The sequence below is a fragment of the Cinclus cinclus genome, chromosome 3, assembly GCF_963662255.1.
Source record: "Cinclus cinclus chromosome 3, bCinCin1.1, whole genome shotgun sequence".
Lineage (NCBI taxonomy): Eukaryota > Metazoa > Chordata > Aves > Passeriformes > Cinclidae > Cinclus > Cinclus cinclus.
This window is the reverse complement of record NC_085048.1, coordinates 34,038,491-34,110,579: the sequence shown is the minus strand read 5'-3', so window position 1 is coordinate 34,110,579 and position 72,089 is coordinate 34,038,491. Positions and strand designations below refer to the sequence as shown.

General features: G+C 39.0%; 2 protein-coding genes across 8 annotated transcripts; both read right to left on the bottom strand.

Annotated features, from left to right (window-relative positions):
• Nucleotides 1-16,141: 16,141 nt before the first annotated feature.
• LOC134042457 (cytochrome b5 reductase 4) lies at nt 16,142-49,470 on the bottom strand. 7 transcript variants are annotated; one of them, XM_062489843.1, is made up of 16 exons: nt 49,372-49,470; nt 48,091-48,244; nt 45,197-45,297; nt 43,114-43,198; nt 39,694-39,735; nt 37,354-37,408; nt 35,984-36,041; nt 35,773-35,866; nt 35,189-35,221; nt 34,312-34,434; nt 26,649-26,789; nt 25,339-25,491; nt 24,583-24,649; nt 21,590-21,676; nt 20,061-20,225; nt 16,143-19,242 (listed from the first exon to the last, which is right to left on the bottom strand). In XM_062489843.1, exons 1-16 carry the CDS (start codon nt 49,444-49,446, stop codon nt 19,188-19,190), a joined length of 1,488 nt encoding a protein of 495 aa, XP_062345827.1. In that variant the 5' UTR covers nt 49,447-49,470; the 3' UTR covers nt 16,143-19,187. The 7 variants fall into 7 exon arrangements, with proteins under 7 accessions (XP_062345832.1, XP_062345827.1, XP_062345826.1 ...); XM_062489842.1 differs by having other exon boundaries at nt 24,583-24,733; nt 39,694-39,733; nt 43,127-43,198; XM_062489841.1 differs by having other exon boundaries at nt 16,144-19,242; nt 24,583-24,733.
• A 1,123-nt stretch (nt 49,471-50,593) lies between these two features.
• Nucleotides 50,594-52,975, bottom strand: RIPPLY2 (ripply transcriptional repressor 2). Its single transcript, XM_062488649.1, has 3 exons — nt 52,664-52,975; nt 52,466-52,530; nt 50,594-50,759 (listed from the first exon to the last, which is right to left on the bottom strand). Exons 1-3 carry the CDS (start codon nt 52,973-52,975, stop codon nt 50,594-50,596), a joined length of 543 nt encoding a protein of 180 aa, XP_062344633.1.
• Between the last annotated feature and the right edge of the window lie 19,114 nt (nt 52,976-72,089).

Here is a 72,089-nt window from a genome sequence, read left to right as displayed (position 1 = left end):
ATATTTTATACACCTTTCAAAATGAAACTAAATTAGAAGCCAAGACTACAACATTCATGAATGCAGAGTGAACTTTTAACAGAAGAAACCCCTTCAGGTTAGATGCAAATCTACAGATACAAATAATTAGTAAAAAGTGGATTACTCACACACTGTGTTCACATCTTGCAGTGGTGTCTCTTTCATAGGGGATAATTTTAAGATGGAATTAGTATTAAGGGGACGCTGCAGAAAAGCTATGCGAAATGATGTGTTGTGCCAGAGGAATAGCTCCTGAGGCACCCTCCTTGCCCATAGTAGCCACAGAGAATCCACCTTCCCCCACTGAAGCATCTTCCACTGCTCTTATGCTCAACAATTGAAAATGCTGTCTCCTCTCCTGTTGGAGTTTAAAGCTCTTAGCATCATTTCTTTGAGTGTTCTTTGGTATATTCTAATGGTTACTGGGTAACTACGATTAGCATTCTTTGAATAAGGGTCTTTGAACACTGCATCCCTTTATTCCTTTTAGTAATCCATTTTCAATGAAGATAGATCAGAAATTAGGCATTATTCCACCACCAGCCACACAAAAGCTGAATATCAACACTCTAATAATCCTGCATATTCCTCTTTCCAGCAGGATGTAGAGCCAACTTAACCACTTCATATTACCAGTTTTGTCCTTAACTGTTAGTTTTGTCCTTAGAAATTTCTTCAAAATCATAAATTTCTAGCATATGCTCCTTTTTTCTTTGTGTGTGACCTGCAGTCAGTGTTCCTCTCTCTACAGATTCTTTTAATATTATACTTTTAAAAGCAGGTAAGTTCATGACTATGTCATCTTTCCACTGATAGCTGTTTAAAAGCTGAATCAGCACCACATCTGGTATATTCTTATTTGCACTTTAATGCAATTAATTGTGTTATCCAAATATTGTGCAGAGATTACATGTAACTTGTAATTATTTTCATGAGCCAAAGTTGCAATGTAATTTAAAGACTGATTTATACTTGTTAGATGTACCCTAGTTCCCGTAAAAGTACTAAGTGATAGTTAGGTTTTGCATAAGCTCACCTCTCTACTCCCAGGGGTTTAAAACAGTTTCTCTGACAGCTAGCAAATATCAATAATCAGATTACTGGACAACTGTCCCTACTTCTCCAACACTTGCAGTTACCTCCTAGAAAAGTTTGAGTTCTGAAAAGAAAGAATAAGTCACCCACAGCACTTGCAGTCTCTGCTTTTAATTTATTTGATTTGTCCTATGCCAGACTTTGTGCTCTTTTGTCCACCTGTGAGAACCTATCTAGGTTGTCCCTGTACAGATCCTCTCATTTGATCCTTTTGGTAATGTCTTAGCACAGCATCCTTTTTCCTTGGTGTTTTGATCACAAAATAAATTCTTTTGAGATATCATATTATACCCTATTTATGAAACATCTTGTTCCTGGAACAGCTCCTACTTCTGTGAGGAGTAGAGGGGGAAATAAAACCCTCAATGACTTCTGGTTCAATCTTGTAAGCCATAAAAGGAAAGAGGGACAGGCAGACTTCATTCCAATAAATTCCAGGTATTGTTTTGTAAATATTGTGTTGTCTAAGAAGAAGCTTTATTCCAACAAAACTACTCATGAGTCACAGGCATTATATCCTAGTTTATCCTGCAGATGACAGTTCTGTCATAATTTAGCAAAATAACCTGCAGTGCCTGCCAAGCCCAGCATTAGTGAGTAATAAAACAGAAATGTGCTCCATGTCACTGAGATTTGATAAGCTACATCCTACAAATCAAAGCCTTACCAGAAAGCCATGTTCCCCCACTGTAATTGGTAAGCCACATCAGGTGGTGGAAATCACAAGTGTACCTTACTGCCCAAAGCTCCTCCAGGTAATGTTTGCTTTATTTTGGAGTCTGAGAAACAGGTGAACCTAATTTCCTTTTACTGCCCAGGTTTTGCTGTGCTGTGCAGAAGAGCACTTCTGCAGTGGCAGCCAAGGTGGTTGTGTCTTTCCACAGACTATTGGAAGGGAAGAAGGAAGCCTAAGTTCCATTCTGCCTTCAGACATCAGGCTCACAAGTCCTCACAGACCCCTGCACTGAAATTCAATTGTCCTGAAGTTGTCTGTTGCCAGTTCCTGTAAGGAACTGGCTGGTCTGAGACTGGAGGAAATGAAGTGATTCACTGCAAATACCCCCAGGCTCCCTACTGAGGGCGGCTCTCTCTGCAGCACATCTGTTCTGCTTTCACAGATTCATGTCCTCTAGGCAGGGAAGACCTGCCAAACATATTAATATTGGAGTGCCTTGCAGGTATTGACTCAGATGTTTTGGTTATGGTAGGCTTTACTATACCTACTGTCCTGCTCAGTCTTTGTTCTCCTTCCTGTAGCTCCAGTCACAGCTCAGATGGGCCTGTGAGTGGGGCATTCTCTCCTGCAGGGATAAATGGGATGTGATCAGACAGCTGCAGACTGCAACGGCAGGACATGAGTGTAATTACACATTCCCTTAGACATAAGAGAGAGGATATTCAGATATTTATTCTCTGGTCCTTTACAAAGGCTGTCATCTTATGCTGAACCCATAGGGCAGGTTGTGAAGCTTCAGTTTAGCCTTGAATTTTTAGTATTTTCCTTCCTGCAGTCTCCTCCATAGTAGAGGAGGATACTGACAGCGGGGATCACCTTCTGCCAGAAGTATGTTTGCTCACAGATTTAAAGCCATGTATTCAACTGCTGTAGAGAGGATCTTCATCAGTCAGGTCTGCACCTCTTGAGAAATAATGTAATTGAACTACCAGGCAATTCACAATAAAAAATTATTACACTGCCTTCTGTGAGGCATTGTTTGCTGCAAGCCAGTTTCTTTTTTTAGATAAACCAGGAGAAACTAATACCATCAGACAGACAAATAAACATGCACACAGTCCTTCTTCTGGTCCAAAGGAGAAGCTACATCCTCAAAGCCAAGTGAAGTTTGAATGAGATTTTAACTTGTTTTATGTTAATCTGTTAAATGGTGTGAAAGAATAGGTGATTGAAAACTGTAAAGCAGAGGTTGGTATTAGAGAGAGATACATCTCTGAGGTGTGTAGCTCCAAAAAAAGAGAGAGAAGTAGTTTACTCTTACAGAATAGATCTGTAAAGGACAAATCATGGATGGGAAGTAGGCAGAAGCCAAGATTGTTCTCCCGTCTGTGGTTTTCAGTATGCAGTACAGTTTTGAGCTATGCTTGCCAGACTCTTCTGGTTAAGGTAAACACTTGGAGGGTCATGAGAGAGGTGAAAGGAGCCTGAAAGTGCTGACAATAGACTGTAAGGAGGCGTTTGGCTTCTTCAAAACTCACAGACCAACATACCCACTTCTGCAAATACAGCTACATCCAACATAACAAGCTCAGATACTGAACAGTCATTGTAATGATAACACTCATTTAGGAAGGATGTTCCTTCTTAAAACATCATGGGTTTGGAGAGCCCCTTAAACAGGCCTTATTATGTTACAGGAACAACCCCTGGTTATAATACATGCACAGTTGTGACACACCACCAGCACTGGTGAGTGTATGGAAAAAATATACAATCAAGAGGGACCCACAATCTATAGACAAAGAAAAGATTCTTGGTGGGAAGGAATTCCCTCCTTTCTTCAAGGTGGTCAGCAGAGGCTCTGAGAATTTTAACACTTTCTATTTCTGTTAGGCACTTTAAATACTAAACAACCCTTTAAAGAGCTAAATTTTCACTGGAGGTTAAATGCGAGATGTTTTAAAGGGCTTGCTGTTTTAAAAAAATCATTTTGGATCCACAGTTAGTATAAAACCACAGCTCCCCGAAGTCTGCATGTAACTGGCTTTTAGACATCTTCAGTTTTGAAAAGATTCCCTTGAAAAAGCAAGATATTCTTGCACTACAATCAGGTTTTTTAGCCTCTAATTTTTGTAGCTCATATTTCTTCAAATAACTTATCTTTCTGCTTGGACTAGGATAGCGCTTGGAAATAGTTATTAATATTGAAGAACATGCTATTTGTATAGCAAAATAGGTGGTGTCAAGACTTTAGGCCAGCTTCAAATCTGACTCTTAAGTTCAACAGAGTTAAGCTGCCTCCTGTGTCAGAGGAAAGGCCACAGGCTCTTTTATTCTCTGCACAATCAGACTTGAAGTGCTCCAGAGGCCAAATAATCTCCATGGCTAGAAGACAGCGAGAACAAGGACGATTGATGCAGGAATCCTCCTGGGCAGCACAAGGACAGGAGGTCAGAACTTTTCACCAGCAACTAAGTGAGGTATATTCATTCCTTCACCTTTGAATGAGGCTGCCTCCATCATAAAGGGCTTGCTAGTAAATTGAAAAAGGTTGAACTTTCTAACCTGCAGGCCTTCCTTCCCTGAGGGTCTGGCAGCTGTAGCTTCCAACAGTTTAAAGATTATTTTTACAGTATGGAAAAGTCTTTCTCTACAGCATTGAAAACCTTGATAGGTAGCATGCAGTGTTGCTTCAGTGAAAGTCTTGTGTCAGAGGCTATGTGAGTATGGAATTTATAAGTCTGTACTCAATAAGGGATTTTTGTCTTTCTTAGTCAAGAGAAAAACCAATTGTTTTCAAATCACTTAGGTCAAAAACAATGACTCTGCCAGGCCTAACCCAAGTCACAGTGTGGTTCGAAGTCTGCACTGCTCCTGAAATCCCCACTGACAACTTGTTCTCAAACAGAACTCAGTGGGACAGAAAAAAGGGCAGAGGTGAGCACCACCAGCTTCAAGCAGCATTCAGCCCTCTGTGCAGTCTGGGCAAACACATGGTACAACCATTCCCAGAAAGAGAGAAACTAACCTGCTACAAGAACGTGCTGTAGTTAAGCAAATGGTTTAGAAAGCTAAGCTAAAATGAGAACACCAGGTATGCTTAAACTGGCAAATATGAAAAAGTCCTTCAGTGACAAATTGGCCTGATATGCTAGTTCTCTTGCTAGGGTGGTGTTTGAGAATGGAGTGAGGCTCTAATAGCTCAGTAATAGAAATAGCAGGCAGCTCTATGGAATCACACTGTACACCTTGTAATGAAACTAATGGGCCTTATCTGCACGGATCAAAACAAAATAAGATTTTAGTATTTAAAAATAACATAACAGTCATAAATTTGCATCAGCTTGGTATGGATATAAATGTGAAACAATTCACAGTGCTGGTTTTATGATCAGGGTGAGTGGAAGTGATATGCCTGAAGCCTCTTAATGAGAGACACAATTAATACTGTGGTGCTTCTCTTCTGATCCTTAACTTCTTGCAGCTTTTCCGTGTCTTCAGCAACAATTTTTGGACTACATGGGAGAGAATGAAAATGAAATTTATAATATCCATATATCTTTCTCGTAACTTAAGTTCGTACCAAGCAAGTTATTGTATATATTTGGTAAATCCATTATGATAATGAAAAGTGACAGAGGTCCTCTGAGCTTGTAGGATACAGTAATTTTTATATCTAATTTAGAAGTTTTTTATAATGAGGGTGGTAAAACCCTGGAAAATTTCAAGGCCAGATTGGATGGGCTCTGAGCAACTTGATCTAGTTGAAGATGTCCCTGCTCACTGCAGAGGGGTTGGATTAGATAGCATTTAAAGGTTATTTCCAACCCAAACAGTTCTATGATTATAACATCCAGAAGAAAACCCTTGACATACAAGGGAGGTAAGGAACTCCAAATGAAGTTGAAGAGGTTATTTTTTTTTTCCTTTAATAGAGCCCTTGGCAATAGTTCCAGACCTTGAAGTTTCATAGCAGGAAGCAGAGTAAAAGTCCATATAATGGAAGCAGCCCTGTCCTGAAACAGATAGAGGTTAAATGGGAGGTGGGGGGGATGTTATAGCAAGATGCCCAAAAGAAGATTTGAGAAACACAAAGCATAAAAATATAGTAACACTTTGTGTCCAGGGAAGACACCCCAGCTATCAGTCCGGAGGGGGGAAATATAAAAATACACTAGAAAGCTTGTTTCCCAATCTTTGTGACTATGATTAAGTCCTCCATCATGAGCACTGAGAAAGTATCTTCTGGTGAATTGTTGATGGAGTATCCTATCACTGTGCCACATTGTGTGATTTCAAATACTTCTGTCACTTTCCAGAAGGGGGGAAAACCAACCAACAAGTCAGTTATAGGAATAAAATATAATTGAACTCAATTTTCTTACCATCTTCACAGAAGCAACAAGGGCACAAAAGCAACGTATGTCAGGAAAACAAAAGGCTGGAGATACCAGCACAACCAGGTGCTTAAAAACACCTCTCAGATTTTCAAAAACTTACAACTGGTAGCAGAAAAGATACAAACGTGGTGGCTGAACTACTCCCAGTGCTACTAGCTAGCACTGAAACTTGCAGGACTGGTGGCACTATCTGCTGAGAAGCTGACTCAAAGGTTTCCAATGTTGATGGATAACAATGGGAAGAATTTATGTCATGAAAACTACTCATAAGCAAAATACTGGACAACAGCCAAGGAAGATGGAGAAAAGATTGCTAAAGCTGGGAAATACAATGTGTACTAAGTATTAAACAGCAGGAGAGTGAAGGGAGCTAGGGAGTCAGACAATAAACAAGTGACAAGTGGAGCCCTAAATTAATTTAACCAGACAGTAAAAATCATAACAAATTTTGAAGAAGAGTGAAAGGAAAATGCCAAGAGGCTGAAAATTAAATAAAGGTACAGAGAAAGCACAATGGGTTTAAATTGCTTTAATTTAAAAATGAAACCATAGGAAGAACATTTATCATTATACAGGGGCAAAGAGACAAAGAGCTCTCTATCAACCTTCATTCAGCTTCAATTTGGGCAAGTCAGCTTCAAAACACAGGAAAAACCTACTTGCAGCCAGTGTCTGTCATTATTTGAGCCTGATAATAAACTTTTCTATAACACCCTCCCACAGCCACAGTACAGGAGCAGATCGTGTGGAGCCATGGCAGATATTTGAAGGGTCTTACCCAAGCAGTCAATGGCTACATCAGAAACCAAAACCACGTGGCACTGGAAAAACCAGGAGCCAAAAGCAGCTGGCACTTGAGACCATTCTTTCTTGCTGTTGCCTGAGTCTGGCCTACATACTGGCATGGCTAGACTGGTCCTCCCTGAGCAGCATTAGAAGACAACCAGGGCTTTGCAAGTCGTCATTTACAGCTGTGGAGAAGTCCCAGACTCCCGCACGTGTTCCCAGATCCTCATGCCTGTATATCTTCAGAAGCTCTCTGACTAACCAAAGAGAGCTGATTCACTGTTAAGACCCATCCTACAAGAGCTGCTTTGCCTTAGTGGCTTCAGAGACCTGCTATATATGAACGTGCTAACAACTACTATTCCAACCAAGGACTCAGAAACTCACACAGCTTCACTGGAAGTGCAGCTGTCTTCTCAATGTAGATATGTGGTGTTGTGGGTTAACCTGGCAGGCAACTGAGACCCACATAACTGCTCACTTGCATACCCTTCCAACCTTCAGTGGAGCAGGGTAAGAGGAAAGGAAGAGGAAAAACAAGATAAATAGTGTTTAATAACCAAAGGGGAAGTGGAAGAAGAAAGAAAACAAACTGAACCAAACCAAAACAATCACTCACCACCTCCCATGAGTGGACTTACGCCAGCCATGAGGGGAAAAAAAAAAAAAAAGAAAAAAAAGAGGGCTCATCTCCCTAAACACCCTCCTGTCCATTCTGTTGCTGTGCATGACATTATATGGCATGAAATATCCTTTTGCTTAGTTTGGGACTTCTGCCTGATTGTGCCCTCCCCACCCTCAATCTATTCCCTGGTAGGGGTGGACATGAAGAGTGAGAAACCAAGGCCTTGATGCTGTGCAGACACTGCTCGTCTATAGCAAAAACAGCAGTGTGTTAGCACCACTCTGTGGTCACAAACCCAAACAAAGCACCATATCAGCTGCTATGAAGACAATAAAGTGCATTCCAGTCAGGATCAGTTCAGGGAAAGTGCAGGGAAAGATGGGAATCACTGCCTAGTGGAAACATGTCTGTTTGCAATTAAATGAAACATCCACTGTAGAAGCCCCCTCCTGTCCTTCTCGCCCTGATATAAGCAGGAGTGAGATGAACAACCTACACTTGATTTCTGGGTAGTCAAGGAAAGTGAATCATGCATCTCACTTTCCTGTCACCCCACTATACATAAAGGTAGAACAGCTTCCTGTTCACTGATACTTTTGTTTGAAGGCAGATCAACAATGGCAATTACTGAAAAACCAAACATGCAGAGTGGAAGAAATTGCTTTTCCTACAGCATACTTGATGAGGATTGTCCCAGTTTTGAGACACTCATAATCAAAAGCTGAAGGAAAAATTCAGGCTCATACACCATGTGATAGCATGCAAATTACATTGCTATGCAACTCCTGAAGAGGTGTTTAAGTTCAAATCTTACCTTCCTGAAAGGGGAGAGTAATACTAGGTTTATTTCTAGATGAGCCCTGCTGTTATAGATGTCATAATTTAAAAAGGAATAGGGTATGTTGCACAGCTTACAATTTTCCCATCCCAAGCTCGGGCTTTTCAGTTATTAGAACAATACACAAAGATTTTCTATCAAACTTAACAGCAAACAGCATTTGTCAATGTCTGCCTGCTGAATGTGATCATTTATCAACCAGCTTAAGGGACAGTGTTTGGGTACTGCCTAATGTATAAGGAATGTCAGATTCGTAAATGTCAGAAATAACTAAAGGATACAGCCCACAACAAAAAAGAAAATTTTTGATGGGAGTGTGGAACTAGATGATCTTTACGGCTCCTTCCAATGCAAACCATTCTATGGTTCTATATAAAACCACTGATAAAAACCTGAGTCTTGGCACGTTTTCATTTCTTCAGCCTTTTCTTGCACACATCCCATCTCCTGTCCAGACTGGTCTGTTTTGTACTTACACTTTTTCACTCTGGAGAAGACTGTTAGGATTACAGCTGTGAAGGGAACATGGTAATCAGAGTAATTAGTAGTTAAGTCCTGGGAAAACTGTGACTGCTGAGGATCTACCCCAAGCTAAGGTTAATCTTGTCACTGAAGGCTCACTGAGGACCAGACTGACAGAACAGTGAGCTCCAGCTCAGCAAGATTCAATAAAGACACTTCAACTATTCCACACTACAGGCCAGTGATGACTTTGGAAGAAATATCTCATTTCTAAAGAGGACAGAAAAGACAGCTAAAAAGTAACTTCTTGACAAAGCCATTCTTCAGTGCCAACCTACCAGAGTATGGTTTAAAAGATACTGCATAACAGATAAAGTAACAATTGAAATATCAAGCTGGTGGGTTTCTTAACAGAACTAATGGCAATAGCAGCCAAGTAATTCGTTTTACCAGATATTTCAGAAAGTGACTTCCACAGACAGGATAGGTCCATAGTGCCAGGACAATTTTTTGACAGTAGTCTGCAGAAGCAAAGTCTGAGACATTTGCTCTGTTATGTAAAGTACCTTACCAAGAGTGAGAAGCATAAAAGACAAAGACAGTAATTTGAATAAATATAAGACAGCTTGCCAGGAAATGTAGTTGTTAGGCAAAATAAAGACATTTTGGATCCTTGCAGAGACAAAAAGGTCAATGATCAGGCAGGCAGGACACACAAGATGCTCATCACAGACTTACAGGTCTTTAAAACAGATCAGAATTTCTTGGCAGTGGCAATAAAATAACATACCCATGAATATGTCTGAAGGGAAGATGGTACATATTTTGTAAACAAATCTTCCATCTGTCAGCCTAAACATGCATCACCAGCAGCACTGGCTGCCAATGATCCATGGTTTCGTCTCATCTCACAGTACTAGCAGACACTCTGCTTTAGAAGATGATGTGCACAGACTTTTTTCTGCAAATTAAGTATGTACATTCAGATGCCTGCACTTAGCTAACACAAAAGCTGAAACAAAGGCCCCACACCCCCATCTCCCTGGGGTTCACACAGACAAGCCTTGCAGCTCTCCTTGGGATGAGACAAGTCACTTGCCACCAAATACTGTTTAGAGTCTCGCTCTTCCTAAATAACAGGAATCCCTGCAATAATTAGTTCATTTTCTTCCATAAAAGAAAGGGATAAAGGATTTAAATCACACACTTCTGACAGTGTCTGTGGTAGTTATACCCCTGCAATGCATAACAGATTATTTTCACAGATGAGGTAGATTTTATTAAAATCCAGTTTCAGGATTTGTTTTCAACAGCAATGTAGACTTGAAAAAACTACCATGTTTACAGAAAAAGCAGGGGACACCTGAAACAAATTAGCACTTTGATTAAATTCTGTCTGAGCCAAACATTTTTTGCACAATATGAAGCAAGGAAGGAGAAGACATTTACTGCTCATGTTCATGACAAGAGCCTCCTGCAAGCCCAGATGACAGTGGGGCCTGACCTTGGGCTTGCTGAAACCAAAGGGAAAAAAAGGTAACACTTTGCACCTTGGCACCACCCCTGGGTTTCTGCAGGCATATTACAGAGTTTCATGCTGCTTTCATTTTCTTTTTCAAACACTTCTTTAGCCATCACACTCCCATCTCTAAACACCCTTGTGAACATGTCAGTAAAATAACACCCACTGGTCAAAACATTTACATTTAGCTCATCTGTTTTCCCTGGTTATTTATTTGGCATTTTTTCAAGGAATGCTTTGAAGAATTCTGAAATTGCTGGTTGTATCAAGTTCATGTTCTCCTCAATACCTGTATTTCTCTAGTATGCTGCCATTTCTTCTCTTCAGTGAAGACTGAGGTGAAGAAGAGAGAAGGAATAAAGTGTTTGCTGTCCTTCACATCCACCAACACATGAAATCATCCCAAGCTAGTAATAAGACGGCAGGCATTATTTTCAAGTCCACATTTTCATTAGTGACAGATACTGAAGAGCCCAAGTCAACCTGAGATAAAGAATTGCAGTTCCCATTGTTGTTTCATTCCAGTTTTAACAACCACTCAGGCTAGGCAGTACATTCAGTCCAAGCACAGGCATTCTGTGTAGTCAATTGTGTACTAAAATAGACAGTATCACAGGATCAGCCAGAAGTGAGGTTTTTTCAGTGCCTAGGAGTTCACACTCCAGTCACCAGTGACAAAACTACCGCTAAAACTACTTTCAGCACTTTGCAACACACAAACCTAGGTTGGAAATAAGAGTTCACTCATTGAACTTTATGATCAGGAGCATCTTTTAATTCCAAAGGGATGGATGAGTAGTGGACATAGAAACAGGCTAAGCCAATTGTACCTCAAATTGCTTTTCCAAGGGTGTGATGCCAAAGCATCTGCTGAGGTACCTGACATGTAGGCTGCAGCCATATTTGGCCAGGCCCATCTCTTGCTGAAACCAGTGTGCAAGAAGTGTGGGCCTGACAAACCTTCCATCATACAGAGCAATGAGTACAGTAACAGCTGCTCTGCAAATGTATTAAGAAATGTTTGCTTCCAGCAGGAACAGGACAGGCAGCTTTGCTGAGCAGCTGCATTACCTGTCTTCTTTGGGCTAATGGGAGCACTCTTAACAAGCCTCAGAGAAAGATCTTCTCTGCAACAGTGCTGCCTTGGAGGATGCTCTTCCCAAGAAGTTTCCCATCTTTCTACCAAAACCTTAGACTTGCCCTTGGCTCCCAAGGCGTTTGTGCCACTTCACTGACAGGATGCAGCTCCCAGCCTGCATGACTAGGGAACACAGAAGTAGGCTAAACCAGTGGTTCCCTGCATGCTTTTGCATTCTTGGCTTCCTGGCAAAGCTCCCCAGCAGCTGCTGGACAAGGGATGGCCATCAGTTTTCCATTCTGTGGGAACAAGTATTCAATTAATGAGAGAAATATTACAAGACTGAAGCATCTTCACTATACCAATTTTTAAAGTCTATATCTATATTTAAATCTGAGTGAGAGCAGAAGGGCAGGAGTGAGGATAAAAGAGGAATGTCCTGCAGAAGCTGTGCCCTCATGGAAGACCAGCAAGGTCAGAAAACCCAATCAGAGTGATACTGACCCTGCTTCACAAGGGATCTTTCTGCAGTCATCTCCAATGTCTAACAGTAATGAAGTAACCCCTGCACCTGAGTGATGGATTTATCCTGCTCTCCTGTCAAGCAGCACACATTAAGAGACACTTTCAAATAACCTCAATTCTCGGGGTCATGATCTGTCAGCTCCTTTCTCAAGTTGTGTGAGCATCCCAACACACAGTTCACAAGCATTGTTGCCATGCTTAGAATTTGATTAAGAACTTTACCAAGAGGAGATTCCACTGCATTAAAAATTGTATATAATATTTTTAAATTATATAACTATTATTTACTGAGTAAAATTCCACTGTCTTTGGTTCTCACTGTACACAGCCTAACAAGATACAAATTCTGGATTTCCCTCACACTCCTTCTCCCTTGAGTACATAAAATTTATTTGCTAACAGTGCCATGATACCAGTCTATTTGAAAGGGCAAATAAAAGCAAACACACTTTCACTTAGGAAGCTGTCTGAACTGCTAAAACTGCTGCATGTCATTAGAAGTACAACTGTGCACGGAATACAAACAAAAATTGCATCCTGTGTCTTTTTCTGTAGAATTTATTAATCTGAGACATACTGTGGTCTTATTATTTCCCTGTTTTATTAAATGTGACGTTGTTCTGTTGGCTTTATTCCCAGTGAATGGAATCTGAATTAAGTGATGTTCCAAACCACCCATGGCATGGTCCATCAGTCCAGCTAATTTCTCTCTTATGCTGAGAAACATTTTCATTGTTATGGTAACTATACAGCTGTTACAGAACTGGGGTAAGAAATCAGTTTCCGTAATTATTTCTCAATTCCTCAGATCCAAGGAACTCCCGCTTATTCTGCTATATCTACATATGTTTTGGGGAGCACAGATATTCACTGATGACTGAACCTCTTTACAGCCACACCTGAAGAAAAAAACCATATCTGCCACTGTCAAGAAGCCCACACTTCACTGTAGAGGAGATGAATCCCTCCGAAGACATCTCTGAGGGCGCCCTGCCATCTCCTTTGAGATAAGAAAAACTACTTGCTTAGAATGACTTATGTTAGAAAAAAAATGTTAGCTCTTCTTTTTATCTTTTTAGAATATTATTGGTTAGGTTTGATTTTTTATAATTGGTTGTTCCAAAGAAAGAAAGATAATGTAGTTGGCCAAAATGTGTTAACCCTGTTTTCCATTGGTTTACTTGTGATCCCCCAAACCCTATAAAAGTACATGTGTGATCCCCCATCTTTGGATTTGTAGCCTGACCCCTTCATGGACGATAATAAAGCCTGTGGAAAAAGTCTGAGCTGCTCTCCCGGTCTTTTTATGCCGGCTGGTAACTACAGGTTTCTGTGAGAAACCATGAAGCTGAGTGCCTGAAAGGCCAGCACTCACAAACCTTGGAACTTTCCCCTGCCCGACAACAACTGGGCAGGGGACACAACAAAAAGTTACACTTCACACTGTCAAAGGGGTCTCAGCCATACGCAGAGCGGCAAGGTGATGTGCATTTTCCATGTTCATGGCATAGGATAGTTTTCAGAGTTGGACTAGAGAAACTAATACAGAGAATCATAACCAGGCACCTGAAAGAAAAAAGGAGTTCTGGCGCTTTCAGCTTATGTGTCAGGTCAGGTTATATAAACACCTTTTAAGACTTAAAATATGCTGCCATAAAGAGTCTACTCTGCTTTTATTCATTCATCTTGTTGAATGGCTATGGGGAGGCAGCAGGTGAAGATGACCTTACTTAAATCTCACACCAACTGTGTTACTGAGGAGCAAACTCCACTGCTCCAAACAGTCCAAGCTACCAGAGGTACTGGATGCACTTTTCAGCAGTGGCTCAGCCTGCCGTGGAGGTAGGAGATGGCTCTTTCCTAAGAAACACATGACTACTGCTCACATTGTGAGCACTGAGGCTCTTTGTGCCTCCTAGAGTTAGTTTCTGTGCCACAGCATTTAGGTACCTACCTTCAGGTTCCTAATTTTTAGAAGTCTTCCCCACAAAATTTAACACAGTCACATTGTATTACACCCTCCTTTCTCTCTCCTTGTCCTGGTCTAACAGCATCTGTGAAGACCTCTCACCACTTAGAGCACTGATATATGAATGGATCATTGAAGACAAGAAGATTTTGGGCAGAAGCCCCTAAATTATAACCTTCCTGGACATAATTTCTTTCACCTTCCATGCAGCTGACATTTAGACCTGTAACATTTTGGAGTATGCATCAGAGTAGGACCTCCCTGGATTCTCCATGAACACCATTCAGGGTGTAGTTTACACAACCTTAACTGAAGCAGATGACTCTTCTCTAAAATTGTTTCTTCTACACCTTTTATGGAGCTGGTGCTCAGACTTTTACTTTGTGCTCTGCACTGGCCTTCATTTAATCAAGGACACAGTTCGAAGCAGAGATAAACAAGACCAAAAGGGAAACAAGATGAGTCCCTCCTCCCCATCCTGAGCTGGTCAACTGGTTTAGCAACTTTCTTCCCCTTTACTGGGAATGAGCCAGGCACCACTTCTCACTTAGTGAGTAGAAAGGTAATATCACGCTGTACTTGAACTAACATACCTGTTTTTATGGACATTGGTAAAAGCTTCTCTTGTATGACTACAATTCGAGCAGCATGAAGTCACTTATTCTTCTACCACATAATGTCAAATGTTTTCCCCTTCCTCCATTTTCTGCCAGGTAAATATCTTTTTATCTTTTGCAAGTTGATTCAAAATTCTTGTTTTACTTGCTTTGAAATCCACAATAAGTGGCTCTTCCTTACCTCATCTCACTGTATTCTAAACTGATTCCTTACTTCAAACAAAATAAAATATTTCCAACAGGATCAGGTTTTCTATGTGAAGATGCAAATACACACAGGATTGCCAGCAGGTGTATTTCAGTTAGAAATGTTTGCAAGTTGCTGACAAAATCCACATTCCTCTTTTACCTCTACATGCCCAATCACCAATTACAGAATCAATAAATCCCTTGAGAAGTTACAAAACACACAAGGCAAGTGTATTTCTCATGGTTAAATGCAGAAAGATATGCAAGTTTGAGAGGAACATTCTGGCACTTTAAGGTTTAGGACCATCACATGCATCCTAGGGAGCTCCTCACTCCCTTCTGGGGCATCCAGTAGCAGCTCCTGGCAGATGCCAGATGCTCAGGCTTAGCAGCCAGCATGGACTTGACACTTTTCTACACCTACTAGAATTTTTTACCTGTGTTGCCACAGCAACTCAGCATGTCCAGTTTGTGTGAAGACAGTAATGTGTTTCTATGGGAACTAAGCACGCAGGCCTACCCTGAAATTTCAGTTGGGAAAACATGAAATTTATCCAATAACAGGAAAATCAAAGAATGAAAGGCAGGTAGTTAACTAACAGAATCTGTACTGTGTACAGAGAGATAACCACAGAATATTTACTTTGGCCAAGAACTAAGTAAATTTGGACTCTGACTAGAGTGTTAAGCTCCTGACCACACACTCTAGGACAGCTCTGTAAAAATATAATTTTTTTCCCCTCAGTGATTGGCAGCTTTAATATTTCTAATATCTGTTCAAGAAGTTGAAAGCCCGTGGTACAGAGTTCGGGGTTTTGTCCATACTTTTGTCCAAATTTCTCCAGACTAGCCTAGGAAAATTACACAACCCCTTTGCCAAGCATATTTAAATATGTGCAGAATACAAAATGAAGTAAGCTTATTCTTGCTGTTGTTTGCGTGAAAACAGCTATTTTCATAGGACCATTTAAGGTAAGATCAGGAAAATCATAAAACTACTAACTCTTTAGGTGTACAGATATATATTTAAAACAAACATATACAGGAAAAACCTGAAGACAGCTAAAAAACAAAATCACCAAAAAACCTAGCCCTGCTTTCACAGTACTATTTCTTTACATCACTGGTGATCAAAGACCTAGATATTGAGACACATTTAGGCATCAAACTGGGCTTCAGATCTATAGAAAACATTGTCTGACAGGCATAAATGGAGGAAAAATAAACAGACAAAAATTATGCTGTTTATAGGCCTGGCTTGCCACTGAACATCTCAAATGGCCCTTGGCACCCTTAATCCCACCTCCAGCACAGCTGAACCAACTCTCAAGACTGGCACAGGCTGTGCTGATTTGACTTCTAGTGATTACAAAGAGCATGGAAACATAGCTCTGCCACAGGCAGCTCATTTTAGACAAGTTGTTTTCAAACAAAATCCTGCTCTGGGGAGATGAAATAGACAGAAAAAAAACCAAAACACTGAACTGTAAGGTGTTTAAAATTTTATGATTTTTTTTCCTGTCATTTTATCCCTTGCCCCTTAAGCATGTAATAGTACAAAAAATGAAAGAGCGGGAAAGTGTCTTGACAAAAACAGTCATGGTACTTCCAATATCATTCTACAAAGGAAAAAATAGGTGTAAGGAAGTACTTACACGAGCAGAGATAATTGTTTCGAGTGTAAAACATTTTTATATTCATCTAACCACAGAACACAGTATTAAGAAATGTACTGGGAGCACTCAACTGAGTATTTTAGGTACTTAGTTTCTCTTGCTTGTTTTGTCACAGTTTGCTGTGTGATACACCTTTATCAGCACCAGAACACAGAAAACTTTCAGGAATCACAGAATCATTTAGGTTGGAAGGGACCTTTAAGATCAAGTCCAGCCTTTGAACAATCACCACCTTGTCAATTAGACCATGGCAGTAAAGTGCCATGTCCAGTTGTTTCTTGAACATTCTATTGGATGGTGACTCCACCACCTCCCTGGGCAGTCCATTCCAATGCCTGAAAGCCCTTAAAGAAATGCTTCCTGATGTCCAGTCAGAACCTCCTCTGGTGCAGCTTGAGATCATGCCCTCTTGTCCTGTCACTGGTTGACTGGGAGAGGAGGCCAGCCCCCACTTGGCTGCAGACTCCTTTCGGGCAGTAGTAGAGTGAAAATGTCTGAGCCTCCTCTCCAGGCAAACCACCTCAGCTCTCTCCTACGCTGCTCTTCACAGGACCGAGTCACCCTCCAGACCTTTCAGGAGCCTTGTTAACCTCTTTTAGACTTGGTCCAGCATCTCAATGTCATCCCTGTAAAGAGGCCCAGAACTGGACACAGAACTCACCATTGCAGCGTACAGGGGGGCAACCCCTGCCCTGGTCCTGCTGACCACACTATTGCTGATACAGGCCAGGATGTCATTGACCTTCTCGGCCAACTAGGCACACATTGGCTCATGTTCAGCCACTTTCAAACAGCACATCCAGGTCCTTTTGCACTGGCTGCTTTCCAGTCAAAATGTTTTGTGCCTGCTTGATCACACTGCCAGCAATAAAGGTCAATTACAAGAAAAAAACTGACTGCCAGCAGTTCCATTTTAACAGCAGCATTAAGGCTGGGATGATTCCTAATGCAAGCAGCCAGACCATGAGCATTGCTGCCTTCAAAAAACACTTTCACTTGATTTTAGATGCTCAGCCTGGTGGCCATCACTTTAGGAATGTATTATAAAATTTGTAACCTGCAACGAGTCTTTCAGGTATTAGAACAGTATCAATAAAACTTAAAAGATACACTTCAGGCATTTTTAACAAATTGTATCATATCTAGATTAGCAAGTTGAAGCAATGTCAAATGACCATTTTTGCTGAGCTACTCAAACAAAGGGCTGTCTGGAGTAATAACAGAACTATTAAAAACTCCAAAGGATATCTGAGGCTTTTAGAAGTACGACAATTAATCCTAAATTACATCTGAAAAACCCTCAAAGTGCCTAAGTTTTGAGAGGCAGTCGTGGGGAAAACAAACAACTCTGCTTATCTCAGCAGAAAGTTGACTTTGGAACTTTGAAAAGCGTCCCTCCACTTAACTCCACTAAAGATACCAAATTATGACTTCTCTCAACTACCGACTTCTGAAAAAACTTGTGACCTATGGGCAACAAGTGACAACCAGACCTTTTTCAAACATCAAGTCAAATAAACTGAGGAGGGGCACTGAAGAGATGACAGTTCAGTTAAGCATAGCCAGTCACTCTCAGATAGCTCTTTTAACCTTTTTAAAGGGTATCATTAAGACATTTTTCATTCATGCATGAATGCCACAACTACAAGTCTTGCTTCTTAGGAGGAAGAAATGTCCACTCAACACAACAGGAAGACATGAACAGAACTAGATGTCACACAAAACAACACCTACATACACTAATGACAACATCTAGAAGGTGAGTAGCTGCTTTACTGCTTTTTTCTCCAAAATACTATTTGGCTGCAGATTACTGCCTAATGATAACACATTTTTAATACTCCATATTTTAATGGAGTAAAAAAAACACACTGATGGAAATAACTTCATTTAATACTAGTTCAACCTGTCAAATATTTTTAAGTATTTCTGTGATCCTGACCCTGGTATCTGTGCTGTCAGGTTTTTATCTTGAGACTGTGCCATAACAAAGGATGCCTGACATCAGTTACGTGGTAATACGGGAAGTTTTGGGGGAGACCAAGACTCCATGACTCTGAGCTCTCAGCTGAAGTACTAAGCTTGTGGAAACCTTTCTTTATAAACATTTAAATGAAAATACAAAAAACTTTGCAGAAATCCATAAAGTAATGTAATTTTTTTAATCTGATGTGTATTTTATATTTTACCAAAGGTACTTTTCTTCTTTGTTTACAAAGCCAGAAATGTATCTGGGTCACTTGCAAATCAATGAGAGACATCAGATGAAAAGAAAAATTTTTCAATGACCGATTACCTGAGTTACAGTGCAATTTAATTTCAGACAGTATTGCTCTTTGGACTTTTTACAGTAAGAAATAATAAGCTTTATCAAGTCAAAACCATAATCAGAGATTTTGTAAATCTAAGAATTCTCATGAACCAACAACATGAAACACCTGACACAACGTATACCTCACTTTTTGCTTGCCTCTACAATAAATTAATACCCTGGATGAGTTAAATATTAGCAAAAATATTTACAAAAAGAAGATAAAACACAGTATAAAACTTTTTTTTTTTTCAAAGATATGCATCTTTCAAGAAACAGTTTGGTACCAAGAGTGAAATTTCAAGTCATACAAAATTGTTTCTCACTTATTTAAATTCATGAAGATAAATAAATAACACTGAATTATACAAACAAACATTGATATTCTCCTATGGGTTTATGCAGTAAAAGCGTGTATCTCTTCTTGGGAGTATCCAAGATCCTTCAGATATCTGAAAGTCAGAAATCAAGTTGGCAATATTAATATTTGGAACTCAAAACCCACCACAGACACACATGAAACAACTTCAGCACCACTTCCTTGTCTTTATTCAGACACGCACATTCAACTTTACCCCTGCAAATACATTCAGAAAACAATCAATGCGTGGGAGCTCAGATATACTACACAAACTCTTTGGGTAATGAAAACTATTTCTAAATATAAATACAAGTATCATGTCAATTACCTCAGATCAAGAGGCAGCATAATTATTGGCTAATACACACTGACTTTCAGTAGGACTGCAGAATTGCAAATGACACCATATTGGTTCAATATTTTGAAGCCAGGCAAGAGAAATTTAGAGGACCTTTTATCATAAAACATGCATAAAAAACCAAGATAATACTATGTACAGACACAAATAAATGCATTGATTTAAAAAATAATTGAGAAAAATGCTTCTGATAGAACAACTCTTTTGAACTTTACTTCTGTAACTTAATTTATCAAGCTAACACCACCAAAGAAAGCTTATTTCCTTTTCCAGCTTTTCTATGAACATCAAATTAAAAGCAGCATTTAAAGCCTTGGGAAAAATGGTCACTGTTAAAAAGTTGCTTTTGGAAACTTCTGGACAACTAACTCATGAAACTTGCATATTGCTGATACTTACTTAGCTACACATAAATATATAAATATACTCAAGTATGGTGCAAGGCAGGTTTTTTTTCATTCCATTTTAAAAGACTACCAAATCAGAAACACTACAGCTGATCAAATTTTTAAAACTTTCTCACCTCCCAGTTCATTATTTAAAATACTCACTGTACTCCTTGTTCTGTAAAAGGTGCTGGACCACAGATGCAGACAAGCACTTTGGAGTCTCCTCTGCTTCTTTTCACAAACTCAGAGAGAAGAGATGAAGAAATCTTCCCCTGTTTACCTATCCAGTTTTTTGATGGTTGTGAAAGAATGAATTGAACCTCAAACCTGGTAAGCAGAAGAGTATTTCATAAATATTACCTCTGATTAGAAATTTGCTACACAAAATGCTAGTGACCAAGACACTGATGTTTCCTATGATTATCTTCCTGTTCTGCTCAACTGCCCACTGCAGCATCAGATCTCACAGATGTTTAGTCATCCTTACTAATCAAGTCAGTCAAATCACCTCCAATATTGCCTATTTATTTAGCCAAATCTTTCAGTGTTAGAAATTCCAGCTATTTCATTTCCAAAAACCCCAGCTGGCACCAATTAAGATACCTAAACACAGATTTTACTGCTTCCATTAGTCACTATACACAAATGTTGGTGTAGCTCAATACACAAGCAATGAGATAAGAATGCTTTGCTGAACTTGTGAAAATGTCAGTACAACTTCAGTAATGAGAAAATACTCATTACTGAATGTTGGTTTCAAAAACTCACACACAGAATAGTAACTGAGTAAAGACCAAGTACTTCTCTATCTGAGGCTCCTACAGAAAGGGAGAAAAGGCTTTTACTGTAAATTTGCACAATGTCTAGACTACAAAGCTTTGAATGTGCCAGACATCACCAGGGTATGAAATAGTATTGATTTTTCACTGCAGTGTTGTGAAGGAACAAATGGTTTCCTACTGAGGAAGAATTCAACTAAGAATTAACCAAAACATATTTTTATCACATAAAATCTAAGCAGTGACAATTTATCTAGTGGTAACAGCAAGGGAACTGAAATTAAAGGGTAACCAGATAATCCCGTGTCTCCTGACAGAACTATGGCCTGCTGAATTAAGTTAACATTACATGTGCACTACTCGCATTTTAATCTGCAATTACATTGTAACTAAGGGCAAAATGCAACAATTATTACAAAAAAATTAAAGAAACAAGCCTATTTAAACTTTGAATTTCTACATAAACATTTTCATAACCAATGACACCAAAAAGATATTTATAAGACTTCTCTAAATTCAGAATGTTTCTCATGTGGTACATTCTCCTTTTCTCTCTCTTCTGTGCATAACTGTGTTTTCTATTGTTAAGGCTAAGGCAAATTTTCTTCTGCATCAAAAAGCTTCTCAGTTTTAAAAATCATCTCATCTAACATACCATCTCCAATAACCACCTATTAAACACTGTATATCAAATACCTGGCTTCCCATGGGACCTACAGAACATAACAGCCTCTGCTATCCATCTGTGAGCAATGGATCTCCTTCCATTCCCTAGGTCTCATAATATTCTTAGCTAAGAGCTTACAGAATCAGAATCTGTCTTGTGCCAAAGCTGCACAGTTAGTCTAAGTTCCAAGACTTTTTCTGTACAGAGAGATGTTACAAGTTGTTCTCCACAAGACTCGCAATTACCTTTCATCTTTAAGAGCTAATTGCTCTAGCTGCTTTCTCCAGAGTATGTCATCCTCGGTTTTGTTGAAGAAGATCAGCTTCACTGTCCTTAAAAAAACAAAACAGAACAAAATTTGAAATTAAATGTGGATCGTTTCTGTTAAAGAATCAGAACTTAGTGCATCATACAAAAACTTTTTACCTATATTTTTTGTTTTCTCCAGTGGCATTATAAGTCAAAATGAGACACACTGAACAAACTTTGGAAAACTTGCATGGTATAGACAAAACAGCCCCAAATCAGCTATGCTACATCTTTAAATACTAATTTCATCTTATTCAGAAACTAGAATGTGCCAGAATCCTTACATGCTTCCCAGGGCCCACTTCTCTGAAAATATGGAAAATAAAACCCACTACACTAAAGTAGTGCTCTAAATGGTGTTGAGGTGCACCACAGCATCAAGTGCTACTCAGGTGGGGGGAAAAAAAAAAATCAGTAAAAAATGCATAGGAAAGCCATGCATTTTGTTCATTGGGCACAAAAGCAGAAACTGGTTATTTGGAGAATAATGTTTTGAGACACCCTTACTGGTGTCTACTCCCCAGGATGGACAAATGTATCTGCAGCAGTTCTGATCAGTACTCAGCACTATAAAGAATAGAAAATTACAAACTTGGAATAAACTGGTCCTAGTCTTGCTGGAAATAAAGGAGAACACAACTAAAATGAAGAAGTGGAAATTTAGATATGGTCCCCACCAGTAAAGCAAAGCTGGTTGACAGAATGATGACAAAAATTTAGGCAACAAATAAGAAGCTTCATCAGCTCTTTGTAAGGAAAGAATGAATCTAACGTACTGGAAACTACTTCAAGGGACGTAGATTTTAATGAACTTAAAACACTGGTATGGAAGGTCTTATGTAAGACTGCTCAGAAAGAGGAGTTAGAGACCCTTAAAGGATTTTAACACTGAGGAAGAAAACAAGACAGAAAGTTTAAAAATTACCTTCCAAACAAGAAAAATGGTGAAAGTGGGATACTGTATTAAAAGTGAATATGAGAACAGAGTGGTAACTGAAGAATGAAAAGCTGGAGACAAAGATACAACTATCAAGAAGAATCAAGAATAGATTACAAGCATCCTACACTTGAGGAAAGCATTAGCCCCCTACCTAGTGTTTAGTGCCTTTGTGCCTCAGTCATCTTTAAGAAACATACCCACCTGACTGGAGTTATACAAAACCAGAAAAAGGAGCAGAAAAACCTCATCTGAAAAAGGAAGTGCAGAGGACCAATATTCTTTTATAGTTAATACTTTGGCCAAATACAATTTGGCCTGTAAGAGAAGAAACAAGGCTGAAGAAAGAGCATCATGACTTGATGCACAAAAGGATAGTGCAGCTATGAAGGGAACAAATTGTTTTGCCCATTTACAGTAGGCAAGAAATAGACTTACAAGATAATAGGCAGACTTTGTCTAGACAGTAAGAATGAAAATCCAATTATCCAAGCCCATTACAGCAAATGCTACCCAGGGAAGCTGAAGATTTTCCAGCGTTCGCAGTGCAACCCCAGAGGTTCAGCAGCACTCACCCAGAACTCCAGACAGAGGTTGTTTTGGCACCCTCAGGTGACAAGTCTGTTATTGTAAAGATTATTGCTTAGCTTTCTGCAATTTGTGCTCTAGCACGGGCAAACTAAGCTTATGGATAGTTACTTTGCAAAGCAAGATAATTCTATGCAAACTGTATTTATATTGCTCATATATCCATATATATATATACACACACACACACACACATATGTATCTCACACAGATAAACACACATATATTAAAGACACCCTGGTAGTACTTTCCCAAAAAATAAATTAAGGGTTAAAGATCAAATATAAGGCAGAGGAACAAAACTGCCTAGAACAGTCAGAAAAGCAAAGCTTTTAAGAGTCTGCATATAAATAGAACTTGTCTCAGTTCAAGTCGCTCCAGCACCTAACCAGCCTCCACAGCAAGAGGGAAAAATTAATTTACTTTCACTAGTAAGGAAACTGATGCTGCTGCACCCGAAACTGAGTTCCCATAAGAAATTGTGATGAAATGAGCTAAACATGTGTTCCCAAGCACTTTGTCTGTCATATGACAGACTCATCCTGTGGCTTCACAAAACCAGTCAACCACTTCTTATCTGCTACTGACAATACAGGACATTTTGGAAGAGCCAAATAGCAGAGTCTTTCTGCTCACAAAGCAGGATTATTCATAACTGCTAAAATATAATATAAGAATAGTATCTGGATTTAGACACCTTTTTTTAGAAACAAACCTTTTCAGTCTGTGTCATCCTCTGCAGCTTTAGTATGAAAATTAGTGTACAATTAATTCAATTAATCCATGTTTCAAAAGCAGAAGTATCAGTTCTGCAGTCACAAAGGACACAACAACCTGCTCCCTTAAGAACAAGTAATGCTTTCTTCTGTAGATTTTACAAAGAGTACAGAATGCATATGCAATACACACCTTCTCATAAATTTGAATGTACTTAATGTTTTACTTATGTAAGTGACATATAAATCTTCTGGGAAAACTGGAACTCATCTGAGAACAATGTGTTACTGCTGCTTAGCAGGCAAAAACCACTAGTTAACTATTCTAACGTATCACAGAGAAGCTGCAAGTAAACAGTTGCAGCCCTCTTCAGTCCAAAACTCAGTATCTACATTACAGCATTTCCATACAAACAACAACAAAAAAGACACTCCAACGGGAAGCTGATTAAAAAAAAAAAAAAAAAGCTCCTTGAAGTTTCTATTCAGTGAGCTCTTCTGTACCACAACTAAAATTCAAAATACGAATCAGTCCATTACATTGATGGTACCCAATTAGCTTCTAACAGACTCTTCCCCTAAAGCACACCAGTTTTTTGGTGCAAGTTGAAGAAAAATGCTTTCATACCATTTTATTCTGTTAATTGTTTTAGTACACTGAAGCTTGTGTGTCAAGAAGTCCACATACCTGAGACAGCTAACTTCAGTCAGAGCAAAATTCAGCAGCTTAACCATTGGTGTGAAACCTGTGCCTCCTGCCAATAAAAGGAGATCTTCTGAAGTTTGAACTTTTGACTTCTTGAAGTTGCCTTCAGGATTGCTGACAGAAATATAGTCTCCTTTATTTAAAAAGATTTAAAAGTAAACATTAATTTTATGAAAACAAGCTAATTAGCATTCTGACTTTTAAAGGCCATTTCATATTACCTTCATCTCTGTAATATTAGGGTTTCTTTCAGAAAGGTACTATACACTTCATATAAGGATCATTCTTGTTAAAAGAACAGATGCACAAATAAAATGTTTTTTCTTGATGGAATTTACACAATGTGAGTACACAAACATTTGCAAAGTCAGTGCTAAAAATCTACCTCTGTATCTGAAATTGAAAAGGAAGTGCATCCTAAGTCCCACAAAAAAGACCCACTTTCTTTATGCAAAAGTACAAGAAGTTCTCAGAGCATACGACACCAAAACCATCAACTATGATGTGTGGTACAATTTACATACATCACTCAGGAGACAGCTTTCTGCAATGGACAGCATCTAGCTACAGTCAGGACAAGCCTTTACATTCAGACAATGGAGAATAAGGTTTAAAAGAAGTTTTAAGTAAGTCCCGATTAAAGGGAAACAATGAGAACATCACAAAAGTCCGACAGCGAACCTCTAAAAATAATGCAATTGTTGCAAAACCAAACACAGCCCCTCACCATATATTTACCAATTTGTAGGTGGTCAAGTGCCTGTGTGAACAGTCCATGGGAATAAATTTTAATCATTAAATATATATGCACACCATCCTGGCGAGGTGGTTCTTGGAAATCCAATGACAAAAAAGGCAACACAGGTGTGTATGGTTTTACTACCTCTGTCCCTAGAGAGTAGACAGAAATAAAGCTCAAATAGTATGAAAAGTACTCTACATCCAGGTACTACAAACAAATGCCAAAATAAACAAAGTGTAAATAAATAACCTGATATATACTATAAAACCCATGCTTTTATGCAAGTTATGACTTTCCACTGCACCAGTTTTTATTACAGAACTGAAAGCCTTCTGCTTCCAGTTAAAAACTTGAGTATGTTATTTCCATGCTACTTAGCAATTCAGGACACAGCATGAAAATATCTTGAGTCATCCCCAAAGAATACGAAAATCTAAATATTTTCATTAGTTTTCAAGTACGAGAACTTGATTTATTCTAAATTTTTAAAGCAGATTTTTAATACTGCACAATTACATTTTCTCGCAGTATAACTTCAAAAAGCTATTGTATTATAATAGGATCTCAAGAGCTGAACACTAGTAAATTATTAGGAAGGGAGGAGCAGGAGGTCAATACAATTCTCAATTAATGGATGTTTAAAAATTCTTCTGAGAAGTCTCTGCTATGTACACTGCAATCCAAGTACAGTGACCAGTATAACTATTAATATGCAAATTTTAAGAAGTACTCTTTAAAATAGTCAATGGGGTATTTCTTTGCCCTTCTATTTTCTTTTTTTAAGGTTTTACAAAATTTTGAACAGCTCACAGAAGAAAAGCACATGTGGTTTTCAAGACACATTCCTCTCACATTATTATTAATATTGCACAACCAGAGTGTAAAGCAGTGTTACCATGACTACTATAAACCCCTCAGAAGAAGGGGAAAAAAAACCAAAAAAATTGCATCAGTACCCTCCTCATTTCCAAAAAGCTGCAAACTAAAAGGAACTGACTAATGATACGTAAGACATATACAATAATCTTCCCACACCTCAAAGATGAATAGCTCTGCTTTAGTGTTTCTAAAGGGAGAGTTGACAGTAGAGACAATAAGGTCACCAGTAAATGCCTGCCATATCAATAATTAGCTTGCCATTAGTATTAATCCAGTCAGTTCATTATCAAGCACTGATTGTAATCCTGAAAGCAGAGACTTGCTAACAACAACCAGGGAATTACTGGCCATGGACTTTGCAGTTTCCCAATACTATGAAAAGGATTTATGTAAATACATCCACTACTACAGTCTCAATTTGTCTCACCTGCAATAATTTGTTTGAGGTAAACATGTTGTCCAGCGGGAACACGGAGATGCGTGCCCTTAGGCAACATTAGGCAGAAGAGTCTGGTGTCATGGGTAACTTCAGTCTTAGAAACCAACTTGCATTTTCTGTAGAACAGCCCTAAAAACATTTTACTTGTTAGTTAAGTCTCAATCTGTCGTTCTGTTATTATAGATCTTTCAATAAGAGAGACAAATGTGTGTATTTCACTGTAGACTTACAAAAAGACAATAGATGCTTCTTGTATAATTACTCATAATAATTTTTATAATTCTGCAGAGAACTGAGAGAGTTTGGGTTGTTCAACCTGGAGAAAACTCCAGGGAGCTTAAAGGAGCTTTCAGCAGAGAAGATGATGATGAGTAATTTTTCCTTCTCTACCTTTAGAAGAGCATTTTTTTAGCTAGGCCTTTGTTTCAGCACTGCAGGATTTTAGCTCCAACCTGGAATAGCAGTGTGATCACAGCAGCACACTGCCTAAACAGGTTTGTAACTAAAGGGAACTTTCATGGGCTATTAGGTACTGGCATTATCTAAACTTCATACATCCAAACCAAGCCAAATCATTTAAAAAAAAAAAAGGCAGAATCCCACCATGTCATTTGTCATCTTCAATATAGAATTTGTGACCAGTCCCAGTGGATATTTTTATGTAATGCCTCTCAAAATTTGACAGGTTCATGTATGAGGATACTTGAGCATGACACTCTTCTAACAACACTTTCTACGCTGGAGCAATTTCAGTGAAGTAATGCTTCTTTTCCCCTTTTTTCACAGTATTGAAAAATACTCATGTTGCTCACATGAACAGCTGAGCTACTTGTGAAACAGGATGAGATGCAAAGGAAATTCCAACCAGGCATCAGCATGAGGATGGTCTGGTCAAACACTGGGGCTGCTGCTCAGAAGGGGTCTGTCCTTGAAGGAACAGCTTTAAGCTGTTGATAAACCTTGACTGAACAGCTTTAAGCAGGAGGTTAGATCAGATGACATGAGCTCCAGAGCTCCCATTCAATAACTCAGTCTACAATTCTAGTATTTCTTAAAGGTTTTCAGAGCTAGAAGTTGAAGCACTTTGATCTTCTGTGTTTTGCCACTGCATCAGCAGATGCTTCTTTACTTCCAGACTTCAGTCTCATATTTACTCTCCATTGACAGGAATGGACTACCTGAAAATCTCTAATAAATGCATATCATTTGTACATGGTCTAAAACCTGATGTGAGTCAAAAGTTTTATATTGAGTCAACATAAGTGAGTCTTGCTTGAAGGAAGGCTTATGCAAGTTTCCAGTGAAGTGTCCATTAAATATAAATCAAAACATAAAGGAAATTCTAGCATCACTGCAGTTCAAGTGATCACTGACATTTCTTCCTTGGTCTTTCTTCCAATAGCACCAAAGAGAAACCAAAGTCAGTTCATGCTTACTAGGGCTACAGTTCACATATTGATAGCAATTTCTGGACTTTTAAACAAAAAAAAGCTTCAGAGGGGCTCTCAGTACAACAGTGTGTCCAATCTCCTTGCCCAGTGATCCCCAAGAGTCATTTAAGGATCATCTAGTGAATTATCATATTTCAAGTAACTTATCTGTACTGCAGTTTCCTTGTTCCAGGTTTATTACTCCAAATATTTTGCTCTTTCCAGATATCCTAGATTAAAAACACATCTTAAGAGTACAAGACAGCAGGAGACCAGACAGAGCATGCCCTCTGACAGTGCAGTCAATTGGTGCTTGAAGACAGCCATCACTGTTAGCATTCCCTTCTTCACTAAGTGCAGGATCAATTCAAGCATAACAGAAACAAAATAATTTTAAATAGAGGGAAGCGTTCAACAAACAGTATTTATCCACAAATTGCTTAAAAGTTAAGGGTTTAAACAGTATGTTCCAGCTCAGCCATGCTTTTTTGTAACTGACTTTATTTCCAAGGGTATAAATAAACTCTGCTGGAACAGTCAAGCATCTAAATACATTCAGTTATGTCTGGAAATATACATTCAGGTTACTAAATCTCAGGATGGACTAAATTAGGATCAAATTTCTCACATACCACTACTGCCACAGTAAATGGCCATGGCATTTTTCTGCATACACTGGTTTTCTTAAATTATTCAAATAGCTACTAGTGAATTATCCATTACAAATGCCTGCAGAAACATGATGTAAAGCTTCTGACATGGCATAAATATTTCTTTATTAAGATTTTATCTCATCTTTCATCTAATATCCTACAAATCCCTTATTTTGAATGAACAAGCATCTCAGATGAATCAAAATAATGCCTAAAGACCTGATAAAGTGAAAGTCAGTAATTCCATTTCATACCAATCTTGAAGAAAAACAAAACATCAGCATCTCTCCAGTTACATAAAATTTATGAAAAGTTTGTGGAAATTTGTTTTTTATCCTTTTTCTGAAAATCAGCACACAGTAAGATTACAAAGTACAGTAGCCAAATAAATATGCCAAGATTGCTGTCAATTCTGCAGATTTAAGAACTGCTTAAAAGGATGTGTGAGGTTGGTAATATAACCCTTAACACTCATCAGCTAATACTCATAGACATATTTGGGAATGGAGAAAGAAATTAAAAAACTGATTCATCAACTGATTCACTGTTCTCTGACAATTTTTTTACCTTTCCAACCTTTTCCTCATAAATAACCTTTATCTCTCTCTTTTTAATTGCCACACAGAACTTTTGTCCTGATTCATTCCATATAACTTTTGAAAACTTCCTAATTAAACTTCTAGTTTAGACTATAGTCTTTGCTACACTAACTAATATTAGTTCATTATCAGTCGTTCCTATGAAATCTGATGTCACAAGCAAAAATAACCATCAAAGCAGAAAAGCCTTTCAACAGAAGGAGCCAGCCCCGTAGCAAGCTGAAGCCAAACAGTTGGTTTTGTCAAGCCACGAAGCCATGTTAACTGGCAGATGTCAAAGACATGATTTGCTACTACACAGAGGTAAAAGGTACTGTTATCTCAACTTTGGATCATGATGTCCAGCAGCAAATTCTAATTTTTCAAAGTGACCAAATTAATTAGAAAGAAGGTTAGGTTTGATTAAACATTTTGCAGACATCAAGTGTCAGCACTGCAGCTCCTGATCTAGGACAAGCAGCCCTGCAGCCCCTTGCTACCAAAGGCTTGCCACGATACAATCATGGGCTAGAGACATCACTCTCTAAACTCAGCTTTCACCTTTGCTGGAATCAAGAACTACAGCACCTTGATTTACAGGCACACAAATTCAGTTTTAGCAACAAACCTGCTGTACAGATGATAGTTTTGGAGAGTATCATCCTTCTGTGTACTGCATGTTCTTCCTTCTCATGAAAGGGAGTTTAAGAATTTTTCCTTAATTATGTTTTTTTGGTTTTCTTCAGTGATAAAACTTCAGTGTTAATTCTTATTTGTGAGTTACTAGTCATAATCCTAGTGATGCTGCAGTGGCAACATTAGCCTGTTGTCTTACGAAAAAGATTAGTAGCTCCACTACCCTTCCATCTCAGGTAGAATTCCACCCCATTCACAGCAGGCATTTACCAACCAAACATGTCCACCAACCAGCTGAAAGTTAATCCTTTTTTTGTTCAGTTTACTTGGCTGTGGAGCCTCAAGTGCTATTACTGCCAACATAACAGAGATTAGACCACACAGATGAAGGAAGGTGGCTGGCTACCACTTCCAGCAGCAGCCCAGTCTTAACAGGAGTTAAGCCAACAACGAACCCTCACTGCTGACCATCAAATCATCAGTACCCCCAAATGCTTCAGTTAACTACTAGATTTCACAACCTATCTCTTATTATCCAAAAAGGCCAGCCATGCTCTTCACAGACAGCCTTTCCCCCCTCCCAAAATAAAGTTCCCACTGAATCAACACCTTCTAAACTTTCCCTGGTTACGCAACCCCCTGTCACAGCGTCAGTCTTGCTGATACACAGTAAGTGCTCTGGCAGCACTCTGCTCCCTTCTGGTACTTCCAACAAAAAAACCTCTATGATCATCCACTCGATGTGTATGAAAACCACTGCAAAAAACAATGAAACTGCATTCCATTTCAGCCCTCAGAGGCAACACCACCTTGTTTCTTTACCGAACACTCTAAATATCTGCCAATAGTTGCACACTCTTTAAAACAGCGGAACTTAGGAATTAGGTTACTTTCCAAAAGAGGAATCTGAGTAAAAGTTCAGAATAATTTTCAGAAACAAGAAGCAGTTTATTCTCCATAGGAAAAAATACATACACACTATCCCAAGTCATCCCTACTAACATGTAATTTTTAAATTGCATATGGCTACTGGTTTTATGTGCATGCCCCCTCAGGAAGGGGCTTCCATATCTTATTTCCCAGAAAAAGCACCAAGAAAATAATGTCCTAATACCCATGCAAGAACCTGCACTCTATCACTGTGTTGTTTTGGGTGGTTTTTTTGTTTATTTGGGTTTTTTTTGTTTGTTTTAATGAGAAAGCGCTATCTTACTTTTTATACTGCATTTAAATTTCACAGGATGCCAGCCCTATGACCATAAGCTTTTGACTACACTTTTAATGACTAGTTTCATAATAGCTACCTAAAAGTAATGTCACCAACTCCCCTACATTGACAATCTAATTATACTGAATTGTGTTTTCTATGCAATACTGTGGGTTATAAATATTTCTCCAGAAAATTAAGCACTTAATTCTTTTTAAAGAATAAAAGCAGTGTATTGAATATTCTTCTGAATCTCCTGACCATCCTAAGACAGTGCAGTTAACTGAAACTGCAGTAATTTTGAAAAAAAAAATCCCCTTCTTTGAGGAAATTCAACAATTCTGTTCATGCCTTCCAATTAACTAAAATACACTGGCCAAAATGTTAGTAAAAACTCAGCAGGAATGTGAAAACACACAGGCAATTTATCTGGGAGTATGACTTTCCCAAGCTACGGAGAAAAAGGCAGGGGCTTATGTTAATTGTTTTTTTATATAATAAAGTTAACACAGGCTTCCAGTACCATCTTAGCATTATGTTGCTGTCCCTGAAGAAGACTTTTATCACTTTTTTTGTAGAATTTAGATATGTCTGCTTCAAAAATAAATACTAAATAACTTTATAAAGAATAGATGTTACTGCACATGTGGTCACACACCCATCCTTCACAAACTCATTCATGAATGCTGTCATACCAACAAGAAAGACATAAAATCTAGTAAACTTTCCAAATGTCAATTTTGACTGGTTTTCAGTCCTTCTTCCTGTGCTCTGAATACAATGGAAGTGTTTTAACTGGTCAATACACACAGAAATACTAAAAAATTCAAAGATAAAAAAATCCCTAACGAACTAAACACCAGTACTCCCATAAGCACTCACTACTCACAGCCTTGCCACCAAACTGGAATCATTCCAGGTAAAATGATTACTTTTATTAGAAAGCATAAGTTAACAAAAGAACTAATAATACACAAAAATTGAATAATTTTTTTAAAAGTATAGTAAGATAACACAGCTACTTCCTATTCTGTTCCCAAATTTTCAGAAGTGATGCACTGTCTTTACACAAGACTCTCATATTCATTAGAAATAAAAGGCAATGCTGAGAGTAAGCAGATGAAGATTCAGGGGAAAAAGATTAGAATATTTAGGGTAACACATAAGTGCTACTGTATATTAAGTGCTGCATAGAAATACCAGATATAAAGCTCTAAAATATTTTTTAAAAAATTCTTTTCAAGCTATTAATTATTATTTCTTTGTTCACACTACACAAGATATGGGTTTCTTTACCCATAGCATTATTTTGCTCCCACAAAAGTGGAAACAAAAATTAAATCCTGCAATTTAGAATAAGGGAGCACAATTCTAAGCAGAAAAGGAAACTGGCTACTTAAGACTAAACGAAGTGAATAGAAGCCTCCAACATGTAGATTTTATGGTTGAGATGAAAGCACAGGTTCAAATAAAAGAAAGACCCGTAGGCCTGAGCATTCTTCTATAAACATTGTTGCATGCTCAATTTTAAATTTGGAGATTTTAAAATTTAAAAATTGCAGAATAGGAGTTTCTGAAGTAGGGATTATAAAGCTATAGATATAATTTGTTAGATTCCTCACTTTTGAAATCAGGGATTTGAAGAAACTCAGGGTCAGCAAACCCTTTAACTTAAGTTTTCCACATATTCAATATAAGCTGATGTGAACTCAGTCAATGGTACATAATAAAGTTATCCAATACCTGTAACACTCCTCTGCATAACAGGAGAAATGTTATGTTGAAGACTGACTACTTAGAAAAAAAACCAAACACAGCAGTTATCTAGAAAGCATTAGTTACTAATGGTCAATATTTATTTTGTTAATTGCATCTAACTACCCACACCTTCCTCATATGCAAAGGACCTATAAAGCTACTATGTATCTCTTGTTCTTTCAGATTATCTTCTCTTTCTGTTTTTTTATAATCACAAAAAAAGCAGTAAGGAAGGAGAAAATGAGCAGCAGACTACACATTAGATCAAGCTGTAACCCCTGAGATACAGAGGATTATATAAAAAAATCTAATTTCAAAGTGAATGACTTAACAGTTTCTGAAAGTCTCAAAAGGAAAATTACATTCCACATAAAGGCAACTAGAGAGATGCACTTTTATGCAGTCTTCCTTTTTCTACCACAGTAATCTCTCAATTTTAAAGGTCCACACAGTCTAACTGAGGGCCAGAAGAGGTGTACAACATGATAAGCAACATTTCATCAGCTCTTAAAAATGCACAGCTTTGCTTTCACACATAATAAAGCACACTATAATCCAACAGTCAGATTTTGAGCACTATTAGACAGAAAACCTGACAGAAGGCTTTTGAGAAACTAGGCGACTGTAATAACATCAGGAGTGTAATTATATTACTCAATGCAATTGTGCACAAATTTCTAATTTAGCTGAAAAAAACACAAACCCACATTGATCACTGTAATATACTTTGGTGCTGAAACAAGTTCAGATTATTCTGTTACCACAAAATGAATATACTTCAGAGCTGAAACAAGTTCAGATTATTCTGTTGCCTCAAAATAAATCCATATATAACATTTACTGCTTCTTGCAGACACATCAGTTTATTCAGAGCTGGCTTTAATACCTACACATGACTTGAAGTCCTTATTTAATCTGAGCTCAAGATGCAGTGTACCGGTACAACCTCACAGTCCTAACAGATGTTATTGTATCTACAGTAACAACTGGAAGTGAAGATTTCTGATCCTTCACTACAGTTACTCCCATAATGAATGACACATGTCTACTCAGGATCTACTGAGGCATTCATATGGACAGGGAGGTCATTAAGCACACAGGTAACCATGAGATGGAATAACAATCAGGCAGTGTTCCAATATTATATTTGCCTTCAACTCTATTGTGGGACAAAACAAAACAAGAAACTGAAACAAAGCAAAAAACCCTCCTCCAAGTCAAACCCTTTCTAGGAAATTCTTGAATAGCTTTCAAGATCAGACAGTTGTGAATGAAATGAAGGTACCACAACAGAAAAAGAAGATCCTGGGAAAAAAAAAACACCCAAATTTGACTAACAAGCTCCAAGAAGTCCTGAAACAGCTGGCAGCTGGCCATGAAATTGCTTACCTCTGTCTGCGCGTTTGATAAATGTATTATGACCCTCACAGGGCTGTCCCAGCATTTTCCAATGGATGTTATCCTTTTTATTTAAGACAATCTCTACTTTCCCTACTTTTTCAGCAATATTTACTAAAAGACAAAAGATTTCATATTGTTACTTTTAGTTATACTCTAAATACAAAATATTATCTCACACATCAACTATAATGAAATTCAGAACAGTTACTCATTTCTCAAGACACATTTAATTAATTTTTTAAATTAGAACATATATATAATTAAAGGTACTTCCAAGCCATCTTTCTGTAATATCTTCAAATGCAGTTAAAACAAACACTAACTGGATATGCATAATTAATACACATTATCTGCTAAAGAGATTGTGGAACCAGGACAGCTCCAAAGACCATTCTGATCAAGAAAAATGCTTATGAACCCAGAGTCCTCATGCACTGGAAAGTGGTAGTTACCACTACTTACTACCTTCTTTTCAAGGCCATTTGAATTAACAGTTAAATCCAAGAAAATCCAAGTCTAAGCTTACAACAGTTTACAAATACACACAACAGAACTAATTTCCACCAATTTTAACATTTAGTCATACTTAGAGGGATCAGAGCACTATCAACTTATTACTTTCACAAAGACCCAAATGCTACAATTTTTTAAAAAAAATTAATGTCATGGCTTGGTTTGACTGACTGTGTCAGGACCTGATGGTATGTAAAGTATCTGATGAGTCAGAAAAATAAATTGAAATTCTACATTCTGGTATCAGAATCATAGACTATTGTGAGTTGGAAGGAACCCAAAGGATCATCAAAGTTCAGCTTCTGACTGGACTATCCTAGAAGAGATACACAAGTACTGTGAGAGAAATTACCAGCCACATCTTCTGAAACTGCATGATCCAAGTCTGAAATAAATACAAAAAAACCTCTGTGTTAAGCAATAACAAAATTCTATTTCAGCCATGATACATACAGAAAGTAAGTCTAGGCATACTGAGTGAACTAATAACCCTAAAAAGTTATGTATATTTATTGGGTCTTGAAATCTGACTCGTGACTTCTACAAGCCTCATGCACAAAGGCATTATTTTTCCCATTACTTTTAACAATGGCTCATGTAAAGCTACCAATCTTCATTTTTTCCACTTGCCCTTCTGCATGAGGGCTTTTTAATAATCATAAAGAAACGCACTTGAAGAAAATTTTTACATTACTTTAAAATCAATTTCTTACTGCATTTTAGTCCACATGTAAGAAATTCAGTTCATACTTAACAAATTAAGATGTGAGGTGATAAACATCATAATTCCTTTACATCAAGGCACTTTAACCATCTCTAATGAAAGAGGAATAAAATATTAATTGGTGCATGTAAAATGCTTATGGTCTGATGAGTAGGCCTGAATGTAGTAGAATGAAAATTCAGTACTTTCAACTGAAAAATTACAGTACCTACCAACTTCTACAAGATATGAGTGGTCATCAATGATGATCTCTCCCCTTAATTGTTTGTCTCGACAGTCAACTATCACCAACTCTGCATTCATGTCCTTTCATTGCCAAGGAGGAAAAAAAAAAAAAAAAAAAAAGAACAAACACTTTTTTATAAAGTTCTCCCAGAATTCAAGCTTGGATCTTGTAATTCTTCCTTCATGAAATATACTTACCTTCTGCTTAGTATATATGACAACTGTGATCAAACTATCTGTTTGGAACCAGTCATAACTGCAAAACAAAAAATACAATAAAGTAAAAAATATACGCTTTCTTTGAGAATATAAAACTATATTTAAACCCAAGCCTTCAAACAGAGCTTCTTTAACAAATTTACAAGCCAAACATATTACTTACTACTTTTGAAGACCAAGTTCCAAGTCGGTAATTTTGACAAAACTACTAAAATATCTAATTATGTATCCTGATAGCACATTGTAGGTAAAATTGTACTGCATTACTTTTACTTAAAAATCACACACATTCTCTTTGCAATATATGAACCTTGCTTATACATGACTGAGACCAGACAAGAGCATTACATAGGCAGGGTGGCTTCCAAGAGTTAAAGACCTGATGCACATACCACAAAACCACTGTTTCCTTCATCTCTAAAAATCAAGTTTTTGCCTTCATTCCTATGTTCTCAAGTCCAAACCTTGTAATAAATCCAGGGTAAACAAAATCCTTCAAATGCTAATAATTTGCATCATGGCCTTACATTCGCCATGAAGTAACTTCCATCTACTCTCGGACCAGAAAAAAAGGCATAAAAGGAGGAGCAAACGCTCCTGACAGGCAACACTTTTAGGCTGCACACCTTCCAGTCACATGCCAGAATATGCCAGACACACATGGGAAGAATGGAAGCAAGGTTTGCAGAGCACTTCAGAAAATAAACCTAATTCCAACTGTTTACAAGCCACAGTATTTGATGACTGCATGTAACTAGCCCAGAGAACACACACTCGCAGGGGATTTTGATGCCAAGTGAGAACCTGCACCTTGAGGACCAAAGGCACCATGGAATAAAATGAGGCCTCATTGACAACAGCAGCTATATCACAGTGAGCTTTGAGGGCCTGCTTTGCTTTACATATTGTAGAAACTTGAATGCAGCTATCACATCTTAGTATATTCCAGCTTGCAATGATGCCCTTTTTCAAGGCACAGCAATTGTTTATGGACAAATTACTTGAAGTCAAGAAAGTAATCAGTCCAGTTGGAATCACTTTCCATGAGTTTTCTCAACAAACAAAGCTGAGGAGCCTGCAAATATAAGCCATACATTTGTATACAATCAAGGCAGCACAAGATTTAGGAATCAATAGAACAAGTAAAGAACCATCATCTGCCCAAATCACCTCTGACAAGTTGTTTAAACCTGAACTTCAACTTTCCCACTTATAGGATGGTAATGACATACATTCATTTAAGTGAAATTTCAAGAGCTACCCATGGAAATATTTGCCTTGTATTTATTAAGAATTGCACAGAATTCTTAAATAGAATGTTCAACAGACAATGACAGACAAAGACTTACCTCAGACTTAAATCTTTAGCAGAAGAAGCCAGTACCTTCTTCTCAGGAAGCACACCTGCAAAGAGCAGAGAGTCTTTAAAATATTTGCTGTGATGCTTGCTTAATATAAATAATACTCAGGCGGGTTTGTGGGTTTGGGTTTTTTAACTGAATATTCTAAGTGCCTTTGAACAATATTTGGTGGCTTTATTTCCAAAGGTAGCCAGACTAGGTACATTTTGTATTTAGTTTTTATTCAGCACTTTCTCTTGGAGAGCAGGGTCCTAGAACATGGAGGTCTATTTCAGAACTTAAGAGTTTCACACACCACAGTACCTGTGTTGTACTCAGTTTCATCTGTTATTAGCTTGTGCTTTTACACTTTGTGATAGTGAGGCACAAAAATGACAAAAAGGTTATCTGAATTATTTTCCTTTAACAGAACTATTTGTTTATACAATTTAGGTTAATAAATTCAATTTGAGATGTCTGGTCTAACCTAAATCTCAAGTTAAAATTTAATGTCAGTGGATTAAGCAAAGATATCAGCCTTAATCTTTCCACAGCACTTTGCTAGGATTTTTCTACTACAATTTTCTGCTAGGAATTTTTGCTAGAATTCAGATACTCACTTCAACTACTTAACTGCATGAAACAGTCTGAAACAGCCTTTGCTGGGAAGCAACAGTTGGTCAGTCTTTCAAAACGTCAGTTGTACTAATCTCTGGCATAACAGAAATTGGACATATTTGGCAAAAACTTGAGGACAGAGATAGATAAAAGCAATCAGTTTTAACACAAAGAAGCTAAATTGAATGATGATGGAGTAAGTTGCAGACTGAACAGCTGGTTGCCCATTCAAAGGCAAACCTTGCGCACCTAAAATTGCTATGCATGAAATAATTAGCACATGAATCCTCAATTACTCAGATTATTATCTTCTAAATGCCAGTAAGTTTTGTAGTATGACTACAAGCTTAAACACATTATTGAATGGCTGCACCACATAGGAAGCTGATAAAAACAAAAAGAGCCACTCTGGTCTAATCCAATCTGTCAAAACTATTTGATTATCCAGAATTAACCCAAAGCAATTAAAACTCAAGTCAAATTACTTATTCTTTAATCCTTAATTACTCCTAAGTACATACCATCTGCAGCTGCCAAGGAAGCTAAATGGCAGAGCAGTCAGATCACTGCAAAAGAAAACCAATCACCTAATGATAAAAGCCTTCTCAAAAGCTAAGCCTTTCTTGAGGACACACATAGTACAATTTGCTTGTTCTCCAGGGATAAAAGGAATACATGGTCATACATACTCCTATCTGCTTTTGCAGGTCCAAAGAAATATATGAACAGCCACAATAAAACAGAATATTCTGGCAAACTAAGTTATATATTAATTATTTTGAAATACTGTAAGATGCTACATGAAAACAGTGACTCATGCTGCAATAAAAAGAAGATGATTCAGGTGAACAGTGAATCAATTAAGCAAAGTGCTCTATTAGTCATGGTGATCACAAATAAAGAAAAGCTGTGGGTGAAGCCAAAGGCTGATGGCAGACATGAAATGAAGAGTTTAATATGACCAGATGAACAGCAGAATTACAACCCCGCACACCACGGGACTGCTTTTGCACAATCCCGTGGGACAGTAAGGCTAGTGATAAAGACTCTCACACCCCCTTCATAGCCACATTGGACAGAGCTGAGTCTGGTAGGTGATTGCATCACAGACAGAGAATGAGTAGAACTGCCAGTCACAAAAGGTGGGATCAGCCTACCAAGTCCAGCTGCAGGTTAGTTACTGTTAGCACTCCCTAGGCAACAGAGAATGCTGATGCTGTTTCACAGTCACTAGCTACTTACAGGGCACACACTCCCCCAATCAGAGCAATAAAAAATGATGAAAACAGGCAAAACATGAAAGGTTAAAGTTATTAAGGGATGGATGCATAGAGACTGAAGGAATGGGCTGACAAAAACTTCATGAAGGTCAGAAGGAAACACAAAATTTTGCACTTTGAAAGAAAAAAAAAATCCAGCAAAACAAGTGTAAGACCTGACTAGACAGGAAAGACTTGGGCAGAAAATTTTCGTGGCATTTCACAGACAAGCTGACCTTGCTTGTCCATCCCACACACCCTTGTCTACACTATTCTATGCAGTTTTACAATACTTTCAAACCCAGAATTCAAAATACTTGGTTAGGATTTTGCCTTCTGAAATTTCCACAGATCACTGCAGCCTCAGCTCTGGATTCAAATGCAAACACAAGCGTGGGTAAATACTGCTCATTCAGTGATATTCACATAAATCTGAGATTCACTCCCCACTTCACTTCAGCTGAAAACTTACCATTAAGCTGTTTCTTGTCTTCAGATACAGTAGAAGAAATCTCTGCAAGCATTAAGAAAAAACAAGGAAAACAATTAAGAAGTTACAGTACTTGCCCACATCATGTTAAATTAGTCAAAGGATCTCCAAATAAACCTTCCAAAAGGCTTATTAGAAAGACCAGGATGCTTCAGACATAAAGAAACAACAAATAAATGCAACACTGATTACCATTCCAAAAGATTATGTCTAATTAAAAAATTGAAAAATTAGTAAATTACAAGCACCAAAAATTGCACAGCACCTAAGGATAGTAAATGGCAGAACTCTGACACTTCAAAAAAAAAATCATGAATCATCTTTTATAAACTTCATAGCTAAGAAGCTCACTGAATCTGCTAAGAATTCCAACAACACTTCTGTCACAACATGACACAGTGGACTGCAAAGCTGACCAACTCAATCCTTAGAAATCTAAACCCAACCCTTGGCAGGAGCACAGGAAAAAGAAAATCTTTCTACAAGCTCCTGCTGCAAAATGATTTTACTTTCGAGTTATTATCTGAGTTTTTAATTTATTCTACAGTACGCTACAACTATTCCGAACCAACCAACTCTAGCAGAAAATAAAAATAATAAAGACCAAGGAGGTGAATTACACAATGTCAATTAATTTATAAGGTGCTCAACTTTATGGGAAAGGCACTGCACCTCTCGGCCACATGTCCTTCTGTTCACAGTAAATCTGTGGGGAAAGCAGACCTCTGGATGGATATACCTGGGCCCCTTTCTTCCCTTCTCTACATTGCACATCTCAGAATATCCTAATATAAAAAGTCCAATTTATATTCTCTCTTATGGGAGCAAAGTCTGGAAGTAGGAGAAACAAATCTGTTCTTCCTGCTCCTTTTTATGAAAACCAAAACGAGACTGCTTCTTCCCTGCTCCTCTATATCCTTCCCAGTGCTCTGCATCACACCAGTGACTGTTAGAGAAAAAATGCTAGAGCGGAGTTAAGGAAGGCTCCTAGAGTAAAGCACCAATGATACGGTACTCCAAAATTACTTGAGAGCTGTGCAAGAGCAACCTTCATCAGAGGCTTTCATGTAGTGCCATTTTAAGGTGAAAATACTCCACAAATTTTTGGTTGAGGCAACATTTGTTTGTGTATTCTGCTATACACCACTTGAGGTTTCTGCCAGGATGGGCAAGTTGTTCACAAAAACTTCTTTCTGATGAAAGGTAATTTTTTGTATTTAGAAGTCTACTCTCATTTCACTACATTTTAACACACTGCACAGAATTCAGCACTGCAGTTTTAAGGATGACATGAGATACAACAAAGGCATATACAGCAAATACCAGTGTTTGTCCTACTGCTGAACACTCACTCTCTGTCACAAAAAGAAAGCAATGTAATCCATAATCTGAAGTCTCCTTATTTGCCCCTTCTATACTTATGGCGCCCATTTAATCCTCTATTCAAAAACATGCACCTTAACTTAGTAATTTAGTCTTCCATTCTGAAATGCAAACTGTGCAGAACATGGTCTTCTAGAAGGATAAAAGACTAGAATTACTGCGAGGTAATAGTAAAGTAAGTCAATCACTTTTTGATAATTCAGAGGAGGATATATAACCTCCCAGGAATCGAAGTAAACCTTGAGAATCTTACAGTGAGGATGGCAGCAAGTCCAGGGCTAGGGTGTTCCAGAGAAGGGCCAGAGAGCTGGTGAACAGTAGAAGGTAACTCCTATGAGGAGCAGCTGAGGGAGCTGGGATTGTTTAGCCTGGAGAAAAGGAAGTAGTGGGGGGGGGGGCAGACTTTACTGCTCTCTACAGCTCCCTGAAAGGAGGGTGTAGCCAGGTGGGGGTCAACCTCTTGGCTGCATCAGTGGAGGTTCTGGGTGGAGACCAGGAAGAACTTCCCTGAAACAGCTGTCAAGTACTGTATCAGGCTGCCCAGGGAGGTGGCAGAGTCACCATCTCTGGATGTGTTTAAGAAATAACCGGACATGGCACTTAGTGTGTGGTCTAGTTGACAAGGTAGTGGCTGTTCAAAGGATGGACTTGATTTTGGAGGTCTTCTCCAACACAAATCACTCTGCAGTTATGTTATCAGTTTGATTCTTTATTAACAAAATTACATTCTTTTCAAGTCTGAAATGGCTAAAAGTGACATAGGGTTTATATAGCAGACAGCCTTTATCCTGCAAATTTTACTACAGAAAAATGGATAGTGCTATTACAGAACAAAGCAGAAAAATGGAGCAGCAGAAAATGAACTGCCAGAGCTGGCAGGGACGAAGATGTGCTTATGTTTTACTGACTGGCTGTAACAAGAATTCCTTCCAGTTGAAGAAAAGTTAGATTAATAAAATCAACAAAATTCATGTTCACTTTTCAATTTCCAACTCAGGTGATGAAGTGGCAGTAATGTCTCTGTAATGCCTCAACTCAGTGAGGCAGTTATGCCTAGGTTTCTCCATACTTAGCATCATTTACCTTAAAAGTTCCACACTAGAAATAGCTACCTAGCATCATGGAGATGTAAAATAACATTCCATTTGACACACAGACCAAACTCAACCTAATTGTTAAGGCAAAGTTATCTAGGCATTAAACAAGCACACAGCGCACTTCTTCAGGAGCTGAAGAGGTACAAGATAGCTGAAACTGAATTAAAGTATGCCACAGAATTGGAGAAAAATAGTTGTAATCCTTAATCCTTTCATGTTTTCACTGTAGTTTTGCTAAGGGTCAACACTGAGTAACTGTCTGCTTCCCAGGTATAGGAAATTTTGGCTGTGGCCTGCAAACTGAAAAACAGACTGAAGATGAAAGTTTCTGGAAACCATCACCTGCATTCTAAGATTGTACCACATTTCTTGCTCTCCTGGTTCAGAGGAGCCTGATGTATCAGCAAAATGTTCTCAAGGCAAATTCAAACTAAAGGACCCAATAAAGTGTTCTGGAAAGAGTAACTGCTCATGAAGTGTATTCAAATAGCTCAATACATATGCAACTTGACAGATGTATGTAAGGTGCTGAAATCACCAGACTGAAAATACTGACTTTTATTTCAATATGCTAGCTGCCTATGACAGTTTGCCCTCTGGGATCAGAAGAAAAAAGAGGGATGGCAGGGCAGGAAAAAGCCTTTTCTATATACACAGACATATAACACACATGCACAGCTGTTTTTTAATGACTACAAACAAAAGAAGAAACATAGCAGCACGTTACTAAAGTCTTCAACTATACAACAATTTCACCTTCAGGTATCTGCTGTAAAAAAATTGATATATGCAAAAGCCTTCAACTCTATGCAAGAATAGAGACTCTCCTCATAAATAAGAGGTGATTTAGGATTTCTCATAATTTCCAGATAATTTTGGAATTAAGTCTAATAGACAATATCTCCTTCTTAAAACAACTCACCTTTTGGAGCAGCAATAGGCTTTACAGCCATTCTCCCAACAAGACATTCCTTCAGCATTGATTCATAATTCACCCAACGATGAACCTACATTAACAAAATATTTTTTCATAAAATTTTGAATTCTTACTATGTTGTTCTATGCACTGAAATAGAAAAGTTCATTTCTGCACATTGACTAATATAATTCATTTAGCAGATTAATTTCAAAAAACATCAGAAGTCACTATTGCATCAGTCAGTACTTATTTTTACTTCTATTACAGATATCATGGCATTAAGTGAAACAATAGGATTATGAAAAAAGTAACAAGAGTTAAATTTACTCATTTGTGTTTTGCAATATCTGAACATCATCACCTTGAGCTACAGAATGTATTTCAGAACAGCATTTTTATGATGCATGCTACACAACTAACAGAACAAAGACTTTGTCGTTACCATAATGTTTATCAGTCTTGTTTAGACAAGTGAAAGGGAAAAGGGATGAAGGAAACAAACAGAGAGAATAATAGATAAGGCAAACAAAGACCTCCTACCAAGCTGGTGCAATTCTGTTTGCTTCTGTCTTATTATCACTGAATCATTTGGAAATTCCCTATTTTAGAAAGTAAAATAAAGTGAAGAAAAAGCAGTAGCTTTACAGACCAGAACTGGAGAACTTGTAGAGGAAATGGATGGCAGAAAAGCGAATTCTGATAGGGCATCCAGGATAACATCACAAGAAGAGAAAAGGAAACAAAGTGTTGCATGACAAATTTGAATGGTATCTAGATTTAAAAATAAAAACTTTAAACTGGACTAGCTAAGGAGATGAGATAAAGAATCCATCAACAAGTTGTAGTTTCCTCATATACAGGTAACAGAAAGAAATGAAGGATTATGAATGACAGTTAATCTTCTCAGAAATTTGGGGAACACTAGCAATCTACCAAGCACTTAAAAAAAGATCACTATCTGACAGACACAGAATGCTAAAGCAGAACACCTCCAGTAACAGGAAAGTCATAAGCCAAGAACAGTAACAGTGAAAAGCATATTTTCAGGATCTAAATGTGCTTCCATTCCCCTGACAAAAAAGTTGCAAGCATGTATGTGAACTTAATGACAGGGGCTTCCCCAAATACTCCCGATGTCAAGACTCCTGTTTTCAAGGACATCATATAATGACCCAGCAACATAATTCCAAGCCACAGCTTGATACTGGATACTTGATACTACAAATTTCTCAAAATCAAAGAACTACTCCCAAAACCAGCACTTCATTTGTGAAAGGATTAGCAAAGGATAAACTCAAAGCTAAAACATTGTCCACCTTTATCTACAATGTTAAAAACATTTTGCAAATGAAGGCATAACATACTTTGATGCATGAGATATAAAGAGGTAGCATATTTCCTTTCAGAAACAGATTTCTTTCTTGCTCTTTCCCAGTTTCTCAGATAAACCTAGTGACTAACAGAGACCAACGGAATGTCTGTTTCTAAAAAATACCAAATCAGTGAATCACATTTTACGGCACCAAGTTTGAGAGTCCTTGCAGAAAGCACAGCCATGCTGCAGAACATTTCTTTTCTGAGTATTTTCAGAACATTTGAAGAAATAGTAAAAAAATAAGAGGCCCACTGTCATCGTGTGATTTGTTCAACAGTTAAAGTTAATAGAAGCTTCACCATTTTTTCTGATAATGCAGCTGCCAAGTAAATAGACAAAGAATTCTACAAGGTTTTTTCTACAAGTGAAAACTCTTAGAAAAATAGGTCTCTCCAACAACAGCAGTCACTGCAGCAATTTATTAAGAAGGTGGTATCTCAAATTGTTGCTAGCTTTATTGCTATTTTTGCTAAAAAAAAGGTCTAATTGAACCATAATTCTAACAACACAGTGACATTTTCATTACTGGTTTTTCATACAACGTTCAAACTACATGTCTCTTTCAGCATGTGTCATTCTGAGCAGTGGCCTTTCCTTAGGACTGAAAAAGTTCAAATCATCATTTCCACTGAAATGCCCTAGAAATAATTGCAACACGTGCATTTTTCAAAGTATGGTGAGCAAGTGTCATTTGCTGCCAGTTGTTCTCACCTGATCAAAGAGATCTGTACCATCAGTTCCTGCTGCTTTCATTAGTTCATCCTCACCACCTGGATGGTATTCCATGTATGGCGTGACATTATATACATATCCTGAAGAAAACAGAATATAAAAGCATATGAGAAGCATTTCTACAAACACTCCTGTCTCCAAAAATAATGGAAAGGTTAGCACAAATTAAGGAGTATACTAGCAAACAGTAGGCATAATTGGAACAAACAGTACAACTTGACAAAAACAGAAACATAAGTGACAATTGTATAAAGCACAAGAGGTATCTTATTACATGGAGACGCCAATCTACAATGCCACGCCACTTGCCCTGGGTTAAGACTTCAACCAAGAAAATGAACATGATGCATCCTAGCTAGAGGGTAAAAGTACCACAGGCAGGTTTAAAAAGAGACAAAATTGAGCCAGCTAGTGGAAAGAATATTTTTCAGTTTCTCTTCCAATTAAGTTATCCCTGAAGTGCTGTCATAGTTGTTTCCCTACCACCCATCACCATCATGGAATGAAATGCCTACAGGAATGAACTGTCTCACACAAGGAAAGACTGGGACCATCAGCAACAAAACTTCCATTCTTCAGATTCAGCAATATCAGAAACTTAACACAGCTTGTGCTCCTAACTCCTTAAGACTCTGGTTGTATCTGCCCCAGTAAAAGGGCTCAACGTTGTTTCTACACTTCCAGCGACATAAACAATATTTCTTCACAGGTCTGAAATGATGAAGGCTCATTATTGTTGCTAGGCAAGTGGGTTATTGGAACCTGAAGAATGCAGCTATATACAGATTTAACTACAGATATATTGCCGTTAACATGATTACTGCATCCCTACCTACCTGAGTATTTGAAGATATTTAACATTATCAAAACTGGAAACTAGCAAAAATTGAACTGTGGCAGTGCTTTCAGAAGCTTTGAAGACATTACTAGGAAGTGTGCATTAATTACTTCAGAAGGAGAGAAAGGCATTCAGCATTGAGCCCGGGGCAGATATACTTGGAACTATCCTAGATGGCAAGAACCACCATCCCAGTCAACAACAAAGACCCAGTCAAGAACAAAGGAAGGATCTTTGCACTTTACCGACCTGCTTTTCTGATGTCTGTATTCACTGTGCCATCTTGTGTGCACCAGTGATTACTGCACACAGTGAATTCTAAGTATCTGCATAGCCATGGCCTCCTGAATATTACTCAAATTTACCATCAAATTTGCTGGAGCAAAAGAAGTATCATTTATATACCCTTCAGGAGAGGTTTTTTTAACTCCCCTGCACCCCCCCTTTATATGCAAATTTGTGCCCTATATGACAGCTTCCTTTGATCACACTGGGGTTCTGAACCAAGTTAGTTCCTGTTCTTCTTTTATCTCACACTGCTCGCATGGGTTTCTAATCTTTCTTATAGAGCCACAGTCTAACTACCAATACAGTAACCTAATTTAGCTTTTCCATAATTATATTCTTGTACTACCTTTCCACATATGAGGGCTACCATGATTTTCAGTTACGAGAGTCGTCTGAGAACACAGAAAAGGCAGACCTGGAAAAGTTTAAGGAAAGATACAGAAGCAACTTGATGGAGTTCTTGTAAAAACCAGCCTCAGAGAAGCAGTGAAAGTAGGATGAGATTAAAAAGAAAACAGAAGCATTTTTAGGTACTGATTCTGTCTACAGTTGATGATCCTTTTTCAGAATGAAAAATGAACAGATGTCCATGGCAAACAAGCTTTCTTTAGCTCTTCTCCCACTATAGTTTTACTAACACGTGCAACTGCAGCATAGGGAATTAACAGTACAATTATTTTGCTCAAAGGCCAGTACTGAATAACATTTTACCACTAATTTCACTCTCATCCCCTTTAACACTCAACAACAATACAATCGCCTCAGACAGAAATTCTTAACTTTCTTTTGCTGAAGTTCAGACATGACATTTTATTAAATACCAATGCTGTTCCTTACCAGATCAATGTTATCACTAACAGATTAAGAAGATGAGACTAGCTAATGGGACATTTCTGTAAAAAGAGTGATTCTATCTTCATAGAAATTTGTGTTATCTCCTAACAAATTTACAGTGATATTAGTGTATTCAGCCTCTAAAAGATTAAACTGCAGAGCAAATGTTTTACTCCTTTCTGCAGGACAATCAGGAACTTCATTTGCAACTCTGAAAATACTCTTCTAGCCACAGCAATTGCTTCAGACCACCTTCACACATTGCTAAATGTATAACATATGATTCAACTTCTGAGCTAAAATTTCACTAAAATAATAACAGAAATATCATTGCATAGTTACCACGGGTATTTGTCATGATAAAAATAGATTACAGTTGCTCTGTGTGGCAATTGTAATTTGCATTACTAAGTTATATGAAGTAGTATGTGTGCTTTCACAGTTATTTCCTGAAGATCATTCTCGAGGTTTAAGTAGTATTTTTAATATTTATGTCTCTGGATGCTCTAAAGCAATCCTTAAAAATTGTCAACTGCTCAAAACAATTAACTGTCTAAGACTGAGTGGTGTACATGTCAGCATTTCCAAAGCTCTATTTTCTTGCTAAGTCCTTTTTATTTGATATATTACCTAAATTCTTGTATTTTATTATTTTCATAGGCAGCTATAAAAATAGGTATAAAATATGCCCATTTGGAAGATTTCTTCTGAAAGGCTTGAAAGTAAAGAAAATCCTTGTAACACAAAATCTCTTACTTGAAGTTATGTCAAGATTACACCCGGCCTAAGCACAGAAAGTGTAGTTTCTCTTGAAGTGTGGCTTTTTTTTTTTTTTGAGTTTTGCTGCTTCTTCTTTACACACAGAAAAGAGAAGCCAGGTAAAAAACACAGAAGAAACATCACAGCAACCAACCTCTTATACATATCCAGCAGTCCTCCTTTTTGTTGTGTTTAGAGAGCTCATCTTCAGTCACTTCAATCAGCCTCCCTTTCAAACCAGTCAAGTCCTTCCCACTTTTAGTTAGTCGAATCCAATCCATAAGACTCCTTCCTGGTTTTAAAGGTACCTGAAAATTAAAAAAAATGTACAAACAACTTCAAACTCCTAAGGAAGAAAAAGCCATTCTAAGCATACATAAGCTCCATAGGTGGAATCAGACAAAAAAAAACAAAACAAAAACAAAAAAACCCTCATATTATTTACAGATATTTGGGAGCCCTACTCAGTAGAAAAGATGTTTAAGGGATTGTTCTGGGTAGTGACACAGAAATTACTGAACAACAACAAATATTCAGATAGCTCTTCCCAAAGCAAACTGAAGATACCAAGTCTACCTTGGTGGTAAATAATTTAAGATACAATCTGGGAAACTAGGAAACTACAAGCAATAAAGAAAAGAGATTTAAAAATCATGGTTAGGTAAAAGACAAGTTTTGCCTTCACAGCATTCATAAAGACTTTCCACAAGCCCTGGAAGTTTCCACAGCAACTGGAAGCCTCACCCGAAGATGGGACAGAAGTCTGTAGCTTTCCAGAGAAGTACTGCAAAGGCCTGCCTCTGCCTGAAAGGCCGAGCAAGATCTTCAGGGTATCTAACACCTTCCTTTTCAACAGCACCCCAGTCTGGGAACCCTTCTGGTAGAAATTTTAACAGCAGAAAACAGCAGCAAAGAACTGTGGCCTTACAAAACCACAGGAAAAACAGAAGCAAAAAAACCTAAAGCGTACCTAAACCCACATTTCTTAATGCTACTTTAGTCCAAGTCTGCTCTCCAAGCATGGTCTCTAGACAACAAGTGTTCTCAAAACCCCTCCAAAGATGAAGATCCAACACGTAAGGCATAAGCTGCACGCACTAATTCCAAGGTGAAAGCCTCCATCTCTGCGCAGGAGGAACAGCCGGGGCAGGAAGTACCGGAAGTGTTGGAAGTGTTATTAAAGTGTTATTACCGCCGCCTTCTCAAACGAGAAGTACCGAGCGCTTTCAGCGACGCAGCCGAGCTGGCCCCTCGCCGGAGACCCTGCCGCAGCTCCTACCCCAGCGACAGCCGGGAACCGACCGGGAACCGACCGGGAACCGACCGGGAACCGACCGGGCGGGGCCAAGCCAGGCAGCCGTCGCCGACACCGCGGGAAAACGCGGGCAGCCCTCACCTCCCCCCAGGGGGCCAACAGCGGCAGAGCCGCCCCTACCTTGCTGCGGGCACCCGCTGCCGCTCGCTGCTGGGAGCTGGGCGCGGGGAAGGCCGGCGGCGTCACGTTCAGCATGGTGCCGGGCCAGGCCGCAGCCGGGCCCCGGCGGGCGGGCGGAGCGCTGGGGCGCAGCGCGCAGGCTCCGCCGCGGCGGGCGGGGCCGGCAGCCTCGGCCCGGGGCCGGTCATCGCTGTGGGCTGGCCATATCCCCTCGCGGCCGCCTTGGCAGCCCGGCGACGAGGGCGCGGTGCTTGCTCCTGCGCGAAGGTTGGTTTTCCGTCCAGGTCTCCCAGAGGCAGGTGCAATGGGTAGAAGGTTGTGGCAGACGCAGCTGCTGCACCCCACGCTCCGAAAGTTCGGTGTGAGACGGCTCTGGGTGAGGGCCCACTTTCGTCCCGCAGCAGGGCTGCACGTGGGACGGGGCAAGCACTCCCTGGCTAGTTTTGGCACACCGGGCCAGCACGCAGGCAAGGGCAGATCCAGGTAAGTGCACAAGTGCTACCTGACAGAGGAACTGGCGTTTAATGTAAAGCGTTGGATTTGGGTTTTTTTGTTCTTGTAGGGGCTTTAGCCTTCACGATGATCGGTACCAAGCTTTGTTTCAATTATTAAAACCAAGCTCACTATTGTAACAACTCAGACCTTTTTCTCATTTCCTGATGTCCACTTTACCAACAAATGCAGTATGAAACTATCCTTTATGTATAACAACATAGTACATATACACGAGAGCACAACAAGAACTAGATTAGGATTTGGACTGTTCTCCATTTCAAAAACAGCTATATTGTTTCCCTTCTCCATGTTTGAAACTCTGTTGTAATAAAAGCCACAACACAATTGGAATACTTAATCCAATGATTACTTGATACACTTCTTATGTAGCCTACTAAATCACAATGACAAGCTTTCCTTGTATCCTCAGCCTTTGAGAAAGTCATATAACCATAGAGCCCTTCAAAATAAGGTATCTCTTCTCTCTCTCTTCGTTCAGCTTACGATCTACAAACTACAGGACCTCAGGTACAAAAATACTAATCAATACCTTCCCCACTTAAACCAGGACAGGAACAGAACAAAGGAAAAAGGATAAAATTACAAGACATCTCCGTTTTATTAAGAATAACTTACATAGAAATAAATTATCTTTAAAAATACTATAATACATATTTATATTAAGTTTAAATTAAGTCTTAAGATGTGGCATTAGCCTTTCCTCCAGTCAGCAACTTGATTCTGTTCTTGAATCTTGTTCCAGTTCATCTTCATCATCTTCACTATCCGAGTCTTCATAAAAGGATATTGTAGCCTGAACTGGGAAGTTTTTGAGAAGTGCTTCAGCTTCCTGGTACAAGTAATCATAGCACCTTGATTTGGGCCAAAATAGCCTGAAACAAGTATACAGTACATTTACTTACTGAAAATATGTATTTTACTTGGAGTCCGACATGCAAAAAATGAAAGTGAAATTCTATTAAAACAAGCATCCTACAGTGCTTCTCTTACATGCTCAGTTGCTGAATTGCTTTCTGCATTTACTTAGGAAAAAAATTATCTGGATTGTTATTTTTATCTGAAGAGATAAAAGTGCATTTAGAATGCTAGTTTTGCAGCAAAACTATGAAAGCCCAAGACCCTGCATCTGAAGCTTCCCACTCCAGTAGCTCATTAACAGTACTACCTGTGGGTCTGATACAAGTAGTACTGCTCCTACTGGAACTATTCCTAGGGAATATAATGGGCATCAAACAGGATCAAAAATACATTTGAATCAAATTAGTAGTTTTCTTACTGAAGGTCCCCAGCCTAGATAGTTATTGATACTTGTTCAAAGGAATGGTAAAGGTCTGGGGATGATTAGACCTTGATATTTCATCTGTCTTTCCAAAAACAATAAACAGACTCCATAAGGAACATGTCCCACAGATGTAGATTTTAAAGCAGGCTGTGTTGTATCCAGAAATCAACAAAACTGGCTAATAAGATCACAGTTAGCATGGGCTATCAGCTAATGATAATATATTGCAGTTAATGTACTCCAAGTTCCTGTTCCTTTTCAACTACCATCCTCTTTTGCTTACAGTTTGGAAGGAACAGACCATGGAAGTCCCAAGAGCCAAGAGACTAGAACAGTACAACATAATGAAATGCTGACTACAGATTGCTTAAAATAAAAATGCATTAAGAAACAGAACTAGACGGCTTTCTAGCAATTACAAGAAATACTTCTTAGGCTACTGTTTAACAGAACACTGCTTCCTTGGCAGCACAAACTCACTGACGTCGGCTTTGTAACAGGTCTCCATGCCCAATGTTCCCTGCAACAGTGTTCACTCAAACCTAAGCATTGGAGCAGTCACAGTGAAGTCTGCCCGCACAGTTGCTTAGTTAGTGCATCACTATTTGAAAGGTTAGAGCCTAGATTTGAAAGAAAACCTCATCTTGTCTGGAAAAACTACCTGTGCAATTACTTTAAGCATCTTGCATAAAACACCTACCAGCATTTCTGAATACAGACTCTCCTACAGATTCAACTGTTATTTTTTTAATTTCCCTTTCAGAACTGACAGTGCAGATACTATCATCACCTCTATCATTAAAGCAGTAGTTGTACAAGTATTTTCCTCGGCAATGGTGGCTTAGCCAGTACCTGCCCTCTCTTCCTGCTACTCTCTCCCATGCCTCCACCTGCTTCTTTGCTCTGGGAAGGCGCTGGATGTTAGCACAGCAACACAGCCTAGGAACTACAGCCCCGTGCCTTTTTTAAACCTGGGCACAGGAATGAGTAATAAGGTCCTGCAGCCAACTCTACTCCACCCCCAAAAAACACCCACATGATTGTGTAATAGGCCTTGAGTCTCACACCACAGATGCACTTCAACAACTCAAATACGTTAAATCCACGAGTCCTGGCAATCATTTGCCCAAGGATCCGTCAGTTCAAAAGCACACAGATGGCAAATTCACTCCCAACACCTACATAAACATATGGGTGGAAACAAAAGGGGCGGGAGAGTTAATGCTAAGACACTGCATTGGCAAGCAAGAGACTCTCTGCCCCGAGGTCCCCCGCGGGAACCGGACTGCCACTTACCTGACGGGGTGCGTGTACTGCGCCAGCTTTCGGGAGGCTTCCGCCAGCCCGCCGGGGCTGCGAGGCTGCGGAGGAGAGAGCAGAGGTCAGCCCTCCGGCACGGCACCGGGCCCTCCCCGAGCATCCCCGTCCCGCCGGGATTCCCCCGCCGAGTGCGCGGCGATGCCGGCGGCGGATGCTCCGCCGCGCCCCACTCACCGCGGCGGGGCCGGGGCCGCTCCTCCCGGCCGCCTCACCCGGCGCGGGCACCCACGGCCTCCAGAAGGGTGCAGGGCTGCGGGCCGAGGGCAGGGCCGTCAGCGCAGGACCGGGCCGCCCCCCGCGCCGGGAGGAGGAGAGGGGCGAGCAGCCCTGCGGGGGCAGCGCCGCCGGGAGCGGGCGGGGGCAGGCGCCCTCCATCCTCCGCCGGTGCGCGGCCGCTCGCCTGGCGCTGCCAGCCGCGGGCCCGGAGGCTTTTATAGCCGGCGGCGGGCGCTGCGCGGCGCGGAGCCCCCACCTCCCCCGGCTCATCTGCCAGCGCCATCCACAAAAAGGCTCCGCGTGAAGGCGCCGCCGTGTAAACACGGGGCGCGGGCGCGTGCATGCCCCAAATGGCCCGGGGAGGAGAAGCGGGCGTGGGGGGGGGGATTTGGCGAGTCGGTGTTAATCGCACTCGAGCGGACACATGGCAGCTGCCGGGGGGCGGGCGGGCGGGGACAGCCCTGTGGGAACGGAGCGGGGGGCGGCGGCACCGCGGACGTGCCCGGCCGCTCTGCGCCCCGGCGGCGGGGTCCGGCCGCCGCGACCGCGGCCTTTTGTTGTTCCAGCCGTGTTTGTTTACGCCCCGGAGCGGCGAGTCACGGCGTGTGGGCACCGCGACCCGCCCGAGGGTGGCAGCGCCCGCCGCTCCCCGCGGGAGCGGCGCGGACAAAGGGCCCCCGTCCCGGAGTGGCGGAGAACATTGCGCCCTTTGGGAGCGGTCCTCGCTCAATAACGCGTCAGCCCCAGTGCGCTCCCTTGACGTGCTCCCCCTCAGGCAACGGCGGTGGTTCTTTATTTATATATACGTGTATATACATAGGTATATGTGTTTATATATATATGTATATGTGCATATATATATATATATATATATGTAAATAAAACATACATAGACGCACACACATTTTTTAATAGGGCGTTATTACCGAGGAAACGTACCTGCATTAATCCTTTTTTCGTGTGGTTCCAATACTTTATTCTGCTGCCTGCACTGGATGCTGTCACTACATGCACAAGTTTTACACGGAGCTCCTGAGGTCTCCATGATCCCCGGTACCAAGGGAGTTTACTTTTGTTTCTATTTTTATTTATTATTCGTGTTTCCCCTTTTCTTTCTGAGGTTGCAATCAGTGATGCATATAAGAGGGGCAGAAACAAGTTATATAAGAGCTGGTAAACAGTAAAAATATCAGCCTGAAGGACTAGGAGGGTTAGTGGGATAGAGCTGCCCTAGATGCTGAAGGAGGGCTTAAACCCCAGGTAATTTATTGTCCCATTAAAAACCCACGTTACTGAGACACCACAAATATTGAGGCTCTGTTTGGAATAATGTTTTGCCTTCTTGAGTTTGTATGAGGCATAAGGAGTGTGTCTAATTTAGCATTGCCCAAGAGTAGCTACAAGTAGCTGCTACTCTAAAAAGAATAGCTACAGACTTGTACTATCTCCACATCTTCAGCACAATCCATTTCACTAAACAGTATGAGCAGTACCAGTTGTAAAAAAAGTTATATATTAGACACTATGTGGGAAATCAGGTTAATCTTTCACATCCTAAAGTCAAAACTAGATGTAGACTGACTTGCCTTTCTGAAGGAAAGCAACCAATTACTTTGAACAAGAAACAGTTGGAAGAGTGCACACATTCAAGCTCGCACATGCAAGCATACATTCCAAATTCACCAGTGGGCACACTCGATCATTTTGGAGATTGGCACCATTTGGCCACTTGGAAAAATTGATAATTATGACTTTAACAGTTAATAAAAGAAAATGTATTTTCCAGTGAAAAGTTCAGTTTAGTAGGACTTGATGTTTGTAGCTGTTTGTGTTTTCCCTGCCTCATTTTCACTGTAGCCTAGAATCAGATTAAAATCAGAGTGAACAAAAGGCTCAAACTACAATACATATTCACCTTACAGCTAAGAAATAGAGAATAGAGCAAGGTATAGTAATCTGTGCAATAAACCAAATGTGTTCATAAAGCAAAACTGTTTCTACTTTTCCTCTTTTTTCAAATAGCTACTGTGAAGCTTGTCAGGTGAGGTAGAGCATAAAAGAAATGTTTTAAAGCTGTCTGATGGTAGAGTCTTCTTTGGCCTAAATGAAGTCAAAGCAATAATTTTGTATTTCACATTTTCTTTTGAGAAATTTAACACAGACTGTGTAAGGAAAAGAAAGAGGTGGGGTTCATTGTCTGAAGAAGAAAAGCAGAAACATCCTCCATCACATTAGTAGTGACAAAGGGCTAGGAGAATGCAACATCAGCTTTATCTCTATCTCACCTGAAATGAGAAAATATCCCAGGGAGAAAGTGTGATTTACCCATCAGAGAGCAAATTGAAAGAGGTGTTGAAAGGATAAGGAGAAAATAATGACTAACAGCTGTTGTTCCCCTGCATGTTTTCACACTGTATGAGTCTTCTTGGCTTTATCGTTCAGTAATGCAGTCCTGTTTCTTGAGAGAAATACAGAAGTCTGTCATTGCAATAATAACTTATCATTGACAAAATAAAAAAAAAATCAACCAACCAAACAAAAAAAACCCTTAACATTTTTCTATCTTCCCATTGACTTTGAAATGCAAGCTGGAAACTGGCAAATCAAGGATAGAAGATGCTTTGTCATGTTTGTCTCTTCTGCAATTTGTGCACAGTAACAGTGCATTGGTTTCATCATGCTAAAATCTCTTCAGGTGGGAGCTACATACAGCTGCTGAACAAATAGTTGGTCAAATGGGAGTGCTGGAATACACTTTAAACTGGTTCTTTTGATATAGTAGTGGAATACCTAGCTCTGAATTCAATATGAAGTCCAATAGAGATAGTTCTCTCATGCTTTCTTGACTCATCTAACTAAAGCAATATTCCCCATTCTGTGCCTTAGTTCCTGCTTTTTTGTATTTCTACTTTTTAGAAGTGTAAGTCCCAAGTTGAAGAATGTTCTTGGTTGTTATAACTAGCTTGACTATAGGAAAGGAAGGCTGGGAATCAGGATTTAATACTGTGCTTTATTATGCTGGAATGAAAACTGAAATACTGTGGTTTATGGTTTTATTTACTCTTGTGCGATAATAAAAATACCTGGGCTTTTGATCAGTTATCAACTTTTTGAAAATTTCTCTCAAGGTCATAGATTTAAAAAAAAATTCCTTATACCACTTTCCAAGCAGATTATAGCTGGCCATTTACAGGGTTCAATCCTGCTTAACTATAGTTTGATTTTTATAGGGATATTTGTACAGAATTGCAGTTGAAGAATTTCAATTACAGTACAAAAATTCTTGAACAGTCACTCTGATTTTAAAGCAGTGGAAAAAACCTGAGTTTGTTTTCTCAGAGTTATACCAAGCAGTATTTTTCCAGAATGAAAGTAATTTTTTAAATTTGGTTTAAATTGATTAAAAATGCTTTTGTGGCTTTCTGCAGTGTGACGTCTTGAAATGTGGTGCACTCTTAATAGGATACACAGAAAAGCAAACACAGAGATCTGTGCAGATTTCAGTGTGCTACTATAAACAAAGAAGGTGTTCACAAATGGCTTAGAGCTAAATTTGACAAGACAGTGCTAATCACACTGGGACATGGGAATATCTGGACAGGACACAGTCAGCTGGCTTCATATTCACCTCCCTTAAGGCAGAGATAGCTTATTAGTAAAACAGGGACATTGCATGAAAATTATTGCATGAGTTGATATCATGAGAGAAAATTGGCTTGCTCTTGTCAGGAATTTGTTTTAGTGACAAAAGCAAAGCTTGTGTGGAACTGTTCTGCTTACTGAGACTGAACTGAGGAAACTGATTAACAGACAAAATTCGATCTTGATTATTTTCTAGCCTAGCTTTATCTTGATGCTTCTGCTTTTAGCAACACTTCAGGACCAGGTTTTGAAATTCAGTGTATGCCTGATATTTACATATAGGTATTGACTGTACATGCATATGTCATTTTTTTACATGTTTGGTCTGTTAGCTCAATCTTTTTTTTTTTTTTTTCCCCACTAAAAGCAAAGTTTGCACAGGAAATTTGTAAACAACTTTGATAGATGTTAATGTTTGTGCAGTGACAATCTAGTGAAAACTTTGCAATGGTGTCTTATGAGTCCTTTAGCATTTTTTAGTTGTGATATGAACAAAGGGCATTCTTTCTACTATAGTTTGAAAATAAAATATCAATCTGCAAAGAAAAAGGACCAACACAGATGTGTTCACATTTTGAATCTTTATCCTTACCACTATCTGGATTCAATACAGTATTTTCAATAGACCTAATGTGCCTGAAAGCCGGTTTCATTCAGCATTTCCACAAAATGTTTTATTCTTGTCAGTAAATGAGTTCTAAACTACATTCTAAGAAATAAATACAAATTAACTCTTTTTATTAAAAAAGAAGAACATAACTAAGTCAGCAGACCAGTCTGTTCACATTTCCAGTGTTACCAATGGCTATAAAATGACTGTTTGGCTAATAAAGGTTGTGCTTGTCCTTATGCTGGTGTGTATTTTTTCCATCCTATTTATGTGCAAAAATGCAGAATGTAATCAAACAATGTAATTCCACTTCAACCGAAGTGCCAGGTGATTCCTACAGAGGTGTATGTTGGGGGTCTAAAGAGGGTATCCTCTTTCATGGTCACATCCGTCCCACTTCCTGTCATTTCTCTGGATTCTGACTAGGCTGTAATAGTATTAAACATTATTCTTTCATTTTATGGAGAAAATTATTCTTCCCTTTCCTCTATTTAACTGAAACACTGGAAGGAAAACTGTGAAAAGGGAGGATGCAATTCCAAGAAAGGATATCTTTTCACCCTCTTTTGGCTATTGGGAACCAGCTCTTGGTTATTCAGGAGGAAATGGCTTCATTTGAAGGAGCACAGCTCTACATTTCACCCTGTCAATGTGACTGAAACCCTCCAACTTTCTTAGGTTTATCCCAGAACTGATGCTGTTACAAACTTGGGTGGTGGGGCGGTCCTAGAAATCTGCTGGGGGATGAGCAATGTGTTGTGCTCATGGCACACATGCGAGTCCTTCACGTCCATGTGGCAAAGTGTGACTGCACACAATAGGTTTGGTTTCCTCATTTCCCTCCCCCTCTGCACCTCGCTCCCAGGCCCAGGCTGGCAAATGGTAAAGGATAATGTATCCACATGGGAAAGCAGCACATTAAGGGCTGAGAATGTGTAATGGAATCAGCCACCAGTTACAGGGATCCTTTAAAAAAATAGGAGTATCACTTGCTATTAAGTTATGGGCACTTTAAATTCCATGCAGATAAGAAACAGAGGCATCAGTGCTGTACACCAACCTTGTTAACCTCTTTTAATAGAATGGGAGTCAGTGAAACACTGATACATCATTGATGCCAGGGCTCAGCAGAAGTGTCTGGCTGGCTCAGCATAATGCAGCATAATGTCACAGTGTTTGCTGCAGTTGGAGCACACAGTGCTGCAGTGTGGCACTAGCAGGATTTGCCTCTTGCCTCTGGAAATGAGAGGCAGCCAAATGAAATGAAGTCAACAGCTATTGACAGAGGAGATGAAGAAATTAAGATAATCATTGGAATGTCCTGATCTGACCCCTCTGGTAATACAGTCCCTAGCAATGTCATCTCCTCTCGCACAATGTTCCATTCAATTAACTGTTTCTTCAGATATATTGCTTTCCTGGCAACAAAGATAGCGATGGAAGCAGAGTGGTTGTTTTTCAATTTCCCTTGTCTCTCCAAGCTATCAGCACAGCATCAACTCTCCAAAGAGATGCATGCCACTAAGCATGATGTATATAATGGAGCATTTAACCTCTGTCAGGAAGGAATGAATTTCAAGAAACAGAGCTGTACCTTTGACAAACAAGCACCTGAGAAAGGCGATGTGAGTCCTAAAGATAAGCAGTGCCAGCCAGAGGAGTACACACAGTATCTCATACTGCACTGCAGGGATGTCAGAGCTCTTACACAGGTGCCTGCAGATAGGCGCTGACAGACACCCTCTAAGCCTGCAGTTCCTCCCTGGCTTCTTGTGGCTGATGCTATGGGGCTGCCAATTCCATCGTGTCAGAATTTCAGCACTTCTTTGAGCATGCTTACATCCCAGGGATCCTTAGTGGTAGCTCTGAACACAAGGAATTGACTGCTAGCTTGTCTGTTTTAATGAAGATGCAGATAAATGCCAAAGGTACTGAAGGTAAAAACTGATACAGCTTGTTTTTAAGGCTGCTTGTCAGTACCCTTAAAATCAAAATTTCCATTGCTTAAAATTTTTCAAATTTAGGCTAAATTTTCCTGTGGTAGGGGAAGTTGTGGGGGAGGGAGGGAACTGCAATTAAAATAAGACAGCTCAAATCATTGAGCAATTTTCAAGAATAATAGAATATTTTGGGATGAAAGGGACCTTTCTAGTTGCAACTTCCCTGCCAGGGGCAGCAATGCCATGCAGTAGATCAGGTTGCTCAGGTCCCCATCCAACCTGGTCTTGAACAGTTCCAGGGATGGGAAGATCATCTTGCAACATAAAAAAAGTTCTGGTGCCTTTTTTTGGAGAGGAGTAGGCTTTGGCAGATATGGGGAAAGACAGCTTGAGGATGTGGGAATAACAGACAACATTTAAGCAATGACAGTGGATCCCAGTCCCAAATAGGCAGCAGAGAAAAGGAAGAGGGAAGGGGAAGGACAGTCACCAAGGACCAGGGTTGCAGAAACAAACCAAGAGTGACTAGAAGGGGAGCTGGCAAAAGAAAGCATTTAGCATGGGAAGGACAATTTGGACTGGAAAACAATAACTTGGTGATGCCAGAACAGGGTAAGAAGATTGAAGTGAAGGACTGAGGACAGGAAGACCTCCAAGTGGTTACAAATATGAAAATACTGGGAAAACAGTCAAAAGACATGAGACAAATTCTTCTTAATAAAGGACATTGAGCCTGGATGTCTTGTTCCCAGGCATGATCTAAAGAGAGGTCTGAAAGCTAGAACCTGGGACTGGTTAATAAAAAGATGAAAAGCCAAAATTAGGAAAATATGAAACTAAAGTATTACTACAATGAGAGGAAGGGAGAGGGGAATTGAGTTGGGAATAAAGTAGGTATAGGAGTTGTAGCTCCAGTGTACACCTTTCCAAAGCCTGTGGACCCGAGGAAAACCTGTTCCAGTAAAGCCTGAGAAACCTGCTGCGAAGGTCCCATGGCCTTCTAGGGAGGCTCCAAGTTGGTACCACTAACAGTTAACTCTTTTAGCTCAAACTACAAAATCCTGCATCATAAGCCTGAAGTTTTCTATCCATGTCCTAAATTGCATGATATGATGATTTTTTTCCCTCCTAGTTGTCCCATTTGTATTTGTATAACATAGCAATTCACCTCTAGACTGTAATGTGGAACAATTTTAATGCTGCAATCAGTCACCCAAAGAAAGAGAAACTTAAAAGAAAATACTGTGAGATTCACATGTGAGTTATAGCTCATCAAATTTAAGTGTTTAATAGTTATTCCTCTAAATCTAACATGATGAATTTAGGCTGCTACTTGACAGAAACCTTCAGACAACTGATTGTGTCCTAGAATAAGAGGATGTCTTATAAAAATGTCCTAAAATGTCTAAAATGCACAGGGCAGGCAAGATGACAAGCTCTCTGGCACAATCTGTGTCTCTACTGTCTTTGAAAGATGACCAGTTTAACTTAGCTTGACAATAGCTTTTACATGTTTCAAACTAGGTAATGTGAATCCAAATGACATGTTTCTGGATTTCTTTGTCTGATATGAGAGACTGCCGTATGATTTGTAGGTGTTTAAGTCCACTCCTCCCAGGGTTTGCAAGTGCAAATTTCCACTTGCATTTTTTTGTCTTAAATAGCTTGAATGGTATGGATCTGAGGCTCAGGTCTGCATTTGAAATTAATGAGAATTATGCCTTAAATGCAGTACTGTATAATTCAAGTCTATGGAAAAATGAAGTCCTCATTATCTCAAACTGGCCAGCCATGTTTAAAGAGCCTTTTTAACATTAGCCACCTGGTATAAAGTAGCAGCAGTAGTCCCTAATGGCTCTGTGAAATTAGTTTAATTCCTGCAGCCACCGTGGTTACTGGCAGAATCTTAGTATTACAAAAGGGTTTCGGATGGAAGGGACCTTAAAAAATCATTTAGATCCAATTCCCCTGGGCATCGGAACAGCATTTTGAAATCTTGTCTTGTTTTTGCTATGCAAGAAAGCAGTGTGCAGGCTGAGCAGAGAACAAATTATGTGCTCAACAGCCAATCAATACCTTCTCATGACCTATTCTGAGCACTGAGAGAGGAAAGGGACTTGTGAAAAACAGGAGGTGGTGGTGCCATATACACATGCAAGCTGAATTTAGGTTTTGCAGACAACCAAAATTCTGGCATTTTTCTAACTTTCTGGTGCTCACTCTCACAGTCTTTATAATGGTGTTTTGACACACAATTGTGAGTGTAAGATGTGGCTGGGGTGTATTCCATCTGGAGATTTTGCCTAAGATCCTCCCCTTCTGAATTGCCCTCAAAAGCATTTGTGCATGTCTTTATATGCCCAAACATAATATTCAAGATATTATTTGCTATCAAATGTATCAAAATATTCAACATATTTTATATCAAGCAGAAAACTATGGGATACAATGTTTGGTTTTGACATGAATGTAGATATTCAGATACAGGTATCACATGCAGGAAAAAGTTTCAAAGTAGATGATTGAAAATTTTCTCTGATAATCATAAATCTGTTATATTTTAAGACCTTGAAGAACACAATCACAAAGTTTTTAAAGCTGCATCCCCAATATTTTAGTTGCCTTCCCTGCTCACATTTTTATTGACTTCTTTCCAGTTTGATCTACAGCCACAATCTCATTACGAGACATTGCATTCCTGCACATCCTAGTATTTACAATATGAAATGCAGGATAGCAAGTAAGTGTGACATCACATTAAAAATTTTTACAGTCTCATCTTTTAAATTTTCTCCTGGCATTTTTTCATTAGTATGCTTTAAGAATTAAACAGATCCCAATTTCCAAGTTAGTGATGTGGCTTTACTCTGTGAAACAGAAGTCTCTGGATAATTAGCATTTTGTTAGTCAGCCAAGTATCTCTCTGGCCTCCAGGCATTACTGCAGCATGAGTATAAAAAAAGAGTCTGACATTTTTCCATTACATTTACCTTTCATCTTCCTAAACTGGTTCTTTATTCAAAATAACAGTTCATATAATATCAATTTTTTTTAATTAAATACATTGTGGCTATAACAGACATTGTAAATTCTTGTTGTTTCTTTTTTTTAGCCTTCACAGAATTTATATATATCTCTAGCTATATTTACATTTATACTGTAAAAATATAAGTTGTATATAAAATATGCATTGTATAGGAGAAAATGTATATATTCTTACCATCCAAGAATACTTATATTTTATATATACATATACCATGAAATATATATGGAATTTTTATGTATGTATGAAATACATATTAAATTAACTTTTGCCTGGATATATATGACCTGGTTGGAAACTGAAAAATAGGACATCTAAACCTTGTCAGATCTATCTTCCTAAATAAAAGTTTTGAAAAATATGTATTTCTTTAAATGGTACTGTTATTAGAGAAAATTTAAAACAGAAAGAATTTTAAGGGCATTTTCTGCCCAAAATGCCGAGCTAATCCTGGAAATTATTACCTTAGGTATTCATTTTCTCAGCACTGCAAGAGATCTCTCACTTTGTTGGCAAATACTCCATAATAAAATATGGCTTTACATGCACAGCAAGTACCTTTCTGTCTAAAATAAATACTTAAAATACATTGAAACATGTGTATTTAATTGTGGGTTTATTAATTTATTTATTTACTGAATTACATAGAAAATATTAAGAGGACATGAATATGGAGTGCTAGGCATAATTTTCAAAAATAGTAATTGAATGCTCTGTTAAAGCAACTTTTATCCATGAACATTCTTAAGCACCTTGTTGAGACAAAGTTGGGATTTTTTTTGCATTTGAACATATATTAGTATGTGTAATAATATCTAATTTTTATTATATATGAAACCCAGGGCTATTAACTGCTAGTCTGCTATTAACTGCAGAGTAGCTGAGGGCTTCATTTCCAGGTGCACATTTTGCTTTTATCAGGAAAAGCCTTATGTTGACTGGCAGCACACTGGAAATCTAGAAAGTAATCAATGGCCTCAAAAGGAAATGCCATTTTAAATCCTGCCCTGGCTCCCTCTGAAACCTGCAGTGACTTTACTTTGACCTGCAAGGCAGCCATATGAATTCTCAGGCAATGTTAAAGTGCCAATAAACACGTTCCATTCAGAGGGAGGGAAAGAAATCTGTCTTGACGCTGCAAGACCTGTGACTGTTCAATCAGACAAAGAGAAAAGACCAGCTTCTGAGGATCCAGCCTTTCATTTCAATTCTTCAAAGAACTGTAGAGCTGAGATGCCCTTCATGAGTTTGCTTATAACATGAGCAAGGAAAGAGTGGAAGATCCATGCTTTTTTCCCCACACTGAAGCCAAGAAACAATTTGTTTGAATAAAAAATGATGGTGCTTTTCTAAAGAGATTACTATTTTATTTCCCTTTCCTGATACAGCTTCTGTTCTCTCTCATTGCTCTCTTTCCATGGCAGGAGAGCAGGTGCGAAGCAGACGCTTTGGCAGATAGAAATGTTCTAGTACTATAATTATAATCAACATTTCTGTGTAAAGTACCCAAGGGTTTATGCATACAAAACACATATAGGAAGTTCCACATGGAGTTTTCAGTTTCTTGCTCTTAGTCATAAATACAAATACCTTTAGTTTTCTGGACAATTCCATTTTTAGAGGAATGAGGGTGTTTGAGGGGGGTGTCAGAGGTGGGATGTCCCTGAAAGTACTGGCTTGACCAAGCTCCTCTCTTGTATTCAAGGTGTCCTTGGTATAGTGTAAGGAGAGGAAGCACGGTGAATAATCTGCAAAGGCTTGGATTTATGAACAGAATCAGCCTCAGCCTCACCTTTTAAGTATGCATGTAAGGCTGACCATGGTGAAAGAGAATGTGCAGCACAAGGCTGTGTTATCTCCATGGGCCTTACATGGACATGGGATTCCCTACAGGCCAAGTAGCAGGACAAATCTGTAATGGAACTCAAGGCTGAAAATCTTTCTGGGAGCACTCCCTGGAGGGGGAGGACACAGGTTTGTGTCTTCCTCTGTGTTGCACATGCAAACCACAGTGACAGGTAGGGTAATGGTTTTCCAGGGCAGACACAAGAAATTAGCTCAGCTTAATAGAATCCCTCAGTGAGCACCTGAGCCAAGGATATAATTTTTAATAAATCATTTATTTCAAAAGGTTCATCTCTGTGTCTGCAAACATGTCTGTTTTATTTCTGTTGTGTAACTGTGTACAGGTTGAGAAATACTTGAAATTTTTTTGCTTATTTAAAAAACACAAATCTCCATTTTTGATCAATTATGCACAAACTGTGTTTGCTGTTCCTTCTAACCAAGCTGATGTGGACCAAGGAACTCTGTCAGCAAGATTGACAGACTCACCATGTCTCTCTGCTCTCTTGTTGAACTGGGCTGCTATGATTGAGTGTCCCATGAGGACATTACATGGATTCATATTTATCATTTAAGATTTCTATTCCCCAAACATCTCAAGTATTGTGTGTAAGAGTCTTTATTTCCATAAAATATAATTCTGGTAAATACAATAGAGGCAAATACAGAATGTGTGAAAACCCCAGCTTTCAGTGTAGAAGGGAAAGGGTCTGCTAGCAACAGGATTAAAAGAGAAAAAAGAATGTAGGAGTGCTTTAAAATGGAGGATTGAGGACAAGGTGACAGATGCAGGAGAGCATGCCAGTTGGAATGACTCATTATTGGAAGGGCAAAACTGAAAATACTCTGCATGCCTGAGAGAAGATGACAAAATCCAAACAGCAGGCAACAAAGATTGATACAAACACTCAAAATAAGTCAGACATACAAACAGGGGTTAGATCAGTACTCCACGTGAAAGTGCTCTGTGGGAGCACAGACACAGACTGCTGGGAGTCTGAGGATGGAGGCTGGTGAACAGGAATATTGAATTTTAAATGTTTATAATAGTAGGCATCTGATAGAAAATAATCAGTGTGATACTGTAATACAGTGGAGTTCAAATACATCTAAATAACAGGGAAGACTACACCATTAGAGGAGCGACAGTGTTTGTTAAAAGAAAGCTCAGCTTTGCATTGGTAACAGAAAGAACATGTGCTGTAAAATCAATTTGGGTTGATATTTCCTATCCCGGAAGGAACAATAGTAAAAATCAGTTGCCCTGCACTGGGATGTCAGTCTGGACAATCTAGAGGACAGCCCCCCCATCCCAAAGCTAGTAGAACCAGCAGCACTCTGTGCATGCCTGTCCCTCTCTGTTGATGACAAGCGTGGGAGGCTGCCTGGCAAACTCTGACAAAATATTTACCCGTTCAGTGGGTAAAGTTCAGCATGATGAATCCACCTGATGATCAAGGCTGTGCTTCTGGTGACTCACACAGAGGGTGACAACAGCTGCAAAGCACCCTCAGATTAAAGGCTGCAAGGGTCAGATAGGTGCAAGGGGAGACTGCAGCTGCCTGCAGGGGGATTAGGAGGACTTCCGAGCACGCTATTATTCAGAGACAACTGGTTTAGATGGTTTCAGTTCTTGGCCCAGCTAGTCAGGTGATCCACAAGGAGAAAAGCCATTCTAGATTTTATCCTGAGCAGTTTAAAGGAAGTATTCCTACATATGACTATGGAAGAATAGCTCTGTAATAGTCTAAGGTATTCAAATACAGTATCCCTGCAAAAATGGAAGAGGCACCAACATCCCAAGTTCAAGAAGGGAACTGCTTGCGTATGGTGAAATTAGTCAAAAATAAATGACAAGAGTCATAAAAAAGTAAAAGTGAACTTGTATGGCTTTGTATGTGAAGGAGTAAGCATGACTAGTAAAGGTTGAAGTCACACTTCACCAATGAACTAAGCATTGTTTATCAGAAGCTCATTGAGTAACGGTATCTAAACAAAACAGAAATCATGATTATACCACCCTTTGAGCCACTGGTGAAACTATGTCTTGAGTATTGCATGGACTTTGGCTCCATGATACAGTACAACTAAAAAAGGTACAGACAGGCAGCAACTAGGATCAGACAATGGGAACAACAGCTAGGGAAGGTGAGGAAATATTAGACTATTTTCTCTTGTATACTCCTCAGCATAGGAAAAAAAAGGTGGCTAAAAGGATCTTATTGGATAACTGTAAATCATTAATGATATAGAATGTAAAGAGCTATTTTTACATAGCTGTGGGGCATCGCAGGCTTAAAATTATCAGAAGATGCTTTTTCGTATAATATGTGATTAAAATTACAAACTCATTGCTAGAGGGTGTCACAGAGACCAAAAGCATAGAGAAGTTTAAAAAAATACCAGACAAGGTAAGATAAGGCAGATCCATGACATCCTTCTCAGTTTCCATTTTCAGAAACTCAGCTGGACCAGTGCCCTGCCTATCTGGGGGCTTGCTGTTCTCACATTCTAACCAAAGTAATGTAAAAATTGCAAGAAAAAGACCCAAAATATTATTTTCTCCACTTCTACCCATCAGATATAACATTTGATTATTTCAAACCAGGCTGGATTCCAAGTAAAAATTACAAGATGAGCAGCCCCAGCTAAGTTGAGGAGTTCTCATCTGTAAATGGAAAATAAACATGAATAGCAAGTCTTTCTATCGGAATGAAGCACAGCAGCTGTCTGTCAGGTTATTTTAATGAAGATAAGTATCTTTAATTTATATGAAATATATCTATTTCAATGCACAATTTGATTATTTCTACTTCCACATTCTTCTTTTATAATGAGGATTTAGTAAGAAAATCTGTTAATAGAATGGGGTCATTTTCAGACTGATGTTTCCACTTGTCAGTTACTTGAAAAACACAGAAAACTGGGGTTGTCCTTATCATCTGCCTTTCTCTCGTGCTCAGTGTGTGAGACACCATGAGCCAAGAAAGATAAATTTAATTAAGTTCCTTAAGCAACAGCATTCTGTCTCAGTAAACATTGACACTTCCCCTTATGCCTGAGCAAACACAAAGATCTGGTCTCAGCTTAGGAATAGTTCAGAGTGCTAATGCAAACAACACAACTACAGCTATGTCTACAAACAGTCCTGAAAGGTTTTCTAGCATGTGTTGATCACACTTCTCATTTAGGAAGTTATCTTTACTCTGTTATTCTGTATTTTATGAGCAGAATTTTTTTGTGTCAATAAGTGAAACTATTTATTTGGGATCAGGAGGGGAGGATCTGTGCTAAGAAGACTCTAAGTAGTCCACCCACAGCTCAAAAAAACCAAGTGAACAAAACCCAAACCCTCAAGTAACTAGAATGATGTTGTTCCCCACTGCAAGAAGGTCAGTTTCCACAGTCCCACCACCACAGTGTGGAGGGGCTAGAGTTACTTTTGTACAAGTCTGTATCAGCCCAATCTACATTTTACACAGAGAAATAGAAGGCATGTATGTGCATGGTTATATGTGAGTTCATATATTGGTCAACAGGGGCCAACATTGGCTGCATCTCTGTGCCAGACCAGCCACTTGCTCAGTCTGCCCCAGCAGACTTTCCTCTCCATCTGATGCATCAGAAATACAGCAATTGTTGCTTTTTAATTAATCCATGTTTAGACTCAGCAGTGCACATCTGGTAATGCGATTTCTGTTCTGGTTTCTTATGCCTTTGATTAAAATGGAGACAAAAAAGCTGAAGGGGTTTCTATATCGTCAGTACTTCTGTAAAAGGAAACCAAAGCACTTGCATCTGTTTGCACCGGAAGACATCAAGCCTCGACCTGCTTACTTGCCTTGATACTTTTTATTATTTCTATTTCATCCAAACTGGATGTCAAAACATACAGATTTGCATGCTGAGTTTTAATGCTTAACATTTTGTGTTCTACTGCTAAGTGCCAAATTTCATTTTGCAAAATCTGGAAACAAGAAAAAAATGCTTGTGACCAAGGTTGTTTTTCATTTGAAATACAGTAGTTATATTATTTAAATAAGTCTTTGAAGTTTTAGGAGCATTGAAGACTCAATTGACTGAATTAATGTTCCATTCAGTCAGCACATCATCCAGCCCCCACTCTTCCTGACTCCAAATTATGCCTTGTTTACAAACACATACATGTTTAGCAATCAGCCTTTTTGGCCTTTGTGAATTTTGTGTCTTTTAGGTTCTGCAGGAAAGCACCAACTGGTTTAAAGGATCCCTATGACTTCACTATCTTTGTTTGCCAGTGTGTTTTGTTTCCTCTTAGGAGCCCCACTCTCATTCATCACTTTTCTTTTGTTCCCTTTTATTACTGGGCCGTGTTCTAAGAGAACATGAGCTAAACACCAAATGCCCCTTTGTCCTTATCGTTATCATCAGGATCTTTACATTTTCACATCTGACCAGCCTTCCTGAAACTCAAAATTGTATTACAATTAGAAATGCTCTAGACGTAATGTGCACAGGAACTTCCTATTCATATTCACAGAGTTGTGTATTTTGAGCTGAGCAGACAAAAAAGTCACTGCCTTTGGAGTGATAAATTCAGGGACAAGGCAGGGTGGACTGTGGTCTGCTCTGGGATATGTCCATTTTATCTGCCAAAGTTATCAGTTGAAAAGAGATTATTGGTCCTTATAAACCACGTAGGAGGTCTCAGCTGTGTTTTGCACCTGCATATTTCAGTTTTTCTTTTATCTCAGATTGAAAGGACTAAAGTTCAGGTTTTCAACATCCTGAAAAAATAGCCTATCAAGAAGCACCAGGCCATGCTGGTCGGAGAAGGTTATCCTGGGAGTAGGAAAGTCACACTATTCTAAAGATCCTCATTCACTGATTAGGCAGTTAAAATGGACTTTTTAACTGAAACATATATGTCTATTTTTCCTTTGCCTTCAAGACTTCCTTGTGCAGACCTATTTCCAACAATGTCTTGTTTCTTCCTGGAGTTCCAATTTTAACTCCACCTGTTGACATTTCATCAAGAAGAGAATGACCTGCCTTCTCTTCAGAGATCAGCAGAGAAAAGAACCTGAATGTGTGCTGCCTGCATCTCTTCCCTCATTAACTGTGCTGATAATATGAAATCTTTCATTATTTTCCTTCCTTGCTGTAGACCTTGGGAGTGTATTTTGATAACCTTGACAATACACTGAGGAGATCTTGCTGTACCTTCAATCAACTCAGTGCACAAAATGAGTCAAGCAAAATATAGAGTTTGCAGCTATGATTACTTGTAAGTACAGAGACTTCTTGTCTTCCTGTTGGCCAGAGATTCAAGGTGAGCAGTTCTTTAGAGGATGACCTTTTTGATTTTGTGTAACTTTTTTCTTAGGCTTCATATTTCCATGATGAAAAATAAAAGTAGATTCCAAGTACGTTCCTTGTTCCAGGTGCACAAAAAGCTGAGTGGGAAATCTGCAGATCATTGTGTTGCATCCAATATCCTATATGTTGTTTCTCATATAAACTTTCTTTTCTGATAAAGAACCTTGTGTCTAATAAAAATAAAATCTGGACAGTTATTTATGTTTTTTTATTTTCAATTTTTTAAATTTAATTCTAAGATTAACTTTTTAATCTTAATCTTAGATTAAGATTAGATGTGAACATTCATGAGTCAAATTTCACTTCCTCTGCTAGTATTGATTTAACAAGAAGGAAATGGAGGAAAACAGCAGCTGGGATAGAAAGAGGTCATGACTTCTTTGTGATGAAATAATACAAAACCTGGAGTCACACCCTGGCAAAAGAGCAAATGACATAAGGCTGGTCCTGAGGATTCATTTGTTTTCCAGAGCATCCCTCTGCATTGCCATGAACTATGCTATGCTGAGCAGTGCTGGTGCCCGTCTAACTGGGTGATCCTACCACTGCACATCATGTGCATGTGCAAGACTTTGCACAGTTTTATGCAGAAAGTGTAGAGCCTAGGATGAAATTTTTGTTCATCATCTCTGACCTTGTGTCTCAAGCCTGAAGAGACATAAAATATTTGAATGCATTGAGCCTGGTGCACAAGCTAGTTTTCACTAAGAAGTACTGACACTCTTGAAAATATTAATACGGAATTATTTCTCAAACACCCAGAACATTCTGCTTTCTAATTCTTTTCCTTATCTCAACATTTTACTCATTGCCCATTTGATATTTGAGGGCTGACTCAACTCCATGTCATATAAACTGAGGAAAGAGATTATACAATGGGGTTCCCTGTGTTTCTAGGTTGAAACACATTTTGCCATCAGTGAGAACAGCATCATATCATATTCCCACGACAGACTGTGATCACAACAGGATTACAGTCTGTGCCTTAGGATAGGAAAGAAACAGTGGAAGGAAAAGAAGTCTTAAGAAACAAAGATCCTGTTTTCTTACAGCTAGTTTTGACAGACAAAAAATAAAGCAGTCTTGAGAATTTCAATTTGAGGCATACCTGATAGGCATTTTATCCTAAAGTTTTTTTTGTTTCACATTTGTTACAATCACTAAAGCACCAAAATTGTGGTTTGCAGGCTGTGCCAATACAACTATGTGTTACATTTTTATAATTTTTAAATTTACTTTTTAATATTTTTATTATATCAAGAAGCAGAAATAAGAAATCTGAAAAATAGAAACTTAGTAACTGAATCTAAGATAGAAGTAAAAAAAATACAGGTCTTAGACCTGTAATTAAATCTCCCCCATAAATCTCCTCTAGTTAACTTCAGTGGAGACCAGTACTCACAGGGATATTGGAACGCCTAAGGCAATAAAAACTGAAGCTGAAGCTCCATAATAGCACAAATCAAGAACCATATCTTTACCTTCTCAGCCATACAGAAAGTCTCAGAAATGCCCATTCAGCTTGTTCTACTGCAGACTTATTCACATTGGGCACTTGATTTAAAAAAAGCCTTTTAGTGGCGATATTTCACTTGAGCATGTCCTGTACTTCAATGTTTATTCTATTTTCCTGCTCAATTAGCTTAGACAAGTTAGAAATTAACATCTTTATTTAAACTTACTAAAACCAAATCATTAATTCAGATTAATTCCTCAACTGCCACTGAAGAGTAATTCCCAAGTCATGGTCTGTCATGGAGGGTCAATAACTGCTCTCAACTCATGCATGGCTGCAGTGCTGGGGACACTTCTCAGGTTTTGCAGTTTCTTAAGGGTTGGCTTGGCTCCTTTAGGACAAAAAATTCACCTTTACTTATATGTTCATGCTTATATTGTTCTTCACCTGATTCAAAAGCTTGGCCCTCATAAGCCAGCATCTAATCAACATGTTTTAGCATTTCTCATCTGTACTGGGGACACAGTTTGTTTTATTTTTTCCACTTAGTATTGCACAAGTTCCCTGAGAATTGATTGTCTCAACAGCAGTGAGAGATTATACTCATACATTCTAACATAGTAAGAATGACTTAAGCTCACAAATGCCTTCAAAGCTCTGTTATCTTAGAAAGATGTTGTCAGGCAACTAAAGTCCAAAGTAATATAATGCAATATTTAAGCATATCTGATTTTATCTCAGCAGGAGATGAATTTTTCTGTGTGTTTAGCTCTTGTGGATGATTTTGGTAAAGCATCAGAATTGTTTTACAAAAACAGGTGACTGTAGGAAGCCTCTAGAATTTATTTTAATACTTCAGTTGAAGCAGCTGGTGCTTAGGTTAGAACAAAACCAAAGCAATTCTGGGAACTTTTATATCATGCCATGAATTTTGTTCTTCAGGTTAGGTGAGGCTTTATTAAGCTTCTGAAACAGGTTACTTAGGGAGTTGTGGACACACATCCCTGGAAACTTTCAAGGCTGAGTTGGACTGGGTTCTGAGAAACTTTATCTAGTTGAAGTTATTCCTGCTCATTGAAGGGGGGTTGGGCTAGACTACCCTTAAAAGTCCCTTCCAATACAAATTGTTATGTGATTCTACAAAGCAGCAAGCTTTTTGTTGTGATTTTTAATTAGTTCAGAGGAAAAACTTGCTGACAGTCATTGTGCAATGTGACAAGAAACAACCAAAGGCGTTGTAGCTCATATGGTAAACGTTGGAGTGCACAGAGTGATCCTGAACCCCCCCCCAACATTTGCCTTCCCAGGACTACTGTGGCCATACTGTGGTATCTCCTCAAATTTCCCTTGAGTGATGATTTCCACACTGAGGGAAAAGTTATTTAAATAATCCACTAATATCTAGGTGGTCTAAAATTCAATACAGTAAAAAAGATAACTAGTATTTGGTGCAATCTGAGAGCAAAATCCCCTATGGCAACAGAGGCAAG

Excerpts from the sequence above, each read along its gene's own strand:
- LOC134042457 (XM_062489841.1), bottom strand. The coding sequence starts at position 49,446 with ATGCTGAACGTGACGCCGCCGGCCTTCCCCGCGCCCAGCTCCCAGCAG. Across the intron at positions 36,042-37,353 it reads GCTAAAGATTTAAGTCTGAG|TTATGACTGGTTCCAAACAG; the intron begins GTAAGTCTTTGT and ends TTTGTTTTGCAG. Across the intron at positions 21,677-24,582 it reads ACTGAAGTTAGCTGTCTCAG|GACAGTGAAGCTGATCTTCT; the intron begins GTATGTGGACTT and ends TGTTTTTTTAAG.
- RIPPLY2 (XM_062488649.1), bottom strand. The coding sequence starts at position 52,975 with ATGAGCCGGGGGAGGTGGGGGCTCCGCGCCGCGCAGCGCCCGCCGCCG. Across the intron at positions 52,531-52,663 it reads GCGGCCCCGGCCCCGCCGCG|CCTCGCAGCCCCGGCGGGCT; the intron begins GTGAGTGGGGCG and ends TCTCCTCCGCAG. Across the intron at positions 50,760-52,465 it reads CAGTACACGCACCCCGTCAG|GCTATTTTGGCCCAAATCAA; the intron begins GTAAGTGGCAGT and ends TACTTGTTTCAG.